The following is a 72089-nucleotide window of genomic DNA, read 5'->3' as shown; positions in this document are numbered from 1 at the left end:
GACACGCTCTGTATATAAACGGATGTGTGTGTATGTGTGTTATCCAGCATATCCCACCAAAACGATTTGATCGACTTGAACCAAATTTTGCGCATACTACTTCCTATCTGTAAATCAGCACTGTGGGGATTAGAACCTCCTGGCTGCCATAGAATGAGAGACACGGATGAAATGGAATTTCTACCCCTGACCTTTGCACTGCCCTGAATGACAGGGGTGTTATGTCTGTAGTATCAACACAAATTGCAGGGAATACACTCGTGGATGGGTACGGCCAAGCAGAGAGAATTACACTATGCGATCAAAAGTATCAGGACACCCAGCTGAAAATGACTTACAACTTCGTGGCGACCTCTACCTGTAATGCTGGAATTCAATATGCTTGCTGCGCTAGTGTCAGTCCTAGTTGAGGGAAAGGGAAATTTTATCAAAATTCAATGAAGGCGGGGTTGGGCGATGAAATCTGGGGCCACGGGCAGAGTATGGTAACAGACGACAGCCAGCAGGCCAGGCAAGGTAAACATGGCACTGGCGGGTGCAGAGCTGTGACGGTGGCATTGCATGCACGATTTGTTTTGATTGGAGCAACAAGGAGGCGGGAAACTGTAGCGTTGCTTGAAGTTATTGTGATGTATGAAGCGGGGCTCTAGGCCAGAGTCAGGAGGGTGATTTGTAAGTGGCTTATGTGTGTGAAATTATCCCTGCCATATTTTCTTTCTCTCGCTGACACTACGTCAGAAGCAAAGGAAAAACCAGTATAAATAGACGGGCAATTTTAGTTCGGGACAGAGTGTGCCAGGTAATTCAAGTGTCGGGATGGACCTGTGATGGTCTACGCTTATAGGGGCCAGTCTATCAGCAATGTTATAAGTATACGACATAAACTTGTACTTTGTTTCTATGTACTTGTTCAGGCTATATTCCGCCTCCAGGGACACAACACCACGGCAGGACAGAACGGCAGCCTGGAACTTGGAGCTCACATGGTCGGCCTGAAAGAGGGCAGTCACAGCGGTCTGCAGCAGGTCCAGAAGGGTCTCGGTTCCACTCCAGTCTATGGGCCACATCACTTCCCCGGTGGCGCACAGGGGTCCGGGTGAGGCATACGCTGCGGGAGTCACAGCAACGCTGTGACAGCACCAGAGACGGCGGCGGCGGCGGGTGTTGCCATCCAGCAAGTACCACTAGCGGCAAGTTGCGGCACAGCGGCCAGGACGGTGCGGGTTCGGTCTGGTGCTGCCTGGGAGCAGCGGCAGCCCGAGGGCCATGGGTGACCAACACATCCACCTTCGTCCCATGATCGGACAGAGCATGCCAAAAGGGGCAGGGGGCGGCGAGGACCAGGGACTGTAGCAGTCTCTGGAATCATGGGCAGCTACGCTGTGCAAGATGCGACGCATCGGCGGCAGCGACCAGGGAGAGCGCGGCCGACTTCCAGCCGAGCGGCCTTGATGACAGCAGCAGCAGCAGCGTGGGCCTACCAGGAGTTGCTGAGCCGGCTGGACTCATGGGACAGCGCTGCGGGCGGCACACTGACAATACGCTGCACCCATCAAATACTGTAAATTAGCTGACTAAAGAAATGCTATCGAATATCGCTGTATCACTCTGCACTGCCCCTTGACGCTCTTGAACATGCTCGGCCTCCAGACGAAATACAGGGCGGTGGGTACCGGTATCAGTTCGACCATCTGAAGTCCCACGTTCGACCCCCCCTGAACCCGCAACATGGTGTTCGCCCACCTTTAGCCTTGATGACAGCTTACACTCTCACAGGCATTCGATCAGTCAGAAGCTGGAAGGTTTCTTGGGGAAAGGCAGCCCATTCTTCATGGAGTGCTGCACTGAGTAGAGGTATCGATGTCGGTCGGTGAGGCATAGCACGAAATCGGCGTTTCAAAATATCCCAAAGGAGTTCTGTAGGATTCAGGTCAGGATTCCGTGCACGCCAGTCCATTACAGGGATGTTATTGTCGTGTTACCACTCCGCACAGACCGTGCATTATAAACAGGTGCTCGATCGTGTAGAAAGATGCAGTCGCCATCCCCAAATTGCTCATCAACAGTAGAAAGCAAGAAGGCACTTAAAACATAAATGCAGGCCTCTGCTGTGATAGTACCACGCAAAACAACAAGGGGTGCAGGCCCCCTCCACGAAAAACACGACCACACCATAACACCACCGCCTCCGAATTTTACTGTTGGCCCTACACACGCTGGCAGACGGCGTTCACCGAGTGTTCTCCGTACCCACACCTTGCCATCCGATCGCTACATTATGTACCATGATTCACCGCTCCACACAACGCTTTTTCACTATTGAGTCGTCCAACGTTTACGCTCCTTACATAAAGCGCGGCGTCGTTTGGCATTTACCGGCGAGATGTGTGGCTTATGAGCAGCCGCTAGACCATGAAACCCCAGTTTTCTCGACTCCCGCCTAACTGTCCCAGTACTTTCAGTGGATCCTGATGCAGTTTGGAATTCCTGTGTGATGGTCTGGATAGATGTCTGCCTACTACACATTACGACCACCCTCAACTGTCGGCAGTCTCTGTCAGTCAACAGATGTGGTCGACCTGTATGCTTTTATGCTGATAGTGTCCCTTCACGTTTCCACTTCACTATCACATCGGAAACAGTGGATCTAGGGAAGTTTAGGAGTGTGGAAATCTCTCGTACAGACGTACGACGCAAGTGACACCCAATCACCTGACCACGTTCGAAGTCCGTGAGTTCCGCGGAGAGACCCATTCTGCTCTCTTACGATGTCTGCTGAGGACGCTGATATAGATTACCTGGCAGTAGGTGGCAGCACAATGCACCTAATATGAAAAACGTATGTTTTTGTCGACGTGTGGATACTTTAGATCACATAGTGCATCAGCAGGAGAGGGGGAAGAATGAGGAGGGGGAAGAGGAGTTGGACAGGCATGGGAATAGGACATATTCAGAGAGTGGGAGGAAGAGGAGATGGAGAGACAGAGGGAGTGGAAAGGAGGAGATGCACAGATAGAAGTGAGAGGATATCAACAGAGAGGATTGGGAGGAGATGGACAGAGAGAGAGGAGAAAGAGGACAGAGAGTGGGTGGAGGAGGAGATTTGTTCAGTATACAAGGTGAACATTAATAAAACCGACAAACTGCGGGGACGGATTCCTGACACGGATTAGAGGAAAACAGGTACAATGAGCATATGTCCAGAAATGCGTCGTGCCCCAGTAGATGGCGCTGACTAATGAAAGTTCCCCTGGCCACCCGCCATGTGTTCCCTGTGGGTTGCAGGCTGTATGACTGACGCAGCGCACTCTAAGCAGTAGAATGATTTGGTATTCATGTTGGGAACAAGTCGAGATGGTATCGGTGTACAGCCAAGCAAATAGAAACGGTGGAGAGGCAGCACGGCTATACCAGAACAAGTACCCTCACAGACACCAGCTACGTTTCAAGTCCTTTTCGGGCGTTTGTGAGATCCGGGGTCCTTTCAGACAAACGTGCTGGGAGGCGGCTGACTGTACCTCCACCAGATTTTAGGACCAAGTTCCGCCCATCGAACGTTTCCATTTGCTTGACCGTGCACAAACACCATCTCGTCTTACCCGACGTGAATACCAGACCATCCTGCCGCTTACAGTACGTTGCGTCAATCTCACAGTCTACAACGTCCAAGGAATATACGGAATGTGGTCACCGGAACTTTCATTTGTCAACGACATCTACCGCAGCAACGATGCATTGCCGGACAGATATTCGTAAGACCTTTCTTCCTCCGTTTCCTGTCAAGAATCAATCCCTGAAGTTTGTCACTTTCATTAATGTTCACCCTATACATGCCATAGGTGTACGCAGGCGAAATCACAGCAGAAACAGAGAGAATATATAAATTCGAAACCTCTAACAGTTCTTTTTCAATGAAGTAAATTACATTCAATTTGTGGCTGGTTGCTGCAGTACACTCCCGAAATTCAGTTTTAAACACAAGAGGCTGCCTCTAAGTATGTACAACAAGCCACTTAGGATTTGCTGTAACTCAAAGAATGAATTCACGTGAACACAGGTGAGGAGGACACAGTTAAGATTAAATGTGATGGAGAATGATCGATGGGTTCAGCACTACAAAGACCTATGGTGCCAGCAGGGGAAGAAGAGTATGGCGAACCCGAAAAAAAGACCTCATTATACTGCAAGAGCTTCAGAAATTCCTGAGATAAATTAAAAACAGAAAAGCAACTGGAACAGATAAAAACAAATGTAGAGCTATTAAAATGTGGAGGCATAATGGAGAAGATAACTAAGTAATGGAAAATAGCCAAAGTAATTTGTATGTTCAAGAAATATGACTAGCAAAGTCGTAAAAATTTAGTGGGCTTCTCAACTAAATACATAATTTATATGCAACAGTGATAAACAGTAGACTTACAGCAATTCCGGATGTTCTGATTAGTTAAGAACAGATAAGATTTAGAAAAGGAAAATCAATCACAGACTGATGCTTCGTTTCGATTCTGAGGGGCGGTGTGTCTGAAGTATTTTCCTCAGCCATTCGTCAAAAAATCGTTTAATTTCAACGCTGGGTCTCTCGGTTCTTATCTCCATCGCAGAACCGGCAAAAGTGGGTGAATTGTGGGTAAGAAGGGCTGTGACGACCTCGCTATCGTGTGACAGGTTCACGGTGGCGTTGAGCAGAATTGTGATGAAATTTAGTGCCAATGCGACATCATTCACCCACTTTACACGGCACATGAACTTCTGAGCTCTAACATTTATTCCGCCTTCGTCGACACCTTGCTATTTGAAACGTCTTAGATCCCAAGGGTAATGTCTCAGGGCGCCATTGTTTTGAACCATTACAAAACGAAGAAGTTTTTGAGCCAAATTTCAAACTTTTCCGCTATACTTCAGTGTCGTTGCATTGGGTGATAATATCAAGCTCTTTGTTGATTTCATTCTCAGAGGCTGAAGATTATGCTCAAACTCGGAGTGTCTGGGATCTGTCTCTTGCTTTTATTTTTCACGCTCTGCAGCTCTTATTCTCCTTACTTCTGGCAGGACTCTGTTCAAAAGCTGATAGATAAGATTTACTGGGTTGGGATAAGATGTCCTGTAATGAGAGGACCTGTCTCTTCCGAGGCTACATTTACATCTTTCGCACGAGTAATCGCCGAACAACGGCCTCATTCTCCGCAAACGAGTAGCACAAATACGAAGCATCCGTGCGAAGGACCGTGGATTGTGCTCCCCATCTGCTGTTAACCAGCTTTCAAATTACGTCGTTTCGAAAGCATACTTTCATTTCTGTACTCACACAGCGTTACTTATAGGTTACAGAGCAATCAAGCTTGATTCCCAGATATTTAGGGCTAGAGTTACAACAACATGAAAGACAATATACAGGGTGATTCAAAAAGAATACCACAACTTTAAAAATGTGTATTTAATGAAAGAAACATAATATAACCTTCTGTTATACATCATTACAAAGAGTATTTAAAAAGGTTTTTTTCACTCAAAAACAAGTTCAGAGATGTTCAATATGGCCCCCTCCAGACACACGAGCAATATCAACCCGATACTCCAACTCGTTCCACGCTCTCTGTAGCATATCAGCCATAACAGTTTGGATAGCTGCTGTTATTTCTCGTTTCAAATCATCACTGGTGGCTGGGAGAGGTGGCCGAAACACCATATCCTTAACATACTCCCATAAGAAAAAATCGCAGGGGGTAGGATCAGGGCTTCTTGGAGGCCAGTGATGAAGTGCTCTGTCACGGGCTGCCTGGCGGCCGATCCATCGCCTCGGGTAGTTGACGTTCAGGTAGTTACGGACAGATAAGTGCCAATGTGGTGGCGCTCCATCCTGATGAAATATGAACTGTTGTGCTTCTTGTTCGAGCTGAGGGAACAGCCAATTCTCTAACATCTCCAGATACTGAAGTCCAGTTACAGTAGCACCTTCGAAGAAAAAGGGACCAAAAACTTTATTGGCTGAAATGGCACAGAAAACGTTCACCTTAGGCGAGTGACGTTCATACTGAGTTGTTTCCCGCGGATTCTCTGTGCTCCATATACAGACATTGTGACGGTTGACTTTCCCGTTAGTGTGGAAAGTTGCTTCATCACTAAACACAATCTTTGAAACGAAAGATTCATCTGTTTCCATTTGAGCAAGGATAAAATCACAGAAATCGATTCTTTTAATCTTATCAGCTGCAGACAGTGCTTGAACCAATTTCAGACGATAAGGTTTCATAACTAACCTTTTTCGTAGGACTCTCCATACAGTTGATTGTGGAATTTGCGGCTCTCTGCTAGCTCTGCGAGTCGATTTTCCTGGGCTGCGAACAAATGCTTGCTGGATGCGTGCTACATTTTCATCACTCGTTCCCGGCCGTCCAGAACTTTTCCCTTTGCACAAACACCCATTCTCTGTAAACTGTTTATACCAACGTTTAATACACCACCTATCAGGAGGTTTAACACCATACTTCGTTCGAAATGCACGCTGAACAACTGTCGTCGATTCACTTCTGCCGTACTCAATAACACAAAAAGCTTTCTGTTGAGCAGTCGCCATCTTAGCATCAACTGACGCTGACGCCTAGTCAACAGCGCCTCAAGCGAACAGATGTACAACTAAATGAAACTTTATAGCTCCCTTAATTCGCCGACAGATAGTGCTTAGCTCTGCCTTTTGTCGTTGCAGAGTTTTAAATTCCTAAAGTTGTGGTATTCTTTTTGAATCACCCTGTACAATGAATTTTACGTTAAGTTCTCTCTTTGCCTCTGACCTGCGTAAATGGAAATTATAAACTTGTGTTTTTTTTCATATTTGGACTTTAGATGACTATTATTGTAATAAAACAGCTAAGTTCTGGCATTGCGTTTAGCTTCTTTAGTCTCTGACCACGCTCGGTATCTCTTGACAACATCAACTGAACCTAACACTGTCAATACGAAACGCTCCGCTCAAAAATATTACAACACTGTACAAGACCGACGAATTATAAAGAATAGCAAAATATAGGTGACCGTACAAACGAATCGCAATGGCCTTGCCGCAGTGGATACACCGGTTCCCGTGAGATCACCGAAGTTAAGTGCTGTCGGGTGTGGTCGGCATTTGTATGGGTGTCTATCCAGGCCAACATGCGCTGTTGCCATTTTTAGGGGTGCACTCAGCCTCGTGATGCCAATTGAGGAGCTACTCGAGCGAATAGTAGCGGCTTCGGTCAAGAATACCATCATAAAGACCGGGAGAGAGGTGTGCTGACCCCATGCCATTCCTATCTGCATCCCCCCTGGAGGATGACACGGCGGTCGGATGGTCCCGATGGGCCACTTGGGGCCTGTAGACGGAGTGGTACAAACGAATCACATACGCCGTAGCTTTTCAATAACTTCATCACGTACAGTGCTCTACGCAAACGCTGCACATAAATATCTACTCAAAAGTGCGCCCATACCCTGTCTAAGGGGGACGGCACACCGACCGCCCTCCTCCCTAGCTCTCATGGAAAGGAAAAAATATAGTGTACTCAGGTGTTTTTCTTTAATGAAAAGACTTAAAAATCGGTATTATACAAGTTTTTACCAGGGTTGCAACTGGAAATTTTGTGTGGCTGCTTAAATATCGCCATTTGTCTTCCAAAATATTAATCCCCCTCCCCCCCCCCCCTACAAACTATCGTAAGGGCGCCACTGTCTACTCGGATTTGCGATTGACAGTAATAATGAGTTCAGAAAAAACATCAGGATCCACTCACCGGCAGTGAACAAGAGACAGAGGAACAATACTTATATTGCAAGCACATCCCCAACTACTGTAGAAATGAAAGTGGAACGCAAATTATGAACATGTTTCTGCCAGAGATGAAAGCTGTTACGAGGACTAGAAAAATTCCTGGACTTTATGAAATAGAACCCACGGATATATATATATATTTTTTTTCTTTTCGAGGTGTTGTGAAATAACGTAAGCCAAGTTTTATCTTTAGGTACGAATTATTTTTGTATACAGGGTGAGTCACCTAACACTACCGCTGGATATATTTCGTAAACCACATCAAATACTGACGAATCGATTCCACAGACCGAACGTGAGGAGAGGGGCTAGTGTAATTGGTTAATACAAACCATACAAAAATGCACGGAAGTATGTTTTTTAACACAAACCTACGTTTTTTTAAATGGAGCCCCGTTAGTTTTGCTAGCACATCTGAACATGTAAACAAATACGTAATCAGTGTCGTTTGTTGCATTGTAAAATGTTAACTACATCCGGAGATATTGTAACCTAAAGTTGACGCTTGAGGACCACTCCTCCGCTGTTCGATCGTGTATAGCGGAGAGCACCGAATTACGTAGGGATCCATAGGGAACGGTGATGGACCTTAGGTCTTTTTATTGGTCTTTTTCACTGACGCACATGTACGTTACCATGAAGGGTGAGGTACAAGTACACACGTGGTTTCCGATTACGGAGTGGAATAGAGTGTGTCCCGACATGTCAGGCCAATAGATATTCAATGTGGTGGCCATCATTTGCTGCACACAATTGCAATCTCTGGCGTAATGAATGTCGTACACGCCGCAGTACATCTGGTGTAATGTCGCCGCACGCTGCCACAATGCGTTGTTTCATATCCTCTGGGGTTGTAGGCACATCACGGAACACATTCTCCTTTATCGTACCCCACAGAAAGAAGTCCAGAAGTGTAAGATCAGGAGAACGGGCTGGCCAATTTATGCGTCCTCCACGTCCTATGAAAAGCCCGTCGAACATCCTGTCAAGAGTCAGCCTAGTGTTAATTGCGGAATGTGCAGGTGCACCATCATGCTGATACCACATACGTCGACGCGTTTCCAGTGGGACATTTTCGAGCAACGTTGGCAGATCATTCTGTAGAAACGCGATGTATGTTGCAGCTGTTTGGGCCCCTGCACTGAAGTGAGGACCAATGAGGTGGTCGACAATGATTCCGCACCATACATTTACAGTCCACGGTCGCTGTCGCTCTACCTGTCTGAGCCAGCGAGGATTGTCCACGGACCAGTAATGCATGTTCCGTAGATTCACTGCCCCGTGGTTTGTGAAACCCGCTTCATCGGTAAACAGGTAGACCTGCAACGCATTCTCTGTTAATGCCCATTGACAGAATTGCACTCAATGATTAAAGTCATCACCATGTAACTGATGATGTAGCGCCACATGAAACGGGTGAAAGCGGTGACGATGCAGTCTACGCATTACATTACTTTGACTCAGTCCACCGGCTCTCGCAATGTCCCGTGTACTCATGTGTGGGTTCAAGGAAACAGCAGCTAACACACCAACAGCACCCGCTTCTCCTGTGACGGGCCTGTTACGGACTCGTTTGCTTGCTACGACCATACCTGTTGCATACATTTGGCGGTAGATGTTTTGCAATGTGCGGCACGTTGGATGCTCTCTGTCCGGGTACTGTTCTGCATACACCCTGCAGGCTTCAGCTGCATTTCGTCGACACTCGCCATAGATGAGTATCATCTCCGCCTTTTCAGAGTTCGAATACACCATGGTCACAGTTCCTACAACACTACACTATCACAGACGCCTGGTAACACGGTGTACTACAGTTGGTCTGCGTGCGGAGACGAATGCAGAATAACAATAGCAGCAAGCGCTACATGCGGACACTGCGACAGCTAGACCAAACCACAACAGTGCACTACAGCCACACTCGTAAACACGGTCGTCATCGTAAACATGTCCCTGCAGATTCTGCTCGCAGACCGTGGCCCGTGTTTGTTACAACACGCAACTGAACGTCGGAGGTTTCAAGCGTCAACTTTAGGTTACAATATCTCCGGATGTAATTAACATTTTACAATGCAACATACGACACTGATTACGTATTTGTTTATATGTTCAGATGTGCTAACAAAACTAACGTGGTTCCATTTAAAAAAACGTATGTTTGTGTTAAAAAACATACTTCCGTGCATTTTTGTATGGTTTGTATTAAACAGTTACACTAGCCCCTCTCCTCACGTTCGGTCTGTGGAATCGGTTCGTCAGTATTTGATGTGGTTTACGAAATATATCCAGTGGTAACGTTAGGTGACTCACCCTGTATATGGCTTTCTAAAGTGTAATTGGTATGGATGTTTAATAGTAAAACCAATTCTTTTTTGTTGCCAACGAAAATTCGTCCAAAGGTGATGAAATTTTAAAATGGATCTAATCCTTCAGGTTTAATTGTTCATGGTTGTACTCCTAGATATTCCACCGCAAGGACGTCCAAAAACTGCAACTATGCATGAAAACATCAAGAAAGTGCAAACTGTGCTTCGGTGTTATGGACGAATAACGGTGTATGAAATAATTATGTGACCGTACAGGACCCCCGAAGAGAAAAAACGATACATTTACATGTAGAATTAACCATGAGCAATCTTTATGTACAACTTTTTTTTAACTCAAACAAAGAGTAAATTCGAAAACTAACTTCTTAGCAATTATTGGTCCTTTTTAAAAGCAATTCAAATGGCTCTATTCATCAGTTTGTTGTGTATGAGGAGTGGGTCCACAACGTCAAGATAGAAATAAAACAGGAACCAGAGCAGTCGGTAATAGGCGGTGACGTAGCAAGTAAGAAACATGTAAGAAAGTGGAATTTTTTTATGATTTCCTTGCAAAGGATAAACGAACAACCGGCAAAAACTATGCTATTTATCTGGGCCAGCTTTTGAAAAAATTATATACCTGAAAGAAAAAAACAATCATCTTCCTCCAGGCTAATGCATGTGCTCACGAACGTGTACTGCCAAAGGAAAAGCTGGGTCTTGTAAGATATTAATTATTTATTTATTCCTGCATCTAAAAGTGTTGTAATTGGTATATCTTTTGAATCCAGTTGCGATTTTATGACATCCGTAGACGACTATCTCTTAGATCTTCCTTAATAACGCACGAGATATGGAATTTGCTCGAAGGAAAATCGTTGGACAAATGCTTTCACCAAGGAAGGGACCTATGTGAAAAATAATTGATATGTCTAAATAAAACACATGTTATTTCTTTAATGAAATGTTCTCCTTGGCTTAAAACCTGTCCGCGCTACCTCTACGGTCGCAGGTTCGAATCCTGCCTCGGGCATGGATGTGTGTGATGTCCTTAGGTTAGTTAGGTTTAAGTAGTTCTAAGTTCTAGGAGACTTATGACCTCAGATGTTAAGTCCCATAGTGCTCACAGCCATTTGAACCATTTTTTAAACCTGTCAGCATCTTCATTTCTCCTGAAAATTGTAGCATCGAGATGTGGAATGTGAAACTGATAAAGTAAGACTATCTCAAATCTTAGACAGAAGTCATTCATGAGCCTACCGCAAACTCTCATTGAACAGCAACGCCATTCGCACTTCATGCTGCATTTGTAAGACCTCTAAACCATGCAGTAACCATCGACATGTTAAACGACTACGCTTGCGACGATTATGATTGCGAATCACGATAGTTGTAAAACCAAATTTGTCTCTGTTTTGCATTCAACTTTTTTACGTAAATCCATTTTGTCATGAAATTTAAAGCTGTCAACACAGACGAAAGTAGTCGTGACGTTAGTGGATGTTCTTCAGGTCTTCTCTTTTGAAGTAGCTGCAGATCCTTCAGATAGTAATCTCTGTTTTCTTTTGAAGAGAGTGTTTAAATATTGTATTTTATTTATGTAACTTTCGCTTTTATAAAGCGATGCATTTAATTCCGTAGGTTTCTTTCTTCTTTCTCGTGGCAAAAAAAACAGACGGAGGTAAGTGTAGTTAACGGAAAGGGGAGATGAATTTTTCAAATACGTCAATTTATCGCATTATAAATGCATCAGCAGATGCTGAGAAGCTCATATTACTTATTTCCACCGTCGTACTACGTTTGTTTATATTATGTAACTAAGGATAGGGCAAAGGTCGAAGAATTTAAATAAGTCAGTAACAGAATGGTGCTGTGCTGCTGGATAATTTAAATCTCATCTGTGACTCAGTAATTTGTGTCACTCGCCCATCGTGTATATATATACACACTCACACGTACACGGGATTCTTTCAGCAAGACTGGGTTAGGAGGAGAGAGTTCTGAAGTTTTCAGCTGCGTTCCTCACTCCTGTGTCCCCCGTCGTTAAAGGTGTGGTTCAGTCAGTACTCATTCACTCTTACGCTGGCACCGAACCCAAGCATGTGCAAACGGCAGCAGTCGAGTGCTGTGCAGTAGATTCGTATAATTAATTAAATGCGCAGTGGACGAACAGCGGATATGGAAAAACCTTTCACCTGGTCGTCCAGCGGGCGATCGGTCCTCAATCTCAACATACGTCACCTGTGTCTCGTAGGTGTGTGGCCTTTGGGTACTTCCCACCTTTACCAACTGTACGTCATCTTCGTTTTTGCTATGGGTGTCTGGAACTTCGCGGAAGGTTCGTTGTGTGTCTCCTACTGCTGGCGAGACCTCGAAGCCACCACACTGGTGGTGGCCAACATGTTCACCATGGGCAGCGGCAACGTGAAGATGGCCTTCTACATGCTGAACCGACCGCGGTACAATTCGATGGTCCGGCGTGTCGACTCGTTGATGTCGCTTCAAAGCGAGAGCTGCTCCAGCAATCCTGCGCTGGAGAACATCGTCCAAAGGTCTCGCAGGAGAGCGGCTCGCCTCACGCTGGGTATGCTGCTCTTCATGGCTTCGCAAGGCATTGTGTGGTTCCCTATGCCGCTCATCGCCGACCCCAGCGAGCGGCGTCTGCCCTTCGTACAGCACCCCTGGGACAATAACACCAGCTACTACCAACTGTCGTACGCCGTCCAATGCGTGGTAGCCTTGTGGATGGCCCAGATAAGCATGGGCATGGACTGCCTCTTCGTGACGATCATGATACTGGTAGCGGCACAACTGGAGGTCCTCGCACTGAGGGTCGGGAAGCTGAGGGTAGACGAGAGTGGAGCAGGTGAAGGTCGCCGAATAGCGAGCGCATCTTCTGTGGCTCACGAGAAAATGTACAGCAACCTGTGCTTTTGTGTCAAAAGTCATCAGGAAATCCTCAGGTACGTTACATTCAATTGTATTCGTCATAAGCGTGATGTGGGCGATTTTGTAGCCTTCAAAATTGTGTTCTATGTCAGAGCGTGCTAGAAACAAACTGAAGTGGAAAACAGCCAAACTGAAATCGAGACTCTGTTTGGAACCAACAGCATCGTAAATCACGCTGCAAAGTAGGGGCAAGAAATTCAGGAGGCACTCTTAAAATTAACATAAGACTGTGAAAGCAGTTTGTAGCCACCCGCATTACTAATCCAAAAACGTGAAATTTTGAACGTAGTAGTGTGCGTCTAATAGAAAAAATAAATTTCGACAAGGCAATTGTTTCTGAAGTCAATCGCCGGTTACTGGCGAGAACTATACAACAAACTACTTACAACTTTCTCTACGCTCTGCTTATTTGAATTTCGATCAATGTACGTAAAACAGTGCGGAAACACACGTAAAGCAAGAAACGGAAATGGGTATCTAAGAACTCCAATAATCCACAATAAACTCAAGTGAAATAACTTAGAGATGATTAACGCAGTCGCCAGCCCGGGCACTACCTGTTCACCAGCTAAACGGTAAAGAGTACAGCAGAGATTGTGTATCAGCTTAGCTGCACATGTGGCAAAGGAAGGTTCGCACTCATGTTTCCAAGAACATAACACTGTACAATGTAATAGTGGGAAATGTTAGCAGTTACTTTGAATTGTTAATAAAACAAAAAGTAATAAGTTAGAATAGTAATAAACTCTTGTAACGGGAGAATGATGAAGGCAACTTTTGCTGTCACAGTAAGTAACCTCACAGTAACGTTTACCTACATGCACGAAGTTTCTAGAATTTCAAGCTGAAGACTTTGAAATGTGATGATTAACTTGAAAAGCACTCAACTGGATAAACGTCCACTGATCTTCAACACATTTACAATGTCAGAGTGCCAGCAGAGCTAACACGAAATAGCACTTCGACAATAAACGCAAAACAAAAATGTGCATTATTTGTAGGTTTAGTTATAATGTTGATTTGCAAGAAAAATAGGATCAAAGTTAACTTTGCTTTTACTTCAGTTTAGATTTCTAGAACGAACTTTGCCTCTGGTTGTTATGATAGAACAGAACAGTTAAGTTACTCAGGAATCTTTAATACTTACTTTCAATTAGGCGTTCAAATGGTTCAAAATGGTTCAAATGGTTCTGAGCACTATGCGACTTAACTTCTGAGGTCATCAGTCGCCTAGAACTTAGAACTAATTAAACCTAACTAACCTAAGGACATCACACACAACCATGCCCGAGGCAGGATTCGAACCTGCAACCGCAGCGGTCGCTCGGTTCCAGATTGTAGCGCCTAAAACCGCGCGGCCACTCCGGCCAGCTATGCGTTCAAATCAATGAGGAGACAAACTGGCATTATTTTTCTTTCTTCGTAATAATCTTTTAGTTTTAAGTAACGACACTCGAATATCTCATAGCAGGAAAGGATTTGGATCCTCACACAAGGACGTAGCATAATTAATAGAATGCGAATGGAAAAGTTTACATACAACACTTACTGCTTAAAGTTCACTTAAAGTCACTAGGTAACGCGTCACAATGTTTCAGAAACTGAACAGAAATCAAACGATCTTACAGTTCGTTGTAGACAAGGCGCTGTCTTCGACTATGATCCTGTGGCTCCACATATAGCGGGCACACCGTAATTAGCGATGACCAGTCACGGGGCAGTATCTTCATGTTTCTGGAGCCTTGTGCGCCTGCTCCCGCTTGTCGTGCCGCTGCGCCACGCATTTAACAACTTCCCTTACATAGGCCTAATTTTCCACTGGACCTGCAACTCTTGCGTCCAGTTGCTCTCGCGCTCACTCTGAGGTCAACATACTCGTGTCCAGAGACGGAGCTAACTTCCTAAATTCCCTACCAGCATCGACCCAGTACAGTTACATCACATTACAGAAATAATTTGCATATATTACGAAAATATATTCTATTTCCTATTTACAAAAAATATATTAATGTATACAGAAAACACGTAACATTTACAATCTACAAAACTGGCAAAAAATTTTAGTTGGCATGACCGTATTATATTGTAACACGATGATCTTTAGAATAGTGGAGAGATCGACAGATAATATTGGTTTTCTGTTTCTTTGAACTCAACGTTAATGTCGGAACGGTCACCAACAGCAAACGCAGCCTGTCGACAGTGCTAGGAACGCGCCTGGCGGGCTCGTACCTTGTAGGGTACGCCATGAATCGGGGCCGGCCGGGGTGGCCTAGCGGTTCTAGACGCTACAGTCTGGAACCGAGCGACCGCTACGTTCGCAGGTTCGAATCCTGCCTCGGGCATGGATGTGTGTGATGTCCGTAGGTTAGTTAGGTTTAAGTAGTTCTAAGTTCTAGGGGACTGATGACCTTAGAAGTTAAGTCCTATAGTGCTCAGAGCCATGAATCGGCCGCCACCGGGGAAAACAGCGGAAGCGGGCGCGGACGGAAGACGCACCATCTGGCGACCAACCGACACAGTCGCAGCGGGAGCGGACGCCATAGGGAACGACAGACACCGTCCAGACATAAATACGGGACACGGTCAGCCTGTCGTTCGGTCACAGGAAGCACCTGATGAAGACGTCGAGGTACGACTTCGAAATAGTGTGTCGGATAAACGCAGACCACCGGCAGTACACCCGATTCAACGAGATGTCAATCACTACTTATTTTTATTTAGTATCGATATGCTGCTGATGACGTCTAGAATTCCGTTAGGTTCCAGAGTCATCAGACGAACGATTTCAGATCATTAGCACTGAAACAAATAAATATCTTCATGGGTCATAACAACGAAACTTTTGAGACTCATAGGGTGCGTGTCTGGTACAGCCGTGTAGCACCTCCGTACTGTCTGTCGTACAAGAGGTAGACGGGCGTAATACAACACTTTCTTTTCGGCCAGTTTCCGTTAAAAATGTGGAATTGGTTTTGGGACATCGTGGAACAGTCCCGATTCAGATTCTACAGTTTCATGAAGTTCCGACAGGTGGTGACGTAATTCGTAGTCTTCAAAATGGCGTCTTAACGGACGTCCATTGCTGGCAGACAGCTCTCATTGAGTTTCTTTTGGAGGAAAACCAGAGCATCACAGATATTCGTAGGCGTCTGCAGAATGTTCACGAAGACCTGTCAATGAACAAAAGCACGGTGAGCCGTTGGCAAGGCGTCTTTTATCATCGCAACAAGGTCGCGCAAACCCGTCAGATGTCCCGCATGCCGACCGGCCGCACACGGTCGTGCTACCCTCAGGAAACTGAAGAAACGACTTCACCATGTTCGTGGCTACAAAAATGCAAAAGCACTTCTCCTTCTCCTGACAACGCTAGACCCCATGCAAGTCTGTGCATCCGAGAGGAGCTCACATGATTTCATTGGACTGTTCTTCCTCATCCACCCTACAGCCCGGATCTCGCACCTTCCATCTGCTTGGCCCAATGAAGGATGCACTCCGCGGGAAGCAGTACCTGAGTGATGGGGAGTTTACCATGCAGCGAGACGTAGGCTCCGGCGTCTACCAGTTGAGTGGTACCTTGGGAACATACATGCCTTCCCAGTAAGGTGGTTCAAGGCCGTCGTGTTGAAAGGAATTATGTTTGACAATAGGGCTTTGTAACCAAAAAGGTTTACTGGGATCCAGAATAAAACCAACCTGGATTCACAAAAATGTTTTGCATTACTTGACACCCCTCGTATAGTACAGAAATACACACGTACATACTACGCAAGTCCCACGATGACACAAAAAAACTGGACAGAAACAGTAACGTGCACCATTCATAGTCTGTGAAAATGATCTGGAGAAACTGTGGAACAGTAGGCACTACTCACATAAAGCATCCTCACTCACGAAATGTTCTGAGCAATACCGCAAGTACCGTACTGATTTACTCGTTTTTTATGTATTCGTGGCAGAAGTGGAACGAGCCAGAAGGTTCGGAGTTTAAGATATTGAACAACTATTTGTGTTCAGTTTGAGATAAAGGACCCAGGTCCAGGAACGACCGAGTCGGAAGATACAAAGCGAAAATCGTCCTGGCACCTCTGACAGACGAATACGTTTTCGGGCACTGTTGTGTTGAAGAGTGTAAGATAAGCAACTGGACCGAAACCAGAAAAAATGCGTAGTAAACAAGGCTCTAAAATGCGTAACATTAGAGCTATGGGCAGTTGTTTAGTAGAATGATGTGTTTTACATCAGCGAAGATATGTACGAGGATGAAGTGTTGTGGTCGCCATTGGTTTATCATTGTATCTCACTGATAAACAAAGTACCATACTTTTCCCATTCCAGGTTAGACAACATACACTGTTCAGTGACATATAACACTAACAAATTCTCAAAGTAGTCATCAATGGCTGGTCAAACAACATTAGGTAATTTTGGAGTCTAAATGTCTGTATGGCGAATGTTGTCTGCTGATATCTGATGTTCAACAATCCTTTTTCGTGGAAAGACGAAATCCATAAGGGCTGGGTACTGTAGTCCACTTTGCAGTGCGTGTTGCTACTGTCGAGTTTTTTGTTTTTTCCAAGCGTAGGAAGTCACCGTCATTTTGCCAACGGCCATGTCAAAGATGGCAGAGGAGGAGCCAGAGGTTCAGGACAGCCTCTTGCCCTTGGGGTGGGAAACTAACCCTAAAGGCGGAAGAATCAGCAATGATCCAGAAGGCAACTGAAACCACTGCATTAAAGAAGCGTAATGTGTATCCGCAGGACATGTGGCCCGTCACTGAAAAAGTGTCACGATGATCTTTCCATTGGCAAAAGTTCCCTACTCCGGATCTCCGGGAGGGGACTGTCAAAATACAGGTGACCACAAGGAAAGGACTTAATCATCAACGAAAGGATAACATTCTACGGGTGGGGAGCGGAATGTCAGAAGTTTGAACGTGGTAAGAAAGCCAGAAGGGAAATGCTAAGGCACAATAGGCTAAATAGGAAGGTAGCGCAGAGAACGAGATACTGCCAACAGTTCAGTGATATGGTTGGTCTCATCAGAATAGAAAGGGAACTACATTCCGACATCACAAGCCGAAGATGAAGTGACAGTTGAAATATGGCTTCCCGGCTAAGACACAAGTTGAAAATATGGTCACTATTTTTTTATTTACTTAAATTTGCCATATTTCGTGACAGTACCTTTTCCGTTAGACGTTTGCAAGGCGATATTAGTCTTGGCTTCAGTTGTCTAAGTATCCACAATGCACCTATGTCAGCTGCAGAAATGACGTGGTTCAACGTGTTTCTCTCATTTTGGTGTTTCAAATACAGTTTCTTCAAATGTAGTTTCTTCTTTTTAGTTAATACAAAAATAATAGTAACATAATTCAAAATTATTTATGACTGCGACCTTCACATTGTTCTTCCGTCAACACACACCAAGAGTTAGCTGCCGACTGACTATAGTCAAAGACGACTCCAACGTCAAAGATATTTTACACAATTCACAAGTTTCCACTTGTAATCAGTCTCTTTGCTATTCTTCGATACATTTTCTAATAGTAATCAATATGCTTTTACTCTCAAAAACAGAAGTAAATTAACAAATAATAAGACAAATTATAATAAATTCTGACAAAAATATAAGATAACATTTACAATTCGGTATCGACAAATACGGTAAAAAAATAACATCTCCCAGATCCATTACACAGTGAAAGTTCATGAAGACGTTGAACATATAACTCAATACGTAAAGACAGATGAAACTCTAATACTCATGCGGGGGACTGGAATGCGGTACTAGGCGAAGTAGTAGAAGAACGGGTTGCAGAGAATATGAGATTGGAACTAGGAACGAGAGAGAGAGGGAAGACTAATTGCTTCTGCAATGAATTTCATCTAGTAGCAGCAAATGTTCTGTTCAAGAATCACAAGATGAGGAGGTATACTTGGAAAGGGCCGGGAAGTACGTCAATATTTCAGTCACATTACATCATGATCAGTCAGAGATTCCGAAATCCGATACTGGATTCAAAGACATAGCCAGGAGCAGAGATAGACTCAAATCAAAATTTAGTAGTGATGAAGAGTAGGCTGAAGTTTCAGAGGCTAGTCAGAACGAATCAATACGCAACGAAGTCGAATACGGAAATACTAAGGATTGAAGAGATACACTTGACGTTCTCTCACTCTTTAGATACAACTACAAGGAGTAGCTCAGTAGGAACTTCAGCTGAAGAGGAATTGACATTTTTAATAAGGGCAGTCACACAAGTTAGAAAAAAAATACAGGTATAAGGAAGGCAACTATGAAGAAGCCATGGGTAACAGAAGAAATACGTCAATTGACCGATGAAAGAAGGAAGTACAAATATTTTCCGAGATATTCAGGAATGCATAAATACCAGTCGCTTAGAAACGAAATGTGCAGGGAGGTAAAGCGAATTTAATGCGAAATGGCTGCACTAAAAGTGAGGAAAAATCGAAAGAGAAATGATTGTTGGAAGAATTGAATCAGCATACAGAAAAGTGAAAACATTCGTCGGTGAATTTAAAAGCAAGGATGGTAAAATTAAGAGAGCATAGGGGATTTAACTGTTAAATACAAAGGAAAAAGCGGATAGGTGAAAAGAGTACACTGAAGGTCTCTAGGATCAGGAAGAATTCTCTGATCCGATAGAAGAAAAAACAGTAGACGATATAGAAGATGTAGAGGATCCATTATTGTAATCAGAATTTATCAGTGCTTTGGAAGACTTAAGATCAAATAAGGCAGAAGGGATAGATAATACTGCACGAGAATTTCTAAAATCATTGTCGGTGGTTACAACAAAACGACTATTCGCGTTCGTGAGTGGATTGTGTGAGTGTGGCGATATACCACTGACTTTCGGAAAAATATTGTCCCCACAATTCCGAAGACTGGAAGCCGTGACAGGTGCGAGAACTATCGCACACATGCATCTAAGCTGTTGACAAGAATAATATACAGAAGACTCAAATGAAAATTGGTATTTGTTAGATAACTATTAGTTTGGATTTAGGAAAGGTAAAGACACCAGAGAGGCATAAGATTTGTCGACCTGGAAAAAGCATTTGACAATGTCAAATGGTGCACTGTATTTGAAATTCGGAGGAAAATAGGGGAAAGCTATAAGGAGAGATGGGTAATACACAACATGTACAAGAGCCAAAAGGGAATAACAAGAGTGCAAGATCAAGAAAGAAGTGCTCGGATTAGTAAGAGCGTAACAAAGGGATGTAGTCTATTGTTTAATCTACACATCGATGAACCAATAATCGAAATAATAGAAAGTTTCAAGAGTGGAATTAAAACTCAAGGTGAAAGGATGTCAATGATAAGATACCCTGATGACATCGGTTTCTTCAGTGAACAAGAATTACTGGATCTGCTGAATAGGATGAACAGTCAAATGAGCTCAGTATATGGACTGAGAGAAAATCTACGAAAGACGAAAGTAATTAGAAGTAGGAGCAATGACAACAGAGAGACAATTAACATCAGAATTGGTGATCACGAAACAGATGAAGTTAAGGAATTGTGGTACCTTGGCTGTGAAATAACCCATGACGGACGGAGCAAAGAGGACATCAAAAGCAGACCATAATTGGTAAAAAGAGCATTCTTGGCTAAGAGAAGTCTGCTAGTATCAAACAGAGGCATTAATTCGAGGAAGAAATTTATGAGAATGGTGTTTGGAGCACAGTATTATATGGTAGTGAAACATGAACTGTGGGAAAATGGGAACACAAGAGAATAGAAGCATTTGAGATGAGATGCTACAGACGAATGTTGAAAATTGGGTGGACTGACTAGGTAAGGAATGAGGAGGTTCCACGTAGAATCGGAGAGGAAACGTATACGTGGAAAACACTAAGAAGAAGAAGGCATAGGATGATAGGACATCTGTTAGGACAGCAGGGAATAATTTCCGTGGTACTAGAGAGAGTTGTAGACGGTAAATGCTGTAGATGAAGAGAGAAATTGGAGTACATCCAAAAATAACTCATGACTTAAGTTGTCAAGTGCTACACCGAGATGAAGAAGTTGGCACAGGTGAGGAATACGTGGGGGGCTGCATCAAACCAGTCTCAAGTCTGATGACACACACACACACACACACACACACACACACACACACACACACACACGCACACGCACAAACTTTTCGTTCTTCAGTTAATGCGGGCTGTCCGACCAGGGACCAACTTAGAATCAGAAGGTGTCCAGCCAAGCACGAGGAGAGCTTCTTTTACTTTTTCTGTTATTTTTATTTTTTACATCTTTCATTTCTACTTACGGGACTTGAACTGGATGTTGTAAGTCTTTCCCCGTTTCCGCCATTATACCAGAGGCAGGTAGTGGGGCGGAGGAGATTCCCAGATATGGCAGAGAGGGAAGGTTGGCGTTGGCCTCTATAAAGGCCACTGACGGAGTGGTAACTACGGCTGAGTGGCTGCCAGTGGTGCGAGTCTTCCCGCCGACTGCGCCAAGAGCTCCTTAACTGAAGAAGTGGGCGGTGCACTATACCACTTTGTAGGTTTGACAGACCACACATTGAGATCAGAGACGATTTGCCTGCCAAAACCGAAGGTGCCTCAGCCATAATGTTCTCAGAGAATGCTCGTCCTCGCGGGTCCGATGCAGAAGAAATTATTGCGATACTAGAAAACTGCGGGAGCATCCAAGGAAAGGTCCCAGAACTAGTATCGCTTACTGAAAGTTACAATGCACAAATAAGGTTGAGAATAGAAAGTTGGTTGAAACTAGCAGTGGTTAGCCACGAAATCCTAACTTCGGAATTAAATAATTACCGAATTCGATAATATCTAGCGGCATCACGGAATCCGAATGTGAATTAATCTGGGTGAAGTTAAGTGTCAAACTCTGTCCGAAGAGGCCTCGGTAGGCCCCACCGTACAGACCAATCCCCGCGTTACCCTCAGCCGATAGGCGCCACTGGACGCGGATGTGGAGGGGCATGTGGTCAGCACAGGCTTTCCTGGGCCTTGTCAGCTTTCGCGACCAGAGGCTCTACTTCTCAGTCAAGTAATTCCTCAACTGGTCTCATAAGGGCTGAGTGCACCCCACTTACCAACAGCGCTCGGCAGACGCGGTCACCCATCGAAGTATGAGCCAAGCCCGACGGAGCTGAACTTTGGTGATCTGATGAGAACCAGTATTACCTCTGAAGCAAAACCTTTGGATTAAGCCGCAGACGTCGGTCCAAAATGCTAATTTGATGCTTTTACAGAGCGATTAGATCACGAGCTATGGCGGTAGTGCGCAGCAGAGAGAACTTCAAGGGTATTGTTAATAACTTTCCTGATCATGCCGTTGCAATAGGTGGTGACTTCAACTTGCCAGGTATAGATTAGGTGAGTCATTACATCAAAACTGGTGACAGAGACAGTGAGTCGTGTGACATTATTCTGAATGTCTAGTCTGAAAATGTCTTCGTGAAGATAATTAGAGAACCAACTGCGAAAAGAAACGTCTTAGACCTCCTAGCTGCAAATAGACCTGAATTTATCCAATCATTTAATGTAAAGGAAGGTCAGTGATGATAAGGCTGTGATAGTAACTATGAGTCCGGGTATTCTAAGGACTGTTGTAAAGGGTAGAAAAAAACATTTTCGTAGCACGGGTGATAGTATAAGAACTGGAGTGTATCTGAGTACTCAGCATCAATTATTCAGTACTGAGGATGAAGATGTAGAACACAAATGGAAGTAAATTCAAAGGCATCGTTCGGTATGCCTTAGACAAGTATGCTCCGAGCAAGCTGAAAGGCCCACCGTGATTTAAAGATGGCGTTAGAAAACGGCTACGTAAGCAAAGAGAGCTTCATCACAGACTCAACAGAGGTCAAAACCTAGCTGACAAACAATACCTGAACGAAATGAAAATGAGCGTAAGGAGATCTATGACAGAAGCGTGCAATGACTTTGAAAGTAAAATTTTGGCAAACTGATATGAGTAAAATTCCTAAGAGATTCGAAATCGTGTGTTCAGTAACTCAGTGACCATACTAGCATCGAAACAAAAGACAACGCAGAGAAGGCCGAAATGTTGAATTTGGCCTTCCGAAATTGTTTCACCGTGGAAGACCTCCTTTCAATCATTGTACGGACGTCTAAATGGCAGGTAACCAATTGCACAACGGAAAAGCAATTACAGTCACTTAGTAGTGGAAAGGCATCAGGACCGGATAAGACACCTGCAAGTCTCTATAAAGATTATCCGAAAGAACTTGCTCCCCTTTATGCAACTTCGCTGGCGCATCGAAAGGTACAAAGTGACTGAAAACGCGCAAGTCATTTCCGTTTTGAAGAAGGTTAGAAGGACAGCTGCTCATAATTATAGGTATATATCGTTGGCGTCAATCTGTTGCAGAGTTGTGAAAGAGGTTTTATGCTGAAGAATAAGGACATTTTTGGGGAATGAAAATCTCGTATACAAAAATCTACATAGATGCCGCAAACGGAGATCGCTCTGTTTCTCTTTGAGATACATAGCCCTGTAGACAATGGCACTCAAATTGATGCGATGTTCCTTGACTTCAGAAAGGCGTTTGACACCACCCACAATGCCGTTTAGAAAAAAAGAAGAAAAACATACGAGCTTACTGTGTATCGTTTAAGATTAGCGACTGGATGCAGGACTTTCTTGAAGATAGATTCCAACAAGTCACTCTTAACAACAACAAAAAAAAAAAAAAATCGATGGATGTAAAGATAATTTCTGGAAAGCGCCAAGGAATTATAATAGTAGCGTTACTGTTTACAGTGTGTATCAATGATTCAGTAGAAACGGAGAAACGCTTTAAGATTGTTCGCAGATGATGCATTTGTCTGTAAGAAAGCAGATGGAAATTTGTGGTAAGTTCCTATGGGACCAAACTGCTAATGTCATCGGTCCCTAGGCTTACAAACTACATAATGTAACTTACACTAAGAACTTTTACTGCATTTGCTGCTTTTACAATGTACAAATCAGTGTGTCTAAGAAATAACAGAAATCTGTCGCATTCCACAGTATTCTACCACAAAAAGTAAGGAACCGTCAAAAATTACGATTGTAGAATGGTTTAAACGTTTATTCCCTCTAAAATTTGAATATTTAACAAGTAAGTTTTACTTCGTGATTTCACAACACTGACTACTGCACTACATACACACTGGCCTGCAGCTTCTGTGGTGTCGTCTACTGAAATCCGAATGTTTTCTCGGGCACACACGTTTAACGATGGGTAGATCCACCAGGCACTGTTTTATTAGAATCCTTCTTTAAGAAAGCTTTAAGATAAATAATATTTATTTTCCGCAAAGGAATGTTTACACTTACTCGTATAAATAGTGAATATAGCTGCTTGGCGAATAAGTCACGTGACATAACAGGAACTGGGACGTCGACCTGCTCCCTAAGTAAAGTACTTACGAATTTCTGACGTAAGGTGGGTTTTGTGACAGCTTTTTGTTCGTTCTTCTCAGCGTTCAGATTCTGTAGTACTTGGAACCTTTTCTGTCAGAATCAATGCTTCGTTCATATGACAAAAGAGTAATACTTGTCCCTTGTCACTGAAATTATCGCTCCCAAACTCCGTGACACTTTAACTGGTGCGTAATCAACCAAAGTGTAATTCACTCCGTATTCTTGCTTTTGAACTGTGATTGCAACTGTAACTAAATAGGTGTAACGCCGAACACTGAGGGCTTCTGTCGTTCCCACCCATATGTTTGCACTAAGTTTTCGTCCTAAAGTTAACCATTATTTCGCGCATGAGATTTTCTTCTGATGGCGTCTGCTGGCTCCTATTTTATACCTCCATAGCAAACGACGGAACATTCGTAGCGAGATTGTCCTTACTTAATATGATTTCAGTTCATAGTATGGTTACAACGAGATGGTTCAAAACATTCGCCAAAAATTAAAAGAAAGTACTACAGAAAACCGAATATTTGCTCTCATTTTTAACAAAGCTTTAAATCGAGATCCCCTTGCACAGTTCCGACGATAAGACGAACCCGTTTTTCCGACCATGCACGCAAAGTGCCGCGGCATCAGCTAGCAATAGGCGTAAGAAATATTGGTTTTCGAGATTTTTCTTTTTTTCAGGTAACTTTTCAGTGTGTATCGGCAGTTTAATTTTGGCTTGGTTATTTCAAGTGGAGACAACTATGACAGGCTTCGACATAACAAGTCTGACCGTTCCCGTTTCAGGAACAAAGTTGTTTGTTATGTAAAATGTGTATGAAAGTTAGTTTGAAACTTGTATTTCCATTCTATAACAGCTGACACAACTTTTCAAACTTATTAAAATTGTGAAGTTCACAATTTAGGCTAGACTGAGAGGCTGTCTTGAGTTCAAAAGTTTTTCACATGAAGGGCTATGTGTGATAACGATGAAAATCGCACAGTTCACTGAAATCCTTCTTGTGTTACAGGTTCGCCAGGCTGCTAAATGACACCATGAGCCCAATAGCAATGACACTGTTTGCCTTCAACGTCCTCGTTGGCTGTGTGGTGCTGTTCCAGACAACATACGTAAGGGCTTTTACGATCTTCAGTTAAATCTATAGCTACGCTCATGAGCAACTGATGTAGAGATATTTATTAGCGAGTACTTCGTCATCCACGAAAGAAGTGGGCTATAAAACACCTATCACACAGATCTTTTATCTTTTCGCAAGTATCTGCTGGTTGGCGTTCGACCCCCAATTAGCTTGAACAAATGAAGATGCCTTTTTTGTCGTAGGCTTGCGGGATGGTCAATATCAACAGCAGCAATGATCCACATAACTTTACTGTCTGGACAACCAAAAACGCGATAAATCATTTTGAGATGTAAAACCGCTTAAGCTATAATTTATTTTATTCTTTGGCACTACTGTGTTCCTGATATTTTCCCCAGTTGATACCTTTCCTGTATGAGACTTTTTAAAATAGCGTCATCGTATGTGCTATTCATAGCTGAATCGGTTACCTGCATGTCCTCACATAATCATTATGTCAGTGATTTTCTAGTTTAACCGGCTATTGTAACTTTTAATTTTTCACTTCCAATTTTACCTATAAGCCAAAACTGTACAATTTTTCTGTTTCTTCGTTTTTTGGCGCTTTTATTTATTGACATATGTCACCCTAGTCTCATTTAAGCATATGTTAACATTTTTGTTGTATATTAATTGCAAGGTATCAACCTAGCATTCTCGTCCATCCCGCGAGTGTTTGATACATACGTTCCATAACATTCCCGCTTCCGTGTCCGTACGCACGTTCAGTCACGTATCCCCACGCTGTTTGCTGGCTGGATACCTGTGTTTTTCTGTGAAGCTTAGACATTCTGGTGTGCACTTCCTACAACGGTGCCTGCCTCTGTTTTAGGTACGATTCTTCCATTGTTATCAAGTTTAACGTCCCTCTTGTATTTGCAGCATATCATCCAGTTTTTCAGTACGATGTAGTTTACTTATTGACGTTCCTCCACTACACGATAGTGTTCTCCTATTTCGTCCATCTAATTTTCATACCATGTGCAAGTTATTTGTTAGTTAAATATTTAGGTCATGGACTATGCTGCCTGTAGTATCATGTTGTTTCCTAGGTTTTAACGGGAACCCATGAACAGCTTCCCATTTTTCTTGATGCAATGCTGTTATGGTGGTCAAAATATTTTAGCTGGTGGACCGTAACGTAGACAGCATGTGATAGGGTGTGCTCACCTCCACATGACGACGTTCGGTGTGTGCCTGTTACATCTCCTTTTTATTCCCTGTGACATTATGTAAAATCCCTCTTCATTGCTTTTTACCCTTCTTCATAGATTCTACAGGAACATTCTCCACCAGATCGTACTACGTTTAGGACATACGTATTTTTTTGGAGATTGTCTACTCCATGGGACCTACTATGGTCGCTGGGACCTTACTAGCACACTGGTGTCCAAACTTAAAGCAACAAACGGAAATTTTGCAAGGTTGCGTTTATTTTGTCACAAAACAGTACAAACAAGTGATCAACTGCAACATGCATAACGGTAGACAAAAACGTTCTCCATTTTTTTTTCAACTTAACGAATTTCCACACAAAGTCTGACAACTGCTTAATATGCTCGGTATGGGGCGTGAAGAGCTCTAGCACCGTACAAGCCTGACATCGACGGGACATGCTGTGAATGATGTCATCAATCTCATGTTGAGGCAATAATACCCATTCTTCCTGCAGAGCTGCTCATAAGTCTTCGAGAGTGGTTGGTGAATGCTGACGTGATGCAACCCGTCTTCCTACTGCATCATAGATATGCTCTATGGGATTCTAATTGCGAAAGTGACCAGGCCACGTCATACGTGCAATGTGTTCCGTTTCCAAGCAAACATCAACCACCCGTGTTCTATGAAATCAAGCATTATAGTCCACCAATACGAATTCTGGGCCCTCAGCACCTTGCAACAACTGCGCATGAGAACCCAAGATCTCCTCACGGTACCTGACAGCAGTTAAATCTTGCTGATTCACCTGCACAGTTTCATGAAGAGGCGTTCGAGAAGTCAACATAATCGCTGCCCACACCACTGGAAATCCTCCTCGACATCGGTGTCTTTCCATAATGTCTGGGTCCCGAAATCGTGTTCCACGTGTGCTCCAGATGCGAATCCGTCGCGAATCACTCTTCAGACCAAATCGGGACTCATCTGTGTAAACAACATTGACCCACCGTTTGACCGTTCAGGTGGCATGTTGACTACTGCACACTAGACGTTCCCTTCTGCGAAGACACACCACAGGTAAAAAAAAAAAAAAAAGCATGTCTACAACAATAAATGCCACTCTGCTGAAGCCTTCTGTACAGCTTTTGTCTCGATACAACACATCCAGAGGATGCTGCGATGTCAGATGCGAGTTGCAGTGCGGTACTACGGCGGTACAGTCGTGCCCTTAGAGCCAAATAACGGTCCACTCTTTCTGATGTCACACGTGATTGGGCTGTCCTGGTTTCCGGGATACCGTTTCGGTCTCAATAAACTGTCGCCTCATCCAAGAAACAAGATAATGAGTCACATTAACCCATCGAGCCACATCTTGCTTGCGGCTCTTCTGCTTCCATTCTTCCTATTGCCCTCCACAGCACAGAGCCTGTAGTTGTTTTCCCTGTGCCAGCCTGCACCTTCTGTGACTGTGTACACAGTGACTGTGGATGTGGGACTACCCGGCAAACAATAGCCCACTTGATAGGTGCTGGCTCTGAGCACTATGCGACTTAACTTCTGAGGTCATCAGTCCCCTAGAACTTAGAACTACTTAAACCTAACTAACCTAAGGACATCACACACATCCATGCCAGAGGCAGGATTCGAACCTGCGACCGTAGCGGTCGCTCGGTTCCAGACTGCAGCGCCTAGAACCGCACGGCCACACCGGCCGGCTTTGATAGGTGCCCTGCCGTTATTGCTGGTGTGGTTGTCCGCTGATCGGAATGCCATCTTCCGTGCAAAACACGATCCTAACGACATCTGTTTACAGTTTTTATGATTATATTGTGAATTAGACACAGGACGGAGAAATAGCAGCTTGTTGCTTTAATTTTGATACCAGTTAATGTGCTGTGTAGGACTTTGTACACAACTATAACAAGCTGCGGGCTACAGAGTGGTGTGGCAATTGTCGTTATAAGAAAATTGGACAACAGCAGAGATGATTACAAAATGGTTCAAATGGCTCTAAGCACTATGAAACTTAACATCTGAGGTCATCAGTCCCCTAGAATTAGAACTAATTAAACCTAACTAACCTAAGGACATCACACACATTCAGCTGCTAGCTGATGGTAGCCACTCCTTGACTCCATCGTCGAAAAACAGTTGCACTCGCCCAAACAGTCTATAATTTCCGTAATTTCCGGCAAAGAGTAGGCATCCGCTATAGTCTTGGCATTCAGATGTCGATAATCACAACAAAACCTACACTTCTGTGATTCATCCGCTGATTTCTTACTCACGACGACAGTTCCAGCCCCCCATAGGCTATTAATCTCCTCAGTAATCCTACCCTTCAGCTGCTGATCGATAAATTCTTCCAGAATTTGCTGCATGTACCTCACAGCTCCGTATGGTTTGCGGTAAACAAGTGATTCATTTCCTTTTCGGTACTGCGTAATATGCGTTGCTGGCAATGGCATTTACGGGAGAACCAAATCTCTAATTGCAAAAGTAAGCTTTCCATCTGATCGCTATCACGTCCCTTTAGGTACTTTCCCTTCTCTCGCAATGCTCGGGCTTGACCATGACTTTCGGCACGTTTCCAAGGTTGCCGATGTTGAAAGGCTTCCACCCTCTTTCGATTAGGTGCTGCTGTGTCAGCTATTTCTACAGCTCGCCTTGCCAGCTTGCCTAGGAACATGCGGGGCTGCGTCGTGTTTTGCAAAGTATAACATTTGCCCACGCCTGCAACTAACTCTGCTGTAATCTACTTCCTACTTCGAGAGTTTCTGACCGAATATGGCCCGTACAACGATTCAAATGCCCGTAACAAGAAATCGTGATGTCGACGCCACAAAATTTGGACTATGCAGCAATGAAAGAATGTCGTTTGGATGGATGAGCCGTTTCATGCTGTTTCCATATTTTGGCCGAGTTTAGAGCCCAAGACATGGAGGGGGTTAGAAGATGAGTTAGGCAACCACGCAGGGGTGGAAAAGGTAGACAGTTATACCTGAAGATAGTGGCCACATAATGGTTCCTGGTCGGTGTTTGAATCTAGTGACCGATTTTAAAATCACATAAAGGTATGTACACTAGAAACCACCGTAGGCAGTATCTTACATTTTCTACTGTTTTTCTTGTCGTGAGGGATGAAGTTCTGTTGAGTGCAACGTTTGTAAATATTATGAGAACTAGATACTTAATTTTTGTGTAGTATAATATAGCTATTTTGAGGACACTGTTATATGTTCTGTTACAAAGTTTTATGTTGAAAAAAATTATGTTTATTTTTAGAATTGAAGTTCTTCCATGTAACACGTGATATTCGAAAATTATCAGAGTTTCTTTAATTTTTTAACAATTTTCCCTGTCTTGAAAATGGAACTTTGTGTTGGTTACCAAGAGCTTGTATTTCAAAATGTTTTTTATTTGTATTTGGTTTCTGGTAATAATTCTTCTTAATTAAATTTCACTTACTGATTATTGGTGTGTAGTTGAGTAATAATGTAAAACGTAGACTATTAAGCACATTATTGATAAGATTTTCTCGATCGCAACAATCTCAAATCTCACTAGATTATTTCTTTCTATGAAGTTGACCATGTTGATCTTGCAACATTTTTTTCACATTTGAAGAAACCTTATTTTACCGAAATAATTACTGTAATTTCACAAAACGATTTTAGCACACATAAAGTGCATGCTACCATTTTAAAATGGTGTACGGAAATATATAAAATTCCTATTGTAGTGCTGTCTAGAGGTGAAAGTCTAAAAAGTATTCCAACATACAACACTCACCCCTACGTTTTTGCATGTGATTCAGAAATGGAAATAATACTGAGAATAACGTTGGCGGTCTACTCTGGCAGCATCCTTTTTCATGACAATGGCTGTTCACTAACTTTGATGGTAAAGTGGGTATTTTTGGTTAACTTCTCTGGCACACAATTCAGCACATGCACTACAGTTCATATTCTTCGCTGTGTGTGACTCAGTGACTAATGTGGGCACATAAATCCTTTTAAGATTTTGAAGATGTAATGAGCCCAAAAATAGGCGAGGGCGAGATGGGGACTAACTGTTCTGCTGCTAAGCGGGTTATCTTTATCCCAAGCATTGGTGACAGCTCCTTTTAGACTCTTATGTACGTATTAGACATTAACAGCACTCTCAGTTCACAAACTGACGATTTCGACATAATATTTTTCACTAGTGATAGTACGGGATGTGAGTTTTGTTATGCTGATACCAAAATTATTTTTTGATGTGGCGTTAACTAGCGATAGTTTATTTTCTTCTCCTTTTCAAGAGCTGTCTAATTAAACTTGAAGAACACTTCCTTGTGATTATGCGTAGAGAATAAAAGTTATGATTGTTAACTATACAGGAAATTATTGCTCCTTTGCATACTACAATGTAAGGAAAATCCCTTTCCGATATGTTTGAAGGAAATTACAATTTTAATGGCATTCACCGTAAGTGGGACATCCTGTATGACGAAGATCTCTACATCAACAGGCCAGCGCGAAACATTGGCAACTCGAGGCAGATTTTTTTTTTTACGTGTGTACTCACGCTTACTACCTGCCCACGTTAGTGACGGTATACATAACTGAGTCTAGTAGATACAAGAGTTGGCAATATTATGCAATTTCTTTTGATGTGCGATTCCCATGATTTCTTTTTTCACAGAGCTCTGACATCACTGCAGTAATTAAATGCCTCGTTTTTCTTCCCATTCTGGGAGGCCAGGTTTATCTTTATTGCTGGGCTGCTCACCAAGTAAAAGATCAGGTGAGAACCACGTCACATTAAACTCTATTCTATTAATTTTTGCTTTCACGTTTTTTCTTGTTTTCCTTCGCAGACATCCCACGTATTTTGTGTATAATCGTTTCTTTACCCTGCCGTTTCTGGTACTTCAATAAAACTGTTAGTGGTTAATGCAGATATTACGTAGAACCATGTCACTTAGAAGTCTGAGGGGAATCATTTTTCTCTAAGGAAAGACTTGAACACTTTCCTTCTAGGTCTTCATATTGAACATGAATACATTACACGCATTGGATATAGCGGAAGACATGAAAATCATTGAAGATCATATATTTTCTTTTCAACGTTACTGTTAAATTCCACATATTTCAAAATGCAGAAAACTGGGTTAAGAGACATGCTGTAAAAAAAAAAAAAAAACATAGCTTCAATGGTGTGACTAGGCTGATTCAATAAATAGTTTTGTCAACTGAAACTCTGGTCACCACCTTCTGCAACAGCTATTTAGAAAATCTTTACATTTATGAACTGTGAGACCTGAATACGTACTATCACTTCCTCTTTTAGATATCCTTAGTTCAATCAAATCATATTGATAGTCTCCCCCTACAGTTTTATTAGACTGCCATTGTTTGCAGGTGGAGTTTCCCTCCACGTCAAGAAGCAAAAGAGTTGTTCCTCTTTTTCTTTCGGTAAACATTCAGTAATAGGATGAAATTCATAAATAAATAAATCAGGCTGCACACAAACGGTCATCAGCACTTACTTTCTGTTTGTCAGTAAAATAAAAGGAAACACGCTGATGATGGTGTGACATAATCAAAACATTACATGGGTGAAGAGGAGCAAAGAAGAAACTCTGTATTTCTCGAAGCAATATCTTCAAAAGAAAATTTATTGTTCAAGAAAACACAGACGTACGTAGTAAGCTTTCCTAAACTAAACTTACATAAAGATAAAAGTATGACTATTGTGACGTATTTAAACAAAATTACTCGGCGCCGTCTGTTCTCCGATGAACGTGACTTATTAATTACTAACAATGTAACTAGCCATCAAGTACTCACTACTCACAATCCATTGTTTCTGTAATAGAAGAGTTTGCAGTTGTTGCCATATATTTTGTCAGCGAGGTGTATTGTGTTTCTTGGTAACCATCTATAAAGCGGAAAAGCAGCCCTGTAGCAGTAGAAGAACCACGAGTAGAGAGGTATGTACAGGTATCAGTGCTGTGGTTCCGATGTCAACAGGCAGAGGCGGTTTCGACTGCAGCGTACAGCTGCTCGTGGGTGGATGCAGGAACGAGCTTCAAGCGCGCCCTGAGGATTCTCATCTGCCGCGCCCAGAAACCGCTCATTCTGACTGCCGGACATGTCTGCCCGATCAACAGGGAAGCCTTTCTTTCGGTCAGTACGTATACGCACTGTTGTTGCATTGCATACTTGCCTTTTCCAACAAGGCAATTTATTGGCGTCAGTTTCGCTTTATTTGGTTGTGATTATTGGCCAAATGTCTGTAAGTCTCATATAAGTAGCAGACTTCTTCCGTAATACAAATTTCAAGTTATGAATAACCCTGAGAATTGCATGCAAAGTCCAAATTAAATCTGCATCTGTACACAAATGTATCAACTGCCCACACACATATTCCGAAATTCCCTTCTCAATAGTTGGTTTCGATACTCGATAACACTAGTTTCGACACCTGTATTGAGTGATTGAGTAGGGAATGCACTCTTTTAAGTTTCCCAATTCAGCTGCTACGTTTTGTGCCTATTTAGTTTGTGTGAAACACGTAGACTTTTGGCCACTAATCCAGCAAAATAAATGAAAGGCGACGTCACTTCATAACTTTGTACAGGAAGTGGATGCGCTGTTAAATTATTAGTTAAAATCCAACTTACATATTGGCAATTTTACCAGAGGCTTTAACATTGTTTTTCTCTTAGAATACCACTGTAAGTGCTCCACGTAAGAGAGCAAAGTGAAGATGTTTCGATCTTCCAGTGAATGACTGCATTTTTATTGTAGAAATACATTTGTTTTTCAACACAATCCCTTTCTACAATGAAGGATTTTGTCAATAGTTTTTCCACTGTGTATGTCTCACCTTTGATGTGCTTTTTTTTTTTTTTTTTGCCAAGTTAGCCGAGAGCGCTTCCTGGACTCGGGTAGGCGCGCCGGCCCCGTATCGAATCTGCCCAGCGAATTAACGACGAGGGCCGGTGTGCTGACCAACCTGGATGTGGTTTTTAGGCGGTTTTCCACATCCCACTAGGTGAATAGTTTGCTGGTCCCACGTTCCACCTCAGTTACACGACTCTCAGACATTTGCAACACGTTCGCACTCTTTCATGACTTACGCTAGATGTAGACAGCTGGGGTACACTGATTCCATCCCAGGGCGTGCAGGGTGGCGGCAGGAGGGGCATCCAGCCACCCCTTCAAATTAACATTGCCAAATACGATTGTAACCACGCCGACTTTGCGAAAACTTCAGGTCAAAGGCGTAAGCGAAAGAAGAAGAAAAAAAATCCTTGATGTGCTTTTGTGATATATTTACAAAACACTACATCCCTCATAACATATCCAATAGATGCAAAAGTTAACCAGATACAAATTTGGCTAGATGTGGAAGTCAGTGGCCGTAAGAGGATCCCATATCTGATAAATATGGATGATGAGTCCCTACATTGTAATTAAACTTCCTCAGTTCCCCCACTCCATTTAAAAAGGTGTCTCTTCTTGCTGAAATAAGTATTTCTCCTTTTTTTGTCAAGAGCGTTTCTCTAGCTTTTTTCATCCAGCTGGTCCAAAAAGTGAATGTTTATCAATCGCAAGCAATTAAGTCTGGAAATCTCTTTTACAAAGACGTATAAAATGGTCGTTGTCACTCCCCTACAGAAGATCGACGAGACTTTTATTTGGCACCGAGCTTTCTTACGTGAATTGGTGGACTAATGTCTCATGCACAGCATGAAATCAACAAATAAAACTAACCGAATTAATTTTACAACGATCCATACGCAACTTAACGTCATTTTATAAATTTACTTCTGCTTGCAGCAACGTGGCATCCATATTGCACAAAGGTAGCCATATGGTTTGTAAAACAGGTGATGGAATGAGATGTTGTGTGATGTCCTTAGGTTAGTTAGGTTTAACTAGTTCTAAGTTCTAGGGGACTGATGACCATAGATGTTAAGTCCCATAGTGCTCAGAGCCATTTGATAGAATGAGAAAGTTTCATGCCGTTACGTAAAGCTCCTCACTGTATCATCTGGTTTTCAGGTGTGTGTAATGGATGAGTGATGAAATTTTACTCATAAAACTTTCCGCCTCTTTTACTCAAGTCTCGCAAGATTGTGAGCTACGAGTTGTTTCTCTCTTGATAGTACTTTTAACATCGATATTGTCTTGGTGTGGCTATTTTTTTTTAATACGAGTGCATGCTTTTGCATGACGTTGACTGCTGATACTGTTCAATATATATTCACCTGCATTTACGATTTGAACTATCTGAGGATGGCTGTTACACTCAACCAAAACTAGTCATCATGTTTTAACTGTCAATGTAAATTGTGGGCTAGGGCGTAAAAGTTTTTTGTACACTTTTTTAGTTTTAATAAATTACTCTAAGACAGCTGTCTCTTTTCCTGATAATGTCAGGTTTCACAAATAAAGTGTTTCTTCAGTTAATTTTGAAACTGCTACGGCGTCAACTGCTTCAAATACATCTAATCGTTTAGCGTCCCGTACAATGTACTGTTTTTCGATGCACAATTTCTCGATCATCTTCAAGAGGATGATCACGCGTGAATAGAAGTGTCCATTTCCTAACCGTGGACGTGAAGAGACAGACTCATTAACTTCCAGCAGCTTAGGACAAATTTCTTGCGGTGAAATTAGTCCAAGGGATAAGCCTTTTATGGCAGCATATTCTGGTTCATCCACTGCAAATAAAGACATACAATGCAATAACCTTTTAAAAAGGCACGTCAAATTCCACTTCGATTTTATCATTGGGAAAAGTTTAGTAGTATAACAAGCGGTAGGTCTTTAAATTTTCATCTCGCTCTCGGAATGAGATGTGTTATAGTAGTGTGCACCTAAGAAGGTGTTTAATGGTGTGACGTGCCTGCCAATAGCGTCATCCCGCCGCGTATGACTGTGTCATGCTGTTCGGCAGAACATTTAGCGTTGATCGTCCTGTTAGTATTGATATGGTGAAGGTAATTAACTGCTGTCGTGATCATTATGGATGGCATAAAAGCATAGACAAGTACTGCGCTAAGAGCGCTAGTGTCAGTTTTCCGAGCGTAAAATTCAGTGTCATAAACAGAAACAGTAGCATGAGGTGGCGTTCACCCTAGTGTTGGCAGTTACCATGGTAGACAATGGCTGCAGCTTTTGACGTGAGACAACCACGTAGCACCCTGGCACGGCAACGAAGTATTCATCATCTCTCGCTGCGTAGGCCGCGTCTCGCAGCCCCTTCAAATTCGCACGCCACTATAAGTTCAGTCCGACGTGAGCGTAACCCAGCAGCATCAAATATTATCTTTACTCGCAGTACGTTAAACCTATTATTCGTTTTTCAATTCATAGTTATTACACTTATTTTCGTGAGTGTTACTTGTAAACTGGCCAGGTAATATTGAAACTACACTGCCACAAAAATATTTTGCGTCGCTCTCATAACTCTTCTTCCTTTTTTTGAACGCAGCAAACAGTGAAGTGCCTGTCTAAAAGGAAAAAAAACTTGCATTCCCAGATCTGTTGAGTAGACAGGGATGTTTCCTATCCTGAACGGGACAATGCGGCTTGAGTACAGTGTTCCGTCTGCCAATATACGTAGGAATGTCATTTCATACTTAGGCCGCGCGCGTTGCCACTTTGTAGTCTCCCGTTCATAATGCATGTGTCAGCTATAGAAATGTAAATAATAATAATAACAAAGTCAAACAAATAATAAGTACTGATGTGTAGAAGTTGGTATCTGTCTATAACCTAGAGTATGCCTCAAGCACATTACTTACTACAGTGCAAATTATTCTGCAAGGATGAAATGTCTGTGTGCTATTTCTTACTCATTACCTCATTGTTGCCGTTGTTTGCTAGGAAAGCCAGAACAAACTTTCATTGACATATCCATTATTACACCACGATTCACTTGTAAATACTCAGCAGCGGATCCCATAAACCACCCTCAGACCACCTCTCTATCGCTCTCTAGACTCCAACAGCTTCTGGATAAAATGAACAGTTAGGTCGTTCTGTCTGACCTCTGAGTTTTCTTGTTTTATTATGATGATTATTTCTCACTACGTAGGTACACAACAGTAAAACATTTTTGCTTTCAAAGGTGGAAATTGATGATCGAAATTTCTTGAAAAATGCCTTTGCTTTAATGATTCCCAACCCAATTCACGCATCGTGTCCGTGACACACACACACTCTCCCCTAATTCGCGGTAATACAAAACGAGCTGCTCTTCTTTGGACTGTTTCGATGTCCTCCACCAATACCACCGCCTGGGGATCCCACACCGTGCAGTAAAACTCTGTCAGACGATGGACAAGTATAGCTTATGCAGTCTCTTCACTATACGTGTTGCATCTTTTGTTCCGCCAATAACAGTCAGTCTTTGGTTTGCCTTCCCCACAACATTGTCTATGTGAACTATACAGTTTAAGTTACTAGTAATTGCAATCCCTAAGTATTTAGTTGAATTCGCAGTCTTTAGATTAGAGTGATTTATCGTGTAATCGAAATTTAACGGATTTATTTTCGTGCTCTTCTGGATGACCTCACACCCTCCCTTATACAGAGACAGGTGCCAGTACTCGCACCATACAGATAAGGTGTCTGAGTCATTTTGTAAATGTTTTTCATCTTTTGATGACTTTACTGGACGGTAAATCACAGTATCAGCTGCTGCTCATATTGTCTCCTAAACCGTTTATATGAATCTGGAACAGCTGAAGGGCTCTAACGCTTCCTTGGGGATCGCCGGATATAACCCCTTTTTATTCAGTGATTTTCTATCGATTTCTAGGTACTACGACCTTTATGATAGGATATAGCGAATCCAGTCGCACACCTGAAGCAATACTTCATAGGCACTCAATATGATTAGAAGCAGCTTGTGAGAAACGGTATCAAAAGACTTTTGGAAATCTATAAATATGGAATCAATTTGAGATACCCTGTCGATAGTACGCATTGCTTCATGTGAATAAAGAACTGGTTGTGTTTCACGAAATCGATGTTTTCTGAACCGTACTGACTGTGTATCAGTACACCATTAACTTTGAGCTAATCCATTATCTTCGAACAAAAGGTACATTCCAAAATTCTACTGCAAATCAAAGTCATTAATTCAACGGATTACTCGTGTTTCCTTTCGTGAGTATTCGCGTAACCTGCGCAACATTCCGGTCTTTTGGTACGGATCTTTCGCTGAGTCAGCGGTTTTATATTATTGGTGAGCATGGGGCTTTCTTTTCGGCATACCCCGAAAGAAACGTAATTGGTATCCGATAAGGACCGGAAGATTTGCCCTTATTAAGTGCTTTAAGCTGCTTCGCTACGCCGACGATAACTACTAGGTTCACAAACTATTTTACAGTCCGGACAACCGCAGCTGTTGAAAGTCATGATGTTGGAAAGAACTTCGCAAACAGATGGTAAAATTATTTTCTGTTAAAACATAACCAGTTTCGCGGATTAAAGCCGCAACATCAGGTGCAACCTACAGGGTAAAAATCAAATACAGTGTCACCACATTTTGTGAATGTTAAAGTTAATATAGGAATGTCTAAAGTAAAAGATAAGGTATACCCACTACTCCTAGTCTAAATTTAGTATCCAGAGAATTTTGTCAATGCTATAGCAGGCGAAAGGTAAAGAAGATGTACACTATTCTTGAAAATTTGCCCGCAACTAATAAAGAAAAGAAAATATTTTATGTTGAGAGGACGCTAAAAGTTTTTAAAAAGGTGCCGGATTGGCGATGAAAAATTGTCACTGCGAACATGACCAGTCGCGGCGGTATGCGAATTACTATATGGAAATTATCAGAGGGCAGTGTCTTACCGGTGTGACGCCAGGGCAGCTCGGTGCAGGGCAAAGCAAAAGCGACCCGCACGAACGACGGCAGGCTAGCTGGCTGGTGGGACAGAAGCTATCCATGTGGAAAATGTGACTAGGACCGCTGGTTCGCTACCTTTATAAGCGAGAATAATACAGAATTTTGTTACTTACTAACACCCAATCATACAAACAATCAAAACTAGCCAGAATGCAATGGCGAAATTCCGACTGGTCATCCAGCGTGAACTGTACGTTTTCGTTTTTATGTCTAAAACTTTCTGGTTCCTCTAATATATTCAAAATACGTTTTTTTACAAAAAATTCTTAAGCGCTTGTGATGCTGTGACCCTTCTCGCGTAAGCGCAATGTTATTGCAGATCGTGGGTTATTTAAGTTAAGGTATTGCTGAAATCTGATTCGAAATGATCTACTGATTTGTCCTAAGTATTTCTTAAGGAAATCATTTCCTGTAATGCGATACAAACACACTTCATTTTATGTATTTAACACAGCTTTTTCCTTGTGACTTGAGTTTTTTCCTGGGTCCAAAAATGTAAAATACACTGGAATAATATATTAGATCTCATACGTCTGTCAATTTTTTCCGATATTGCAACCAGATATGATATTCTGCAAAAAAATCGAGGGTTCCTTTGTCTGCTAGGCTGAGCTAAGCTTTATAAAATGGCTCTGAGCACTATGCGACTTAACGTCTGAGGTCATCAGTCGCCTAGAACTTAGAACTAATTAAACCTAACTAACCTAAGGACATCACACACATCCATACCCGAAGCAGGATTCGAACCTGCGACCGTAGCGGTCGCTCGGTTCCAAACTGTAGCGCCTAGAACCGCACGGTCACTCCGGTCGGCTAAGCGTTATAAAACCTGCCTCTGATCCGCTATGGGCAGGAAGGTTCTTCTTCTTCAACATACTTCTACTTAATTGCGTTATCAAATTTTGGATCGTAACCGTCTTGATACGCTGTATACTGTATTTCATATTCAGCCACTTGAACTTCGCTAGTAAGGGGTACTTCATACATACGATTTAACATGGCTCGGAATGCTGAGGATTTAAATTTCATTGGGTGACGTGACTACCTGTGTATAACAAAACATCCTTTTTCTTTTCACGCAGGTAAATTATAAAGAATGGAAGACGTCTTCATTATATTTCACTCCCATAGTATTGTCAGCCCCCCGGTAGCTGAGTGGTCAGCGTGGCAGAATGTCATTCCTAAGGGCCCGGGTTCGATTCCCGGCTGGGTCGGAGAATTTCTCCGCTCAGGGACTGGGTGTTGTGTTGTCCTAATCATCATCATTTCATGCCGATCGAAGCGCAAGTCGCCGAAGTGGCGTCAAATCGAAAGACTTGCACCAGGCGAACGGTCTACCCGACGTGAGGCCCTTGTCACACGACATTTACATTTACCATAGTATTGAAGAAATTCTCTGAATAGTAAATTCTGACTGGGAGGGATGGGAATGCCTATGATGTTTTAACGTTGTGATTATATTTTACACACTCCTTTATTACTTTTAGTATCCACTAAACGCGGTGACAATATAATTTCCTTTTAACCGTGTAGGTTGCAACTGATGATACGGCTTTAAACAATGAAACCGGTTGTGTTTTAATAAACAACCATGTACCAGCTGTTAGTGGAGTTCTACCTAACATCATACTTCTATGTTCCTCATGTTGGCAGTTGTTCTTGATTCGAATTCGAGAATATTGACTTCCTCCTCTGTGGTGGAGGACTTTCGGTAAAACCCTGTTTAATAAGTCCACTTCAGTGGCGCTGTCGTCACTAATACTACCATTGGCATCATGCAGTGTTGGCATTGACTGTGTCTTGCCACTGGTCTCCTTTACATACGACCACTGGATTTTCTGGATAATTTTGAGGTAGAGTTTCATTGTGTAAGCTGTTAAAAGCATCTCACGTTGAAGTCCGTGCTTCAGTAATCTCCAATCTTGGAGATTTTATATTTCTTTTAAATTTGCCATGCGTTTTTCGTTGTTTCTTCAACAGCGTTCTGTTTTGTGCAACAGGGAATCAGTACCATATTTTATTAATTTATTCGGTATAAATCTCTCAACTGCCTTAGATACTAATCCTCCGAATGTAAGCCACCTCTTGTGCTCACTTACAAACTTAGTTAGAAAAGGCTGGACACTATCTCTTACGAAGGCATCATTCGAATTTTTATCTGTTTTTATAAATAGATATACTTTGCGCTTACTTTTGGTGGATTTGACATTGCGATAGTCGGCCTGGCTACAACCATCTTGTGGTCGCTGTTCCCTATATCCATCACGTCGCTGTCTATTTGCTCAGTATTATTTGCTGCTAAGAAGTCAAGAACGTTTTCGCAACCATTTACACTTTGAGTGGGCTCCTGAACTAACTGCTCAAAATAATTTTCGGAGAAAGCATTTAGTACCATTTCTTACAATGTTTTGTACCTACCACTGGCATTGAACATGTGTTTCCACTAACATATCGAGGGTAGATTGGAGTCAAATGGCTCTGAGCACTATGGGATTTAACTGCTGAGGTCATCAGTCCCCTAGAACTTAGAACTACTTAAACATAACTAACCTAAGGACATCACACACATCCATGCCCGAGGCAGGATTCGAACCTGCGACCGTAGCGGTCGCGCGGTTCCAGACTATAGCGCCTAGAAGCGCTCGGCCACTCCGGCCGGCAGAATGGAGTCACCACGAACTATAACTGTATGAGTGAGGTACCTATGTCAGACGACACCCAAGTTGTTTTTAACCAGTTCACCAACTCAATTGTCTGAGCAGGAGATCGATAAAACGAACCAATTATAGTGTAACCTCTACCCTTACTGGCTCACAAGAACTATCTACTTCTGTTTCCCTATAAGTTAAACTACTTCTAACAACAACAGACATGCAACCACCAAATGTATTTAATTTACTCTTTCTGACCACACATAAGTCCTTTGTAAGAATTTCGGCTGAACTTACCTTCGTCTTCACTCAGCTTTCGGTACCTACAATTGAGCTTCGGTGATTTCTGTTAGCGCTTAGAACTTTGGTTCTTCCATACACACCTATTGCAATTTACAACTAAAATACCGATTTTTGCTAACTCTACCCTCGTCCTGTGTTTGCCCTGATCAGAGTACTCTGATATGTGGTTCTGCTTAGACAAGACGGGTTGCTGACGCAAGTAGTTAGATCCGAAGCTGATCCAATGATCGAAACAAGTAATCTAATTACAATTGTGCAACTAACACATAACCATAAATGAGATTGATCTTAACCCATAGAATAGATTGGTAGTCGACTCCCAGCGCTGCAGTCAAGCTAAATATTATGTCTAGTCTGACTTGGTTTTACCATACCAAAGACTTTTGAAACTACTCTCTTTTTTTCTTAAATTTCTACACCAACCTGCCACCGAATTGTAACTACGATACAGGCCCCATGATGGCTGTTAGCAATAGCCGGTGATATGTATATGCACACCATTTCCTTCTATCATGACATGCTACGGTAACGCTAGTGGCACTTCCCCCCCCCCCCCCCCCCCCCCCCCCCCCGAGTCACTTAGCTAGTAGCAGTATATTATTCAGTTGTTCCCACTGTTATATCATTGTTGCTCCAACCAGTTGTTCCCACTGTTATATCATTGTTGCTCCAACGAGTAAAACTTCCATGTATCCACTTCGAATACATTTTTTAACACGAACCTGAATCAGTTCCTTCTCTATCTCCCAGAGTTACCGCTTGAGATGCATCACAGTAATAACTGGCTGGCGCCATCTGATATCACTGATAAGCCATCTGCTACGATCAGTCAAGCGCCTCATGGCCCATGGGAAGAGGCCAATTAGTTTTGATCATGCAGTTACGTACGTCACAACTGGCGTCGCCAGGTCTACACCACGACACAGCGTGGTATCTCAGTCTCCCCTTCGCTTGCTCCATTTTTAATTGGACTGGCTGTAGGGCTCTTGCATAAAAAAGGATATTGTAGCCGATTCTGTAACCCGCCCAAAGAAGTCGTTCCTCAGCCACAACCGACAAGTGATTGTCATAAATAATAGCTCCACGGAAGCGGGATATGCACTTCACAAACATTATATCTGGATGTAAGGTGCAATTGCGTATTTGTTTTATTATTGAGTAGTTTACTGAAAAACATTTAGATTCATGGTCCAGCCCCTAAGGCAGTCAATGATGCCAGATTTGTGTAAATTACGGAGTCGTCCCTTACTGTACATCGATAATACTTTCCTAAGAGGTTGTTGGACATATTTGTAAAAGCACATCAATGTACAAATACTGAGACACTAGAATCTCGTAAGTGAAGTGCTGTGAGAGTAAAGTAGGATAGGTTTTTTGTGCTTTCCTGCCAACGTTCGTGTGCTTCATGAGAAAGCTATAGAAACTGTTAACTGCGCTATCCATATGTTTGCTGCTATGACAATTCACCGTGTTTCATAAACTAGCAGTCATTCTTGATGTAGTATTTAAGAGGCAAGAAACTGGTTCCTAAGGCACTTTGGACAGCCCGTCACCCTATAACATTCTATAAAACAGGAATTTTCCGCGATGGTCTTCAACTTAGAGCTAATCCAACAAAGGTTCTTTTTAAGTTATGTGACTGATACAGCATTGTTTAGGAGTTCCTGTATTTTGTGTGCTTGTATCGGAAATAGTTAAAGACAAAGCTATGATTACTGACGATAGAAAAAGTGAGTGTTTACATTCATGATTACAGTAGGCAAGAACCAGAGGTTTCAGCAATAGATAAAAGACGTACTTCACATATATTTATTTAGGATTTAGGAACTAAGGGATAACCGGAACGTCTTAATATTCGTACTCCTATCTGCATTTGTTTCAACAAAAGTTTGATGTTAAAGACACTTAAGTGTATAAAATAGAAATAGTGTGAAAAAAGTAATCTCTCTTCATTGTGAAAAACCATGCATTACAACCAAAGACTGCCACAGAGGGGAAATAAAGACAATGTGAATCTGTAATATGACGCATCGTACCAGTTCTGTTTAAATGAGATCATATAATTTGTAGGCCTTATTAGTAAATACGGTGAGTACTCTTACCAAATAATTGGGTGGACTGTGAAGTATTTTTTTGAAATTATTGCATAAATTTACCTATATCATGCAGCTCAATTAAGTTGTCGCACACTTTTCTCATTGACTGTGGACAGCACATTGTTCCGATGTAGGTTGCCGTGGGCGGGATTAAACCGGTTCCTGTACTATACCGTTTCTTCGCTTAGCATTGCTTACCTACCGTTTCCTTTGCGTCTCGAGCGATGGCGGTTTGGCAAGGGATTTATGTGCGTACGCAGGTGACAAGTGATCAGGGTTTTGGTTGTTTTCATGGAGCCTTGTGTAGAGTTGCTGTTTGTGCCAGAGAACCGTTGCGGTTGCTCATTGTGTCTTTATGACTGATGTTCGCTCCGTGGGCCGAACCATCGCGTACTTGCGGCTACAGCTTTGCCCGGCCTGTGCAATGACAGGCCATACAATAGAGTTGGACAGTTTCCCTCAAAAATCTCTTTGCTGTCAACCTCAGGTTTTAATCAACTTTCTTTACCTACTATTATTTGAGCTTCACTGGTTTTTAGTACTGCTGCAAACTCTGGTACTTACTTGCATTTCTGTAACGTATCTCAGAACTTGCTTCTGACCTGATAATCATGATGAATAGTATATCATCCAAACATTGCAAGCTCTAATGAACGTCCTTTTTAATATTTTGTAAACTTTTCTTGATACTTATTTGGGTTCTTTTGCTGATTTCCGTGATCATATTACTGCGTATGAGCCAAAACAAGAAGAAATGGAATAGAAAGTGCATACCTTAATATACGAGGGCAGTTCAATAAGTAATGCAACACATTATTTTTCTCGGCCAGTTTTGGTTGAAAAAACCTGAAATTTCTTGTGGAATATTTTCAAACATTCCCGCTTCGTCTCGTACAGTTTCATTGACTTCCGACATGTGGCAGCGCTGTACGGAGCTGTTAAAATGGCGTCTGTAACGGATGTGCGTTGCAAACAACAGGCAGTGATCGAGTTTCTTTTGGCGGAAAACCAGGGCATCTCAGATATTCATAGGCGCTTGTAGAATGTCTACGGTGATCTGGCAGTGGAAAAAAGCACGGTGAGTCGTTGGGCAAAGCGTATGTCATCATCGCCGCAAGGTCAAGCAAAGACTGTCTGATCTCCCGCGTGCGGGCCGGCCATGCACAGCTGTGACTCCTGCAATGGCGGAGCGTGCGAACACACTCGTTCGAGATGATCGACGGATCACCATCAAACAACTCAGTGCTCAACTTGACATCTCTGTTGGTAGTGCTGTCACAATTGTTCACCAGTTGGGATATTCAAAGGTGTGTTCCCGCTGGGTCCCTCGTTGTCTAACCGAACACCATAAAGAGCAAAGGAGAACCATCTGTGCGGAATTGCTTGCTCGTCACGTGGCTGAGGGTGACAATTTCTTGTCAAAGATTGTTACAGGCGATGAAACATGGGTTCATCACTTCGAACCTGAAACAAAACGGCAATCAATGGAGTGGTGCCACACCCACTCCCCTACCAAGAAAAAGTTTAAAGCCATACCCTCAGCCGGTAAAGTCATGGTTACAGTCTTCTGGGACGCTGAAGGGGTTATTCTGTTCGATGTCCTTCCCCATGGTCAAACGATCAACTCTGAAGTGTATTGTGCTACTCTTCAGGAATTGAAGAAACGACTTCAGCGTGTTCGTAGGCACAAAAATCTGAACGAGCTTCTCCTTCTTCATGACAACGCAAGACCTCACACAAGTCTTCGCACCCGAGAGGAGCTCACAAAACTTCAGTGGACTGTTCTTCCTCATGCACCATACAGCCCCGATCTCGCACCGTCGGATTTCCATATGTTTGGCCCAATGAAGGACGCAATCCGTGGGAGGCACTACGCGGATGATGAAGAAGTTATTGATGCAGTACGACGTTGGCTCCGACATCGACCAGTGGAATGGTACCGTGCAGGCATACAGGCCCTCATTTCAAGGTGGCGTAAGGCCGTAGCATTGAATGGAGATTACGTTGAAAAATAGTGTTGTGTAGCTAAAAGATTGGGGAATAACCTGGTGTATTTCAATGCTGAATAAAACAACCCCTGTTTCAGAAAAAAATGTGTTGCATTACTTATTGAACTGCCCTCGTATATTAGTACTTTTTCATATTTGCTACTGTGAAACATACCTCTACTGAACAAATGCTCATTGCTCTTAAGGTAAGCGTTGTAGAACCCATGATCACTAGACTCTTTTCTTGTTTCGGTATAAAGAACCGGCCTCCTAAGTTGTCTATGTAGTAGTGTATTACTAGTAATTTTTTTGAGTTCTCTAACTTCGAGAAGTCACTGGTTTGTCTATCTGTCATTTGAATTATAAAAAATGCGGTTTATCATTGGTACTGATTTCCTGTGTTAATTCTATCATTTTTTGCCTCCATTCCTTGCAGATGGTGAATGCCTCATACTCATACTACGCACTACTGGGTCAAATGAACAAGCGCTCTGTGGACTGAAGAGCAATGGGTATTGATGTCCATAGTTTGCTACTTGTAGTATTGTTTTCTGAGCCCACCTTTCAGATATAGATTGTTTAGAAGAAAGTACATTAGTAAAACAGTTTTCCGATTTTACTCCAATTACCAAAAGATCTCAAATATCAAAACTGCTGTAGCACTGCAGATGTACACATATAGCCTTAGATCAATGATAAACGTCAATGATGATTCATTGACGGTTGTTTATTCCTTTCATTTCCAAATAATTCAGTACTTACCAGCCACATTTCCTTAAGGTTAAGCTGGAGAAACAAATATGTTTAGAAAAATACACAAAAATTTTATGAGAATCATGAACATCTGAATTGAGTAACATATTTTGCAGGGGGGAAGATAAAGTGAAAGTTCTTTCTTCTGAACTATCTTTCGTATTTGTTGCTTTATTTAGCACCGGCTCAATTTTCTTTAACTTACCTCAAGTACAGATTTTGTCCTATGAAGTCACATATTTCAAACTGAGTAGATTATTAATCACTCCATTAGCTTTATTTTATTTGTGTAGTAGATATAACTTTCCCAATGTTACAGTTATATTATTATTGAAAACTATGTAAAGAGTTGAAAATCTGAGACATTTATTTTGTGAACTGTAACAGAATATTTTGCAATAAGACATTAATTTAATGTTTACAATTTGCCATTGTCTTGTTACATCACAAGTTACTTGAATTCTAAATTAACTAGGGTGCTGATTGAAGACTTTTGTAGACTCTCAAATTGTAAAATGCCGTCTCTCTGTAGTAGATACAGAATTTTTTCGGAAGCAGTAGTTCCACACTTACATTTTATATTTTTATCTATGTTTTGTTTAAGTTGATAGTGCTTGAACCTTATTGTATAAAATAAACTGTTATCTCGAGCTTATCGTATCTTTTTAGACAGTGCTAAATCATTTTTGTTACCGACCACCACCGTCAATCTTCCTTAACAGCTGACAGTCAAGAAGTTTAAAAATTGCTATAAATCTACCAGTCTTTGATCGCAAGAAGTATTCAAATATAATTTTATAACCACGTTTGATCTCTAAGTTTATGTTTTGAAGAAATTAAAATATATTATAGTACTGATGGGAAAACATTACACAAGACAAATTTGGAGAGGACAGATTTCTCATTCTTTACTTTCTAACATGTCATGTCTTATCATTAATTTTGATAAGGCTTTATACAATTTTGCTAATGCAGACTGATCTGAAATGTTCATTCAGTCCCAACTAGATGTCAAATAAAATATAAAAGATCAGAATGAAGGTAATAGAAATCACATTGATGGTCTTGATAAGAATGTGTTTTTCTCATAGGCATATTATTTAGATGTTTCAAAAGCTTTTGATAATATTGGGTGTAAGATACTACTAAATAAGTTAGAAGCATTTGGAATGGAAGGTGTAACTAATGACTAGTTTCACTCACATTTTGCAGATAGGATCCAAAGGGCAGAGGTAACCCAAATCTCAGATAAGGGTAAACATTAAGCTAAACACTTACCAGAAGCAAAACACATTACTATAGCAGTTCCTCAACGTAGTATATTTGTTGTTCTTGTTGTTGTTGTTGTTGTTGTGGTCTTCAGTCCTGAGACTGGTTTGATGCTGCTCTCCATGCTACCCTATCCTGTGCAAGCTGCTTCATCTCCCAGTACTTACTGCAACCTACATCCTTCTGAATCTGCTTAGTGTATTCATCTCTTGGTCTCCCTCTACGATTTTTACCCTCCACGCCACCCTCCAATGCTAAATTTGTGATCCCTTGATGCCTCAGAACATGTCCTACTAACCGGTCCCTTCTTTTTGTCAAGTTGTGCCACGAACTACTCTTCTCCCCAACTCTATTCAATACTTCATCATTGGTTATGTGATATACCCATCTAATCTTCAGCATTCTTCTGTAGCTTCTACTCTCTTCTTGTCCAAACTATTTATCGTCTATGTTTCACTTCCATTCATGACTACACTCCATACAAATACTTTCAGAAACGACTTCCTGACACTTAAATCTATACTCGACGTTAACAAATTTATCTTCTTCAGAAACGATTTCCTTGCCATTCCCAGTCTACATTTTATATCCTCTCTACTTCGACCATCATCAGTTATTTTGCTCCCCAAATAGCGAAACTCCTTTACTACTTTAAGTGTCTCATTTCCTAATCTAATTCTATCAGTATCATCCGACTTAATTCGACTACATTCCATTATCCTCGTTTTGCTTTTGTTGATGTACATCTTATATCCTCCTTTCAAGACACTGTCCATTCCGTTCAACTGCTCTCGACTCTTATAACTGCCATCTGGTTTCTGTACAAATTGTAAATAGCCTTTCGATCCCTATATTTTACCCCTGCCATCTTTAGAATTTGAAAGAGAGTATTCCAGTCAACATTGTCAAAAGCTTTCTCTAAGTCTACAAATGCTAGAAACGTAGGTTTGCCTTCCCTTAATCTTTCTTCTAAGATAAGTCGTAAGGTCAGTATTGCCTCACGTGTTCTAATATTTCTACTGAATCCAAACTGATCTTCCCCGAGGTCGGCTTCTACCAGTTTTTCCATTCGTATATTAGGAACAGTTCTACTCCTAACAGTAATCATTGACTTTTGCAACAGTGTAAATCATATGAAAGGATATTGTCTCTGCTGATGACAGCATTACTATAGTTCCTGAGGAAACATGATATCTTCTTGAATAGAAAGCAAATGAAGCCCTCAATAAAGTTTAAAGTTGGTCATTAAGCAATAAAGTGGCACTGAACAAAAAGAAAGAAATGACATTAATTTCAATTAGAAAAGAGAAGATGATCATATAAAATCAATTGTATCTAGGAATCTCTTTAGTCTGTATAACAAACACAATATTTCTAGGAATTAATATTGATTCTCAGTTGAAGTGGTATGAACAGAATGTCATCAGTATGCTATCCTCTTAGAGTTCTATCGTCAGTGTATCTTTTACTAACATGCTGGTAGTATATACACTCAGTTCTCAGTTAGGGAATTCTTTTCTGGGGAACAAATGCATAAAATAGGAACATATTTTTCAAACTACAAATAAGCGTGATAGGAATAATAACCAAAAATAGTAGCTGAGCTCATTGTAAAAATCTTTTCAAAACACTGAGTATTTTAACTATACCATGTGTCTACATTTATCAGTCAGCTGTGCACACCAAAAATAACGTTGATTGTTACTGTTCACGAGCATGGAACAAAATTTCGACTGAACTTACATCTACCAAGAAAGAATCAACATAAAACTCAAGACACCATATTCTACAAAGGAATGAAACTCTTCCCAGTGAGATTAAAGAGATCACCAAAAAATATTTGTTATAAAAGAACGTTAAGCAATACACTTCATACTGTGAAGGATGATATAGATAGTACAGAGAAGGGTTTGGTAAAAAAAACGTAACATAAACAAGCAGTGGACAAATGCTTCTGTCAGAGCACAAAAAAGCCCCTTATGTTGCTCTTCAAAAGACTTTAACAGGAATATGGGGAACCAACTGCATCAATCCTCATGCCACCTCCCTCCCCATATAATTTAGGCATGTGAACATATTCGAGCTCTTTTAACACAGAACATTCTAAACCCTTTTATCTCAGTCTCTGTAGTCAAGCCTTCGTTTCCAACGTCTCCTTCTAAGAGTCACAGTCCATGTTTGCCTCTCTCCCACTATCTCCGTTTTCTCCCACTGACGTACAACATATCTCATTGCTATTGTCTCCTCTCTCACTCTGCCTCCTTCTGCCCTTCTTTCCCACTGCCACTGCCTCCATCATACCTCATTAGCTCAAAAATTCTGGGAATTCCAACATATTTTTTTCCACCTGTACTCTCGTGTTTAAAACTTCAGTCCAAAATGAGTCCTCTCTTATACCTACTTGTTGAAGTCCACACACCCCAAGCCTATGTATCGCCTCCACTCACCTATAATGTTCGTTTCTACTGTCTCCTTTCTCTTAGGCTCCCACTAGTTCTGTCTCCAGCCATCTCTCTTTCTCTTTCACTACCACTTTCTCTTTCCCACCCTCATTGTCTGCTCCCTCGTTTCTCCCACTCGCACTGTCTCCTCATCCTTCCATCGTCGCTGCCTCTGCCACTCTCTTTCAGCACAAACGGCCAAAAAATGTTCGCATAGCAAAATTTTTAGTGAGAAAGGAGGTATGAGGATTGACGCAGCTGGTTTCCCATTTTTCTGTAAGTCTTTGAAAGAGGAATTATTCGCCTTTTTTATGGTCCGACAGTAACGTTCTTTCGCTGGTTCCATTCTTTTTCCTGTTACAGCAGGGTGTGCTGTTTATATAGAACGAATTCTGTAAGTAAATAAAGTTTTTACAGTTTCTTTATGTACTTCAACACATTTATATGCTATGGCACATACAAACAACTAATAAGTACGCCTAATGTAAGGATAACAGTAAATCATTTACTTAACATTTTTTCTGGATTCCTTGATCATCGCTAGCAGGTCACCCAAAATGTCCGTCTTATGATTGGCACCTTGAAACAGTACATTAGCATTACTTTACTGAATTCGTAGTCTTTCAGTTTTACGTGAGTTTTGGCAGTCATTTTAAGTTCTTTTCGGGCAGCCTAACACCGTTTTTAGCCCCTGTTTTGCCACTGCAGTACCACTTTGGGCATAATTGTATAGGCGTTAAGTGACCATTCTACGGAGACAGAGCTTCATAAAATTTTATTGGTGAAAAAGTGTTGGTGATCTCAGAACGCTTTCGATGAGTGCAGAACCTTTTCCATGTATTCACTAAGTCAATTTAAACAACATTTATGTCACTGGGAGGATGTTACGTGCGTATTTTACGCGCACAAGTACGGTCATTTTCGACCTTTGTATATCGGTAACGGATAATTATATCAAATAAAGGTTCTTGGTTCCCTTCATAACATGTGATAAAAATATCGATGATTTGCCATGAGCAGAAATTATAGATGTGGGCATCCACACAACTGGTAATTTTGGTACGTAAAGATAATGGTTTTTTCCGGAGTATATTGGTAAAAGATTAAGACTTAGAGCTACATAAACCTAACTAACCTAAGAACATCACACACATCCATGCCCGAGGCAGGATTCGAACCTACGACCGTAGCAGCCGCATGGTTCCGGACTGAAGCGGCTAGAACCGCTGGGCCACAGCGGCCTGCGGTGAAAATCAAACCTGTTTTATTTGCAACAGTTAGTTACAACTTCCAGCTACTTATCTTCGTAATCGCCGATCCGACTTAGACGTTTGTAGCAGCGTTGTACCAACTTTCCAATACCCTCATCATAGAAGGCAGCCCCATTGTTTTCCAACAATTCTCTATGCTGGCCTACAGCTCGTTGTCTGTGCCAAAATGTTGTCTTCATTGCCAGTGGTTCATGAGACGGAGACAATTACGGGCTGTATTGTGGGTAATCAAACATTTCCAATTGAAAACGATGCAGGAGAATCTTCATTGTCCTTTCAGAATGCGGCTGAGAATTGTCTTGAAGAAGAAACTGCACGACAGTTATATAATTTTGGCTGCATAGCTTCAGGCGAAATTTCACACCAGGCCCTCGTACTTGGCGGGAGACACTAATGTTTTACTCGAAGGTATCTTTATGGGCTCCCTGTGTACTCAGAACCAAAAAGAATTACGTAATGCGATCGAAGGGCATACTAGAGACACTGCCCAGCACACATCGAATTTTCACTGTGGTTTCCATTTCGCGACCGATCATTCCTTACTTACCGAATAACCATAGTATTATTACATCATGTATATAGTATGCGTAGGATGTGCAGTAGGTGGTAGTGAGAAATGAATTAACAGTTTAGGACTACCCTTTTGCATTACTGAATAATTTCCCTACAAAACAGTTTCGCATAGGAAGATGGTACCATAGTTTCTCCTTTAAATCATTTCAGGAACGACAAAATGGCAGATATCGAAAATAACTGAGTAAGAGATAGTAAATCAATTGAAATCGCTTAACAGAGGAGGAACCACTGGACCAGACAGGATAAAAATTCGATTCTATATGGAAATGAAGTCCCATGCTTCTCGACAGAACATAGGGGAACGTTGTGGGAGACCTTCACCGCCTTACTGGGCAAGGTCCTAATAGCTGGTTATTCATATACATACTGAACAGTGTAGCAAAACAATGACAGTTCTGCGATTTCTCTATTTCTCCAGCGTTTGTATTACGCTGGCGCAGATACAGCTAACAATTCAGAGGAGCAGATAGTGTCTTCTTCTCTCTATTGACTCCAGTCTAGCAATCTAACGTAAACGACAACTGTCTGTGAACCATGTTATTCTATAATAATTCATCGAAGTGTGTAATCCTGGATGCAAGTTCGATTTAGCAATTGCTTATGTATTGTCCATAAATTGCCTGAGGGTGTTTAGGAGAAATGTGAACTATTTATACTTGGGCAATAGCCGACGGCTATAATCTCCCTCCTGTGAAACAGTCCAGTGTTTTCACCCTGTACCGTTTTCATATCATAAGATAATACGGAAATTGTAACTGAAGGCTGCACTTCACTTAGGAACCTAAGTGAGAAGTAAACTGTTCTAATAATATTAAGTCATATCGGCAGTTTTCAAGTTTAGGAGAATCATATCTCTAAGTATGCTACTCTTTCTCTCAAGACATTTTCTTCTTTAAAGGAAGTCATTTTCCTAAGTACATTTTTCAGCAACACAGCTTCATAACCAGGACATCGTGCTACACAGGAAATTCAGTTGCTTCAAGAAATTTGCAGCGGCTGTTGAGTCATCAATCTTCTGACTGGTTTGATGCGACCCGCCACGAAGTTCTCTCCTGCGCCCACCTTTTCATTTCAGTGTAGCAATTGCACCCTACGACCTGACTTATTTGCTGGATGTATTCCACTCTCTGTCTTCCTCTACGGTTTATACCCTCTACCGTCCCTCTAGTACCATGGAAGTTATTCCCTGACGTCTTAACAGATGTCGTATTATGCTGTCCCTTCTTCTCATACATAAAATAGAGTATTTGAGTTTCTTACTGTTATTTCTTTCGTTTCTGCTCGTCTTTCGTATAGCAGATATTGTCGAAACTTCCTGGCGATTAAAACTGTGTGTTGGAGTGGAAACTGGAACATCGCCAATGGTAACACCTTCGGCTGCAGATATAGTGCACAGTTTATATCTGCCAGTAAAATTTCAACTCAGCAGACACTCCAATGCAGAGTGAAGATTTATTGTAGCATCTATTGCTGTTTAGTGGCCGACTATGTCACAGGCGTGTTGGGAAACGAGTCTGATGTGAGCCAGTGAGCTTTGTGTATAATCAGCAGAAAAGTCATAGGATATATCAGAAGTGAAAAGTGCTGTGATTATTCTATCAGTTATGTAACAAACGAAAAAGCACAACATGTGGGTGCTGACAGTGATTGCGAGATAATATTGGAGACGTGTCGACAGAAAATTTATTGTACTCCCTGTCCTTTAGTTCCAAGCGAATTTGTTTTTCTGCTTGTGAGAATGCCCAAGGAAGATTTTATCTCTCATATTAATGTAATTCAGATTCTGTTTGTTTGGAAGTCGTAATACAATTTCCATTTGAAAAAAGAAACTTTTCATTTATTTGACATCAGTTAATTAAGCTTCCCTCCAAATGTCTGAACGTAAAACTTAACACCACTAACGTGACGCACCTTGTACTAATGCGGATTACCTATCTGCATTCTTGGAAACACATCGATCTTCACTGGCAAGCAGCAAACGTAAATTTTAATGCTATCTGCCGGGCAGTGACTTCTTAGAGGGACATACAGATCAGCGATATAGTTCTGTCATTAAAGATGAAGCAGAGCAAGACGAAACTTCTAAGGAAGAATTAGTGAACAGTGATCATTTGTGTATTTTTCATATAACCTAGAAGTGCATTTTCTAACACATGCATATTTAATATACGACAGTTGACCATTGTAGTATTAGATTGTCCAGAGGAAGTTATTCAGCATATCGTAGAAAATTATTCTTTACATTCAACTATGAATAATTTAAACATTGTCAGCGTGAAATTAGAGAAATTAAATATCACATATTTGATGAAATTTACATAGTTAATGTTTATGTTCAAAACTGGAAAAGGGTTTGGGACTTCTAGGTCACGGCATACTAGCGATCTTGTAATCAGAGTTCAGAACACTTCCTTCTGTATTCCAAATAGTACATAAAGGTCTTGCACAAATATGAAAATTTACACTACAGAACTGTGATGAGATGTTGCCTTCGTTGAGCTTATATGGTATGTACTGTGATGAAGCAAAGGAAGAAAAGAAGGAAAAGCATCTCCTAAACTTTCCACTTCTTTGGGTTCGGACTGCTCAATACAGTTCCATTAAGATGTCCTAATACGTCTCAGAATTGAATTTGTTAGTCGCAGGCAAAAACTTCACAAATCTATCCGAGATTTTTTGGGCATAAATTGTTTGCTTGAACTTCATTTACTTTGGTGATATGGAATACCTCCACCCCACGGATTATTGTTTCTATTCTGGCGCAACATGTGTTACCCACATTTCGTCCCTCCGACATCTCAGCATAAAAATTCATCATTTTCCTTATTGTACCAATCAAGTAAATTCGAAGCACGAGCTATTCGTTTTCTGCGCCTCAATCAATGTTTTTGGTTTTCAGCATAAGCAAGACTTAACGATAGGTTAAGCATTCTGTACCACATGGGTAATGAACACTTACTGAAACTTGAGGAAACTCGTTGGATAAAAGCGATTTCGTAAAGAACGTGTTTCCAGCATTTTCGCATTAACTCTTTGTTCCAAATTTTCAAGTTTGGCAGATGACCACTTCGCACTTCATCACTCACACTTTTAAACTCTCTAAACCATTTCATTATTCACAGTGTCTTCTTCATAAGCGTCACTGGCGTTCTGGGAGGTTTCGAGCTCTTTCACGTCTTTTATAAGCTTTATTTTATGCAAACAACACTCTTGGCACTGCGAAATTGTCGCAAAATGTTATCCTATTTGACATCAACGACTGAAAATGTGTAAAATAGTTTTAGATTTAACTGATTCCTGTATCCTAAACTTGACAATTACTTTTGTGTAAAAAAAATTGCTTCTAAACATTTTAGCAGGTAAGTAGTAAGTTTACTCCTACTGAGGTTATCATCAAAACACTCATATAAGAACGTACAACTTCTTACTAGTAACACACGTTAATTGTTTAAGAGCTATTTTTGAAAGTACAAAACTGCATGAGCTGCTTTTTGTCCGCCTTAAAGCTAGCCCATCTATGACCAAACCATAATTTACTACCTTTCTTGTTGATGCCTCTTTAATCAACTTTACGACATTAGCTGTGCCCTTTGTTAAAATTTGCTAATTTCTTAATTCTTCAGTAGTTAATTTTCTTTTAATTCCCTTAATTTCACCCCCATAGAATTTGACCAGTAACAATTTAACGTATCGAAAAATGGCAGTTTACTTTAAACTGCGAGTATTTTGAAGGTCCCTCTCACGGATGAGCCAGCATCGTCACTCACAGACAGCATTAAATTTCCGTTAATTGTCGCCTGAGGTGGACTGAATTCGAATCAACTTATTGCCCCATCTGTGTCTTTACTGCAGTACTGTTCCCATTGTATGATAGTTTCAGGAGCTGCAAATCTTACACAGCAGTTCGTTTCCTAACACAGGTGTTTCCGAAGGCCACATACGCTCCACATATTGTAACCAGAAATTGCATTAGGCCAGTAGATCGGTTAGCGCAAGTGTAGTGCCATGCGTTAACAGAAGCCTGGCCGTAAGTAGGTCGAAACGAAGAAAAGCGTATTCTCTTACCTAGAGTTGTGCTCTGCCAAAACTGTGGAACTAAACAAAGTACTTCTTCAAGAATGCACGAATACTTGCCTAATCGTGGGGCAGAGTTCACATACGTTAAAAGAATTTATGTTGAGAAAAGTGTGGTATCCAAAGTACTAATTGTTGTTTTTTCTGTATTTTTTTTTTTTTTTGAGTCGCTCAAGTTGAAAATCTAATTTTTAAAAAAAACTTTATTGAACATATAACAGGTAAATGAGAAGTTGCGAGTAGTTTATTTGGAAACACACATTTCGTACATTGATAAACAACATTTTTCGACAGAATTTTTAGACGAAAGTTGAATGAAATAATTTATGACTGGGGCTTTTCAAGCCGTATCATAGAATTTATAAAGGTAAATCCAAACACTTCTCTCTATTAATAGACAAGATCATTGACAGGGACAGTGAACTCATAACATATACCAAGGGGCTAGATAAGACGCACTCTGTCACGAAGACTTAACCCACTATAAACTGTTAGTATAGTTCCAGCATGAAAAGTAGGTGTAGAAAACTCACAGGAGCACCCACAAAAATTCGTTTATTTGCTAAAAAAAAGCCACCAAAACATGTAATTGATCTCAGTTTGTAAGTGGGCTGCTTTTGTGTTGGCAGCGCTGTGTAGCGCTTTGCATTGGATCTCTGACTGTGCTTTCTGTATAAGAGATTCTGTGGTTGGTCAAACTCGTTGTTGGAAGCTAATCGCCAGTAGTGTTGCGCGGTTCGAAGTTAGTCGGCAACAGTGAGGGAAGTACTGTTGGGCAGTTGGAGGTGAACAGCCAGCAGTGATGGATGTTAAATGTGAGAAGTTAGCATTGATGAAGGGTAGAGGTCTGAAGTGTTAGCGAAGGCCAACGATCTGAAAGTATCCGACTTGGAATTGGAAATTATTCATGATTATATATCTTTGTACTGGATGTGAATGTCGATTTATATTCATGTTTGAACTGGATTTCACATTATTAAGGTAAAAAATACATTATTTGGTTTGCAACAAAATCTTTCCTTTGCTAACCACGTGCCTATTGGTAGTTAGTGGCTTTATTAGTTATAATCTTTCAGTTAGCTGGCAACACTGACGCTCGCTGTGTTGCAGTAGTTCGCGTAATAAATTTTTTTGTTAGATAAGTGCTTCATGAAATGTATAGGCTATTGTTAAGGTTTCTTTTTAGTCAGGGCCATTCTTTTGAATTAATTATTTGAAGTCAGGTTGAAATTTTTTTGAGCAGTCAGATTGCGTTGCGCCAGAATATTGTGGGTCAGTGTTGAGATGATAAGAAAAAGTAAAGAGAAATTAGGTTCAATATGTTCAGTTTTACTCGGTTGTTTCAGAGTCAAATAATGCAGAAGTTTCATCTTCTCAGTCAGTCTGCAATTTAAGTACTGACACACTCATTTAAATAAAGAAGTTTCAAATTGGTAAAATGAAGAACATTACACTTCGAGGGAAACGATTGATTAAAAACAGTGTCAATAACGAGATATTAGATCAGCTTGCACATTTCAGAACTCTAGCGTGTAACGCCATTTACAACCTCGAACTACGCTTCAAGGCAAGTTCTTTAAATTGTATGACATAAAACGCAGGTCGCTAGAAGCGATATTCTGTGAAACAATTGCTGCTCCATCTCCATTCCACGGGAAAGAGATACCAGGTGGTTATACTTCAACTGACGGAGTTCCGAGTGCTGCAGCTTTGGCTGTATACATCGCAGGGCGCTGCAACTTCGTAGGTAGTAGGTTCATTAATAGGTGTGCTCGCGCAGTATGCTGAAAAAAAAATTGCACTTTCTGCCCCCAAGGTGAAAATGTGGTGATGGAAGAAGTCGGAATGTGGTGTGGGTGCAGGAAAAGGGAGGAACTCTGCTTCTGGCACGACTGTAAGGATATGGTCAAGTCACAACATATGTTTAACTCAATCTGCTAACCCAGCAACATGCTGCATCCACAACATGACGCGGTCAACAGTTGCTCGCACCACATCCGATGTAATCGCAGCGATATGTCGTCGTATGCTATCCTTCAGATCAGGAAGAGCCCGGATACATCGCTGATACACACCGTTTTCCAGACACCAGAAGTCATACAGATTTAGGCTGGGGGATCTGGAAGGCCACACGTCTTGAAATTGTTTAGAGATGATGCATTCGTTACCAAAGGTTTCTCGAAGCAGATCTTTCACCCGGCAGGCGACATGCGGTGTCGCCCCATCTTGCATGAAAACAGTGGTGTGGACACAGCTGCGTTCTTGCAAAGCTGGAACCACGTGTTGCACGAGAAGGTCCTTATAACGTGCAGATGTCACTGCACAACTGACAAACCCCTGAGGTGTCATCTCGAAGAAAAACGGATGGAGAGTGAAGGAGCCCGTGAAACCAGATCACTGAGTCACGTAAACTGAGTGCAATGAATGTTCTTGCACAACATCTGGCGGAGTAGAACCCCACATATGCGATAGTTCTGTGAAGTCAAAGCACCGCGCAGTGCAAAACGTGCTTCGTCCATCCAAAAACTATTGCCCGGACACATGTCATCCATTTCCAAGAGTGACAAAAACTAAGTACGAAGCAATACATCGTACTATATCTTGGGGCTTCATTTAGTGCACATTCTGAGTATTGTAGGGATGTTGTTGTTGTAGTCTTCAGTCCTGAGACTGGTTAAATGCAGCTCTCCAGGCTACTCTATCCTGTGCAAGCTGCTTCATCTCCCACTACCTACTGCAGCCTAAATCCTTCTGAATCTGCTTAGTGTATTCATCTCTTGGTCTCCCTCTACGATTTTTACCCTCCACGCTGCCCTCCAGTACTAAATTGGTGATCCCTTGATGCCTCAGAACATGTCCTACCAACCCGATCCCTTCTTCTAGTCAAGTTGTGCCACAAACTTCTCCCCAATTCTGTTCAGTGCCTCCTCATTAATTATGTGATCTACCCATCTAATCTTCAGCATTCTTCTGTAGCACCACATTTCGAAAGCTTCTATTCTCTTCTTGTCCAAACTATTTATTGTCCATGTTTCACTTCCATTCATGGCTACACTCCATACAAATACTTTCCGAAACGACTTCCTGACACTTAAATCTATACTCGATGTTAACAAATTTCTCTTCTTCAGAAACGCTTTCCTTGCCATTGCCAGTCTACACTTTATATCCTCTCTACTTCAACCATCATCAGGTATTTTGCACCCCAAATAGCAAAACTCCTTTACTACTTTAAGTGTCTCATTTCCTAATCTAATTCCCTCAGCATCACCCCACTTCATTCGACTACATTCCATTATCCTTGTTTTGCTTTCGTTGATGTTCATCTTATACTTTCCTTTCAAGACACTGTCCATTCCGTTCAACTGCTCATCCAAGTCCTTTGCTGACTCTGACAGAATTACAATGTCATTGGCGAACCTCAAAGTTTTTATTTCTTCTCCATGGATTTTAATACCTACTCCGAAATTTTCTTATGTTTCCTTCATTGCTTGCTCAATATACAGATTGAATAACAGTGGGGAGAGGCTACAACCCTGACTCACTCCCTTCCCAACCACTGCTTCCCTTTCATGTCCCCTGACTCTTATAACTGCCATCTGGTTTCTGTACAAATTGTAAATAGCCTTTCGCTCCCTGTATTTTACCCTTGCCACCTTCAGATAGGGATACCACAGCAAAATACGACGCGAAATTTCTTGAACTGGTGATCAGGAGAGAGACAATTCCCCGTGAAACAGTTCGAGTACTGACTGCAGAATATGACGCATGTGTTGCACCGTCGGCTACAGCTACAGCCACTGGATCAACAACTGCCATTTGAACGGGCCGCTTCCCTCTCCCTGTTTCTCCCTCTTTCTTCCAGTTTCTTGATCATATTCTTGGGCCCATTTATTGACACGGGGCCTCTTTCAAGCTGCTTCTGTCGGCTATATCACCGACCAACAGCGCTTCTATTGTTCTCGTGCTGATAAAACAACTTTACCAACGGTGCACGATCTTTCTTCACAATAGCCATTGTACTTCGTACTTGATCTTCTTAAAGCTTTACACCAACAGTCACTTCACAAAAGAAATCAAAATGCATTGTCAGGTGACAGACATGATACTGATACCGAAACAGGAAACATTTCACATTCTGATTGCTTACAGCGTCATTTTTCGACTTGTTGGTAAAACGTGGAACTATTGTTTTTTTTTCCAGCACACTCTCCTAACACACAGGTTAAAGAGAATACCTGCTATGTTTCAGCGTACTGCGATGTACACAGCCCTTATTGCAGCACTCAGGACACCGTCAGTGAAGTTGTAACCATCCGGTACGTGCAGTAAACTGCTAGAATGCATTCCAGATACAAGCGGCAAAAATGAGTCTCTTATGTGTAGTATGGGGCTGCTCCAAGAGAGACTACATGACTACATGATGGGAAGGCTCATTCCAAAACTAGGACCTCTTATTTTTCTTTTAATGGCTTTGAATTCAGAGCCCGATAATGTTGGCTTAGTACAAATTAATTCACTTTCCCACTCACGTCGCCGGCCGTGTGGCCGAGCGGTTCTAGGCCTTTCAATCTGGAACCGCGCGACCACTACGGTCGCAGGTTCGAATCCCGCCTCGGGCATGGATGTGTGTGATGTTCTTAGGTTAGTTAGCTTTAAGTAGTTCTAAGTTCTAGGGGACTGATGACCTCAGATGTTATGTCCCGCAGTGCTCAGAGCCATTTGAACCACTCACGCCCATTGACAGATAGCAGTATTAGGTTAGCATTCCGAAATGGCATTTGAAATCGAGGCTCTCGAAAAACAGATGTGTCATTGAAGTCCTCATGCCGAGCAAATTTCACCGTTTTAAATCCATTGACGATTGCTGTAGGTGTACGAAAGCGACACAGCTGACGTGGGTAATGAGGGGTGGTGGGTACTGAACTTCGTTGGTGGTGAAGACGATGTTCACAGTTCATGCCCAATCAACCCTGTTCAGCTACCAGTGCTCACAATGAACAGCGTAATGTCAGATCGCCCATGATGCTTGGTGGATTACAACCAATGAAATGTGTACACAGCTAAATATCGGCACAAATGCATTAAACAATTAGTTACGCAATCTTCGCTATACAAAGTGTGAAAGTTAGGACCCACAGATACTAAAAAATTTTCTTTTTAATTTAACCGACGTTTTAGGCAGTTGAAAGGCCAGTACGAGGGTTAAGGTGGCAGTTTCCTGAACGCCATCAACATCAGAGGTGAAAAGTAGTGTCCCTGCTGCGGGCTGGAATCCAAAATATATTCCATGGGGCCTTGACAAGCGAATCTGCCAACAACAGGCCTCACAACAGTTTTGCGGCCGTAGAGCGCATTTCCCTATTTGGCTGGTCTGTCCCACCAGAAGCAGTATACAGTCATGATTAAGCATCCTCAGACTCCCATCTGTTTAGTAGTCTATGAAATTTGGACCACATGTCGTATCAGGTGCTGTCGGCAAAGCAACTAGACAGTGGCAAACCAAAGCTAGTTCAGGTTTTTGAGAGTGCTCTATGCAAGCTCTTGTCCGACGTTGGAACAAGTCCACAACGAACAGTTGTGACTTATCAGAAAAATGAGAGTATGTGTGTGAAAACTTTTCCATGTAATTGTGTTATTGCGATTCTGTGTCTATTATAGTTTTTACGGAAATAAATGTGGAGAATTTGTTTCGGAATGACACTAGCAAATAAGGATTTTTAAAAAAAGGTAGACATCTATAACGGGAAGTCTAATAAAGTCGAGGCAGATGAAAAAAAGTAAGTAAACTGCTTATTGTTTCGAAAGTAATCGCTATAACTGTTCATACATTAGTCCAACTGCGAGACGAAACGGTGAATGCCTTCATGTAAATGTGCTTGCGGTTACCTACGAAACCAAGTTTATACACAGGCGTGCAACTTCTTTCCTAAAGCAATTCGACGGCCAAAATTGTCTCTCCTCTTGGCTCAAAAAATACGACAATCCCATGGAGAGAGACCGGGACTGAATGGACGATGTGGAAGGACATCTCAGCGAAACTTCTTAGGCCTGATCGAAACAACTTTGACAACATGCGGGTGGGCATTATCCTGCAACAGAATGATGACGTCTGTCAACGTTCCTGTGCGTTTGGACTTGTTGGCGCGCTACAGTCTATGCAAAATGCCCACGTACCAGTCACTGTTGACTGTGGCGCCGTGTTCAATTAGCAGTGGGCTCTTGCAGTCAAAGCAAAAGATCATCATGACTTTCCCAAAGCTGGCGTGCCTGTTATTTCGTCTATGCTGCAGAAGTTTCGCTAGGAGGCACTTACACATCCTCCATACAATCTGGACCACCCTTCCCCCCCCCCCCCCCATGCGGTTTCCAAATTCTTGGAGCCAAGAAGGAAGACATGGCCCTCGATATGTTTCGGACGCAAAGGTGAACACATAGGTACAATCTAGTTTCCGTAGGCGACAGTAAACCTTTCTTCCATGAGACTATTGACCGTCTTGTCTCACAGTGGAATAAAAGTATTAACAGTTACGCTGATTATTTTTGAAATAACGAAAAGTCCTGTTACTTTATTTTCACCTGTCTCATTTTCATTTCATTGTCCTTTATACTAGCCACTAAACAAAATGAATAGATAAAGAAATAAATTGCTCAACTTAAAATACACTTCGATCTTTGAATGTTATAAATGGATCAAAATCAAGCATCAAAATTAAGTTACAGTTTCTTTTCATAACACAATGTGGGAAGTCCCAGAAGAAATGGTTCAAATGGCTCTGAGCACTATGCGACTTAACTTCTGAGGTCATCAGTCGCCTAGAACTTAGAACTAATTAAACCTAACTAACCTAAGGACATCACACACATCCACGCCCGAGGCAGGATTCGAACCTGCGACCGGAGCGGTCGCTCGGTTCCAGACTGTAGCGCTTAGAACCGCACGGCCACTCCGGCCGGCAGTCCCAGAAGAAGGTAGGCTGTTAAACTGAGCAGATAGCCTAGACTATGACGTAAATGATGCTGTAATTTTGAGTATTCTCTCCCTGCAAATGCTGAAATTCAGCGTTAAAGTTTTGTGCTACAAGCTGATCAATTTGGAGAACGTACATAAAAATCAAAGCTTGAGGTCCCTGTATGAGTACTTTGGTTCTTTTATTTACATTATGAATCAACTGTAGTTCTTCTTCTTTGAAAGTCATCAATGCTGATAAATCAAATAAACCATTTTTTTTTTAAATTATAGCTCAGCGAAACCTTCAGAAGCTCTGGAGAGCTTCGGTAAAGCACGTGATCTCACTATTCGGTGAGTGCTGCCTGTGTATTAGACTCAAGGACAGAGCCTCTGTGGTTGCCCAAGAATGTACTTGCACAGGTGTAGAAAATTACGCGCCTGTACTAACAGAGATTGTGACATGTTTTTCCCTCTTTCACCTCCTTGTGTGGCGCCCAATCACAGATGACAACAGAACAAACATTGCCTCGTCACACAAATCCATTTTACTTGCAGTCCTACAATTCAAAGGGAATTGTCTTCCTCTTAAAGACTGTAGCTTTCCCAAAAATAAATTTACCGTTCCCTTTGTACCATATTACGAACAGTCGACTGTCATCTTTACAGAACTCCTTTTGAGCTTTAACCAGCCATTAACAACAGCAGCGAAAGATAAACGGATATGCAACGGAAAAATAGTGGCCTGATTCTCTTGTCAAACAGTCTCACTAGCAGCACATAAAACTCGCCCTTCTCTGAGGCTGAAGCTAGACACCAAATAGTTGACACCAGGAAAAGGTTTCAATGAAAATGATAGAAAAAACCGATTGTACCTCTTTGAAAAAATAATCATAAAACAACAAAATGATGACCAAACGCGATGTGTTTGGCATAAATGAACGATTAAAGGGTCAGATCAGAGACATTATTGACTATAAATCATATTTGGATTCACGTTCATCTGCTTCCCAGACGTCACAACTACTATTGACAACAATCACAGTATATAATGTTCGAACCCTTTTACTATAGCAAATCGTACAAATAGTGTTTGATACAGTGGGTTTTTTGTTGCATATGTATCAGGAGCTTGTAAGAAATTATTAACATAGCGTTATTGGCTATCACTGTTGTTACATCAGTTATCAGGACAGCCCAGAGCCCATACAACTCATTGTATTTCTGTGCATAGATGTTTAGGGTTAACTATTTTAATCGATTCTGTCAGTTTATCTACTTAGACAAAGTGTTTATCTTTGTTATCTAAAACGTTTGTGACTAAACTTCATTATAGTATCAGAAATGGTAATGTAAACATGACAGTTAAATAATACGTATAAACTGTTAAATGTTATATTGTAAATAATAACGTTTAGACATTGATGTGTAAGGGAATTTTTTCAGATAAAAAAGGAGTAAGTAGCACTTGACTTCGGCCACTAATCCTTTACTGATACATTCAGTCGGAGCACTTCCATATGTCTTCCGTGTTGAGGTCTGAAACCTACGTAGCGAGTGGAAACAAATTATGTCTCCCATTATCCACTTATTGATGTAGAGTTACCAGTTACAGATTTCTCTTTCACAGCTGAAATCTGGTATTGATTTTACCAGCTGATCGTTTTGTTCCCTTTGTGTTACGTATATAGCACTACAATTAATGAAATACCTGAGAAGTTCCAAAGATTGAACAATCGCACGCGTGAAAGCGAGACAAACAAAGTTTAAAACTTCTTTTTGAGTAAACTGTTAACATTTTCTTCAGTGAATACACCCTTTTTACATCACTATGTATTATATAGTTTACCACGTCAACAGCAATGGAAAGAAAAGCATGTAGCTTTCAGACGATTTCTAAAAAATACATGTGAATTTTTTATTATGGAATCGTAAGAAATGACATCCAACTTTATCAGTCATGTTCAGAGATTACTAAGTTTGGTTAATCTGTAGGAACATTACTGTTAATGACGTAAAAGATCCACGTAGTGCACACCAAATGAAAAAGCTACTCCGTATGTCTCTGATCTGTGTTGTTGTTGTTGTGGCCTTCAGTCCTGAGACTGGTTTGATGCAGCTCTCTGTGCTATTCTATCCTGTGCAAGCTTCTTCATTTCCCAGTACCTACTGCAGCCTACATCCTTCTGAATCTGCTTAGTGTATTCATCTCTTGGTCTCCCTCTACGATTTTTACCCTCCACACTGCCCTCCAATACTAAATTGGTGATCCCTTGATGCCTCAGAACATGTCCTACCAACTGATAACTTCTTCTAGTCAAGAAGTGCCATAAATTTCTCTTCTCCCCAATTCTATTAAATACCTCCTCATTAAATACATGATCTACCCATCTAATCTTCAGCATTCTTCTGTAGCACTACATTTTGAAAGCTTCTATTCTCTTCTTGTCTAAACTATTTACCGTCCACATATCACTTCCATACATGACTACACTGCATACAAATACTTTCAGAAACGACTTCCGGACACTTAAATCTATACTCGATGTTAACAAATTTCTCTTCTTCAGAAGCGCCTTCCTTGCCATTGCCAGTCTACATTTTATATCCTCTCTACTTCGACCATCATCAGTTACTTTGCTCCCCAAATAGCAAAACTCCTTTACTACTTTAAGTGTCTCATTTCCTAATCTAATTCCCTCAGTATCGCCCGACTTAATTCGACTACATTCCATTATCCTCGTTTTGCTTTTGTTGATGTTCATCGTATATCCTCCCTTCAAGACACTGTCCATTCCGTTCAACTGCTCTTCCAAGTCCTTTGCTGTCTCTGACAGAACTACAACGTCATCGGTAAACCTCAAAGTTTTTATTTCTTCTCCATGTACACTCCTGGAAATGGAAAAAAGAACACATTGACACCGATGTGTCAGACCCACCATACTTGCTCCGGACACTGCGAGAGGGCTGTACAAGCAATGATCACACGCACGGCACAGCGGACACACCAGGAACCGCGGTGTTGGCCGTCGAATGGCGCTAGCTGTGCAGCATTTGTGCACCGCCGCCGTCAGTGTCAGCCAGTTTGCCGTGGCATACGGAGCTCCATCGCAGTCTTTAACACTGGTAGCATGCCGCGACAGCGTGGACGTGAACCGTATGTGCAGTTGACGGACTTTGAGCGAGGGCGTATAGTGGGCATGCGGGAGGCCGGGTGGACGTACCGCCGAATTGCTCAACACGTGCGGCGTGAGGTCTCCACAGTACATCGATGTTGTCGCCAGTGGTCGGCGGAAGGTGCACGTGCCCGTCGACCTGGGACCGGACCGCAGCGACGCACGGATGCACGCCAAGATCGTAGGATCCTACGCAGTGCCGTAGGGGACCCCACCGCCACTTCCCAACAAATTAGGGACACTGTTGCTCCTGGGGTATCGGCAAGGACCATTCGCAACCGTCTCCATGAAGCTGGGCTACGGTCCCGCACACCGTTAGGCCGTCTTCCGCTCACGCCCCAACATCGTGCAGCCCGCCTCCAGTGGTGTCGCGACAGGCGTGAATGGAGGGACGAATGGAGACGTGTCGTCTTCAGCGATGAGAGTCGCTTCTGCCTTGGTGCCAATGATGGTCGTATTCCTGTTTGGCGCCGTGCAGGTGAGCGCCACAATCAGGACTGCATACGACCGGGGCACACAGGGCCAACACCCGGCATCATGGTGTGGGGAGCGATCTCCTACACTGGCCGTACACCACTGGTGATCGTCGAGGGGACACTGAATAGTGCGCGGTACATCCAAACCGTCATCGAACCCATCGTTCTACCATTCCTAGACCGGCAACGGAACTTGCTGTTCCAACAGGACAATGCACGTCCGCATGTATCCCGTGCCACCCAACGTGCTCTAGAAGGTGTAAGTCAACTACCCTGGCCAGCAAGATCTCCGGATCTGTCCCCCATTGAGCATGTTTGGGACTGGATGAAGCGTCGTCTCACGCGGTCTGCACGTCCAGCACGAACGCTGGTCCAACTGAGGCGCCAGGTGGAAATGGCATGGCAAGCCGTTCCACAGGACTACATCCAGCATCTCTACGATCGTCTCCATGGGAGAATAGCAGCCTGCATTGCTGTGAAAGGTGGATATACACTGCACTAGTGCCGACATTGTGCATGCTCTGTTGCCTGTGTCTATGTGCCTGTGGTTCTGTCAGTGTGATCATGTGATGTATCTGACCCCAGGAATGTGTCAATAAAGTTTCCCCTTCCTGGGACTATGAATTCACGGTGTTCTTATTTCAATTTCCAGGAGTGTATTTTAATACCTACTCCGAATTTTTCTTTTGTTTCCTTTCCTGCTTGCTCAATATACAGATTGAATAACATCGGGGAGAGGCTACAACCCTGTCTCACTCCCTTCCCAACCACTGCATACTTTCATGTCCCTCGACTCTTATAACTGCCATCTGGTTTCTGTACAAATTGTAAACAGCCTTTCGCTCCCTGTATTTTACCCCTGCCACCTTCAGAATTTGAAAGAGATTATTCCAGTCAACATTGTCAAAAGCTTTCTCCAAGTCTACAAATGCTAGAAATGTAGGTTTGCCTTTTCTTAATCTAGCTTCTAAGCTAAGTCGTAGGGTCAGTATTGCCTCACATGTTCCCATATTTCTACGGAATCCAAACTGATCTTCCTCGAGGTCGGCTTCTACCAGTTTTTCCATTCGTCTGTACAGAATTCGCGTTAGTATTTTGCAGCTGTGACTTATTAAACTGACTGTTCGGTAATTTTCACATCTGTCAACGCCTGCTTTCTTTGGGATTGGAATTATTATGTTCTTCTTGAAGTCTGAGGGTATTTCGCCTGTCTCATACATTTTGCTCACCAGATGGCAGAGTTTTGTCAGGATTGGCTCTCCCAAGGCCGTCAGTAGTTCTAATGGAATGTTGTCTACTCCCGGGGCCTTGTTTCGACTTAGGTCTTTCAGTGCTCTATCAAATTCTTCACGCAGTATCTTATCTCCCATTTCATCTTCATCTACATCCTCTTCCATTTCCATAATATTGTCCTCAAGAACATCGCCCTTGTATAGTCCCTCTATATACTCCTTCCACCTTTCTGCTTTCCCTTCTTTGCTTATAACTGGGTTTCCATCTGAACTCTTGATATTCATAGAAGTGTCCTCTTTTCTCCAAAGGTCTCTTTAATTTTCCTGTAGGCAGTATCTATCTTACCCCTAGTGATGTAAGCCTCTACATCCTTACATTTTTCCTCTAGCCATGCCTGCTTAGCCATTTTGCACTTCCTGTCGATCTCATTTTTGAGACGTTTGTATTCCTTTTTGCCTGCTTCATTTACTGCATTTTTATATTTTTTCCTTTCATCAATTAAATTCAGAATTTCTTCTGTCACCCAAGGATTTCTACCAGCCCTCGTCTTTTTACCTACTTGATCCTCTGCTGCCTTCACCACTTCATCCCACAAAGCTATCCATTCTTCTTCTACTGTATTTCTTTCCCCCATTCTAGTCAACTGTTCCTTTATGCTCTTCCTGAAACTCTGTACAACCTCTGGTTCTTTCAGTTTATCCAGGTCCCATATCGTCAAATTCCCACCTTTTTGCAGTTTCTTCAGTTTTAATCTACAGTTAATAACCAATAGATTGTGGTCAGAGTCCACATCTGCCCTTGGAAATGTCTTGCAATTTAAAACCTGGTTCCTAAATCTCTGTCTTACCATTATATAATCTATCTGATATCTTCTAGTATCTCCAGGGTTCTTCCATGTATACAACCTTCTTTCATGATTCTTGAACCAAGTGTTAACTATGATTAAGTTATGCTCTTCGCAAAATTCTACCAGGCGGCTTCCTCTTTCATTTCTTAGCCCCAATCCATATTCACTTACTATGTTTCCTACTCTCGAATTCCAATCACCCATGACTATTAAATTTTCGTCTCCCTTCACTACCTGAATAATTTCTTCTATCTCATCATACATTTCATCAATTCTTCGTCATCTGCAGAGCTAGTTGGCATATAGACTTGTACTACTGTTGTAGGTGTGGGCTTCGTGTCTATCTTGGCCACAATAATGCGTTCACTATGTTGTTTATAGTAGCTTGCCCGAACTCCTATTTTTTTATTCATTATTAAACCTACTCCTGCATTACCCCTATTTGATTTTGTATTTATAACCCTGTATTCACCTGACCAAAAATCTTGTTCCTCCACCGAACTTCGCTAATTCCCACTATATCTAACTTTAACCTATCCATTTCCCTTTTTGAATTTTCTAATCTACCTGCCCGATTAAGGGATCTGACATTCCACACTCCGATCCGTAGAACGCCAGTTTTCTTTCTCCTGTTAACGACGTCCTCCTGAGTAGTCCCCGCCCAGAGATCCGAATGGGGGACTATTTTACCTCCGGAATATTTTACCCAAGAGGACGCCATCATCATTTATCCATACAGTAGAACTACATGCCCTCGGGGAAAATTACAGGCGTAGTTTCCCCTTGCTTTCAGTCGTTCGCAGTACCAGCACAGCAAGGCCGTTTTGGTTAATGTTACAAGGCCAGATCAGTCAATCATCCAGACTGTTGCCCCTGCAACTACTGAAAAGGCTGCTGCCCCTATTCAGGAACCATAAGTTTGTCTGGCCTCTCAACAGATACCCCTCCGTTGTGGTTGCACCTACAGTATGGCTATCTGTGTCGCTGAGGCAAGCAAGCTTCCCCACCAACGGCAAGGTCTTTGGTTCATGGGGGGATCTCTGATCTAGACTGCCATAACAATGCGAAGGAACTGTTAATCAGAACTCAGGGAGAAGTTGTAGTCTAATTCACAATTGATTTATTGATCTTAAACAAGACAAGACAACAAAGTCATTAAGGAAACATCATACAAAAAATATTTATGTAACAAAAGCCTTACTAAAATGGGATCTATGGTGGACAATGTGATCTGCTAGGGATCGACACATGACACTAACCTGAACACTACTCGCTCTATCTCACTTCTTACACGTGAATCCAGGTTATGGCATCAAACTACGCCACAACCAGGCTTCTATATTCTACCATATAAAAAAAGGAAAAAATATAGTTCTAAAGAACAGGGTGCTGAGAAATAGATATTATAGCCCTACGTCGCATCAGCGAATACTTTACCATCCTACTGGTCAAGGGGGCACACAACGATGCGCTGGGCTACTGAAGTCATGGATGGCGGCAATCTGTTATTAAATGCGCGTTTCCGAAAAATGCAAGTACGCGGTACTTCCCTAAGAGCCTCTGAAACCCCAATGGATTCCAGTGTGCAGGTGGACACGTTTGATGGTCTGCCAAACCAATTTGACTCCGTGCCACGACTCAAAGTTTGTAAAGGGTGGCCATAAACTCGCATTGACAAAACATGTTTTGTAACAGAGTCTGGCCATTTGAGCCCTAGTTTCCATGTCCCACGGACATTTTCAGAACGTTTACATTTCTTTTGGTGGCTTGCTCGCTAACAAGGCCTACAATGCGCTGTCGGCGACTTTTCGGCCCTAGGCCGTATACATGGACGTCTGGCACCAAAGCTAATGTGTTTTGCACAATGCGACCACTTCATGTGGCCGTCTGGAAGTGTCTCTTGATCGTTCCCCAGAAAAAATGCACTTTATCACCCCACCAACGCCATGCTTTTACTGCAGTCGCTAAAGTCCGCACCCTGATCCTTTGAACATAGGTAAAGCTTACCATATTTCTTTCCCTAGAGCACGCAAACAAGACCATAAACTGCTGCCCACCATTTCATCACAATGTATGATGTCTAATCGCCATAGATCATATTCCCTACACCTAATCAGAAGTGAGAGTGCCCTACAATCTCTCAAATCTAATACATATACCGATACCATATATATATATTTGATTTTATCAGTAATGGATAGGAGGCCGTGGTTGTTACAGTCAATATTAGAACGTCAGTGCAACTACCTATTTACAATGTGAAAAACACTAACATTCACTCGTGTCAAAGGTCAAGTCTTTATTGTCAAAACTGTTATACAGAATCTCTAAAAGTGGGGAAGATGGAATATAAATAACAACAGTAAACTTACGTGATTACTTCCTATGAAACTGTGTCTTCTTAAGATGTACATCCACATCACCATCAACTGATGAAATAGACTAAAATGAAATGTCATATGATGTCCTGAGTATTGGAAGCACCACAGTAACAGCTATTCACACGTACACCCAAAAGAGAAAAGCAGAAGTAATGTGATTGAGGGTTTAAGGATTGTAAACATGAAATTAAGGCCAATGCTCTTGCAGCAGTGGTAACACCGGTTCCTGTCAGATCACCAAAGTTAAGCACTGTTAGGCTGGGTTGGCATTTGGATGGGTGATCATCCGGTCTGCCACTGTTTGCACGCCGGGTGCACTCAGCCACTGTGAGGCAAAAAGAGGAGTTACTAGATTGAGAAGTAGTGGCTGCGGTCTTGGAAACTGACCTACGGCTGGGAGAGCGGTGTGCTGACAGCATGCCCCTCCGTATCCGCAACCGGTGATGCCTGTGGGCTGAAGATACACAGCGATCGGTCGGTTGCGCTGGGTCCACCAGGGCCTGTGGACAGAGTTTACGTTTTAAACATGAAATTAAAGAGGCGTCACAGAACAAAGAGGACACATAAGCCGCATTTACAACCAACAACATCCTACAATTTAAATTAAGAAGTAAATTAAAACATGATGTAAACAAATACGGTAAAGCTGGTATCTACATAATTCAATGAAACACTTGTACTATGAACTACATCAGCCAGAAAGGCAGCTCTTTAAAGTTGAAGTAAAAGCACTCACAGGGATGCGTTTTGGATTGATAATTTTGAAAAGTAATAATTCATATTCATGAAAATGGTAGCCCTAATTTGTGTACTGATGAGGATCTCACAATTTTACATATACAAGTTAAGAGTAGGAAACTGAATCTACTACAATAATTGTAGACTACAATACATAGAGCGAAAAATCGAAAT

At 41.9% G+C, this 72089-nt stretch overlaps 1 protein-coding gene across 1 annotated transcript; it reads left to right on the top strand.

Annotated features, from left to right (window-relative positions):
• The first annotated feature begins 12198 nt into the window (after positions 1-12198).
• On the top strand, positions 12199-46644 carry LOC124545489 (odorant receptor Or2-like). Its single transcript, XM_047124430.1, has 5 exons — positions 12199-13067; positions 25512-25611; positions 31461-31562; positions 32792-32947; positions 46168-46644. Exons 1-5 carry the CDS (start codon positions 12259-12261, stop codon positions 46231-46233), a joined length of 1233 nt encoding a protein of 410 aa, XP_046980386.1. The 5' UTR covers positions 12199-12258; the 3' UTR covers positions 46234-46644.
• The last annotated feature ends 25445 nt before the right edge of the window (positions 46645-72089 follow it).

Source organism: Schistocerca americana, chromosome 8 (genome assembly GCF_021461395.2).
Source record: "Schistocerca americana isolate TAMUIC-IGC-003095 chromosome 8, iqSchAmer2.1, whole genome shotgun sequence".
NCBI classification, from domain to species: Eukaryota; Metazoa; Arthropoda; class Insecta; order Orthoptera; family Acrididae; genus Schistocerca; species Schistocerca americana.
Note: the sequence above shows the minus strand (reverse complement) of the source record. Positions and strands in the feature narration are given on the sequence as shown.

Coding starts and splice junctions, on each gene's coding strand:
- LOC124545489 (XM_047124430.1), top strand. CDS start 12,259: ATGCGCAGTGGACGAACAGCGGATATGGAAAAACCTTTCACCTGGTCG. Junction 25,612..31,460: donor TGCTGTTCCAGACAACATAC/GTAAGGGCTTTT, acceptor CTTTTTTCACAG/AGCTCTGACATCACTGCAGT. Junction 31,563..32,791: donor CTCACCAAGTAAAAGATCAG/GTGAGAACCACG, acceptor CGATGTCAACAG/GCAGAGGCGGTTTCGACTGC.